At 47.4% G+C, this 72,089-nt stretch overlaps 1 pseudogene; it reads left to right on the forward strand.

The window, feature by feature from the left end:
* Positions 1–16,741: 16,741 nt before the first annotated feature.
* Positions 16,742–21,632, forward strand: LOC141161342 (uncharacterized; annotated as a pseudogene).
* Positions 21,633–72,089: the final 50,457 nt, after the last annotated feature.

Consider the following 72,089-nt stretch of genomic DNA (forward strand, 5'->3'; position numbering starts at 1 on the left):
CTTCTCTCCTCCACACTCGTAAGTTCCTCACCCATATGCCTGCAAGACTTCTCCCAAGTATCCATCATCCACTGGAATTATGTGCCCCAACATGTCTGATTATCCCCTACAATTGGAACTATCAAGAAGAACTTGAAAACCCACCTCTTCAGAACAGTTTACATCCTGCAATGACCCTACTGCCACTTCACCCCTACCAGAGCTGCCGCCTCACCAACAATGGAGCTGTTGAAACTTACTGTCTCCTTCCCCATTATCTTGCAGAATGTAAGCCCGCAAGGGTAGGGTCCTCTCCCCTCTGTACCTGTCTGTCACTATTAGTTTATTCATTGTAATTTCTATTTGTGTTTTGTATATAAAACCCCTTCTCATGTACAGCACCATGGAATCAATGGTGCTATAAAAATAAACAATAATAATAATAGTAGTGAAACATGAAAGGCATTAGGAATTTTTAGTAAGATGTAGATTTTAGTTTCACCATAGGAAAGAATCTATTGAGCACCAATGGACGTAGTGGAGAAATATGAAAGGCTTTAGGTATTTTCAGAGTAGGAGGTAGTTAAGATGGAAGATGACCATGTTTATTTGCTGAATGATTTGGAGTGGGCCAATAAACCTGTGAGTCAGCATATGGCAATGAGTCTTCAAAAGGATGTTTTTTAGTGGGAAGCAATATCTTATCTCTGGGAGCAATGTTAGGAACAGATCTATCAGCGTTCTTCTTAGCGTTTGCTGCAACTTCATAAATTAGCTTCCACCTCATCTTCCAGATGTTATGGATATCCTGATAGATGCTGTTCACAGCAGAAAGTAGGCTTTTGGATGGAATAGGCAGAGGTAGATTGGGTTTTCGGCATAACATTGTAATAAATGGATACTTCTCAAAAGACCCTGAGACAGAATTAATACCTATTAAAACTGCATTGAATATGCAATGAGAATTGTGAATCAAAAACAAGGTAACTTTATTGAAAGATCACCAACTGACAAAGAAAATAAAAAACAAAGACAAGAATAAAAACACAGACTAAAAAGGTAGGCAGAGGGCAGTGAATACCATAAACAATAGATAATGGAATGAGTAAAAAAATATATATACAAAAAATAAAAAATATAAAGAAAAATGTAAGAATGGGTCAGGCTACCTAAAGCCAAATGTTAGCACCAGAAAATGAACTGCAAAAAACTGAGTATAGGTAACATATAACATATACCCCAAAGGAAATAAGTAGTGTCAATGGCCAGAAAGTAAAAAATGAAGTGGATATGCCATAACAACACAAAAGGTAATGACAAACCTATAAAAAACAATGTGTAAAGTAACAGGAAAAACACTGAACCGGGTTCATGGTAAATGCACTGCCACTGCCCCACACTCCAACGTGCATTTCACACGAACTTCCTCAGGGAGTGGGGACAGAATTGTTGTGGGCGAATTTGGCCCCAGTAAGCAAATTTGGCCAATTATCTTAGTAGTTGGAGAATATTTGTAAATACTGCTCCTTGGACGAAAATTCTTTCAGTCTGCCGATTACATTTGGGGAGGTAAGCTGAGGAGAAGTCCAGGGAAACTTTTAGACTCTTGCAGAACACTTGTAAAGAAATTGCATGCCTCGGTTAGAGACTATATGAGCTGCAAGACCATGGAGCTGTAAAATTTATTTAAAAAACACTTCAGCCAATTGCAGAGCAGATGGAAGTACTGGTAAGGCAGGAAACATGATATCTTAGAGAGTTTGTCCATTATGACCCAGATAGTAGTAAAACCCTGTGCCTCAGGAAGATCAGTAACAAAGTTTATAGCAATTTCAGCTAAGGCTCTTGTTGGAAGGGAAGAGGCTGGAGAAAACCAAGGGGTACTTGATGAGATTAATTGCACTGAGCACACAGAGCAAGATGCTATGAACTGCTTAATGTCTTGTCATTATTTCGACTACCAGTAGAAACGAAAATGAAGTTCAGCAGTACGTTTAACTGACGGGTGATCAGAGAGGAAGCAAGAATGGTGCCATAATAAGACTTTCGATTAAGGTGTCTTTGAAATCAGAGAACATCATTTAGATGGAGAATTGAAAGAAGAAAATATGGCTGCATTGGTACGTCTAGGTTCCGTTACATGTAAGGGTATATCATCAGGAGTATCAGACGGATCAAAGGATCTGGAAAGGGTGTCAGTCCTGCATATTTTCTCAGCATTACAATAGGTGAGGATGAAATCAAATCGTAGAAGAAGAGTGATCATGGAGCTTGGCGGGGCTTAAGCCTATGAATTTTTTCTCATTGGTATATGTGGTTAACAGGAACTTATCTCCTTTAAGAAGGTGTCACCATCCTTAAAGCACAATTTTATGGCTAATAAGCTCATGGTTAACCAGTGAAATAATTCTGCTCTACTGGAGAAAAGTTCTTGGAGAAGAAACCACAAGAATGATTTTTTACTCTAGATGAATTTTGTTAGAATACTGCTACTTCACCAATAGCAGAGGCATCCAATTTAAGGAAGAATTGTCTATCTACATCAGGATGATGCAAGATAGGAGTAGTAGAAAAGCAAGATTTAAGTTATGGAAAGGCTTGAACAGTAGACACTGGCTAGTTCTGTGAATGAGCAACCTTCTGAGTTAGAGCTGTAAGAGAGTACCTTGTAATGAACTGGTGGTAATAGAAAAGCCAAGAAACATTTGGAGGGTCTTGAGACCAACTAGGTCTGAGGTGCACTGTGCATGTAAAGACCAGTGACATCTCCAGACATACTGTGGTGTCCATGGACCTTAAAGAAGCAGTCCCATCAAAAGTGTCATCCTCTTAATATAGTATATTGCATTGATCATAATATTTAACACTGTGTACTTATTGTATTTACAATTGCTCATTTTTTCTTCCACCCTGCTAATTCTTTTTTTCCATTAGGTCTATGGCATTACGTGATTAAAAACAGACTAGCTGAAGCAACGGGCTGCCTCAGGAATTTCGGGGTCCCATACGAGAAAAATTTTTGGGCTCCCTTAAGACTCTGCCCAGGCTCCACCCCAGCTCTGCCTCCACCCCTCGAACCTTCCATAGTCCCACCACCCACTCTTGGAAAAACTCTGCTTTCTGCACCACATCCTCGCCAATTACACAGTAACAGTTCCCATCGAACACCATGTCACATACAATACATAGCCAGAAGCTTTTGTTTTGGCCAAAAGTTTTTTTAAGCTGCCACCACAACAAAGTAGACTCTTTTAGCTGAGCCCTACTCTAACCTATTAAAAATTCTTATAATACCCAATACTAATTTTAGGTATATTTTTATTTTTTTAAGGGAATGTGTCACAGGTAATACAGAGATCACTGGTGACGTTATGCACAGGAGCTCTGTATATAGTGCCAGTGTACAGGTAATACAGGGATCAACAGTGACATTATTCACAGGAGCTCTGTGTATAGCATACAGTATATAGTGTCAGTGTACTGATAACACACTGACTCACCGGTGATGTCTCTAGTTGAAGTACTTCATTTTCACTTTTCTTCATTATCCAGTGCAGACTGCCATCACTTCTTCCAGCCAGGACTCGTCTCTGCATAAAATAACACAGGTATCAAGAGCACATTCCCCAATTTTTCCCCAACTTCTACACTGTGACTAATGAAGAAAAAAAGTGACATAGTGCCACCCTGCACAGTAACAATGTTATGCTCTTTGCAGAGGGACCCAGCAAGACTGGCACCAAACCAGCAAAGGCACAGCCACAGATGCACTTGGCACAAGCTGCCCAGCTAGACGAGCCCTTGAGGGCTGGGAATGCTCTTCACCCAGCTCCCAGTAAATGGAAAGGGGCTTTGGCAGAGCTCTTCCCATGCCCACTGTCGCCAAACAGCTGGCGTCTGGTGACGCAGCTGGTGCCTAGTAAAGAACCAGGTGAGTACTTCTGCAAGAACCCCAGGAAGTGTAACGAAAAGAGAAAATGAGAAAACCCCTGAAAATATAGCAACACTAATGCTAGCGCCACTCATCACCACAGCACATAGGAACTACAATAAACAGCAAAGCACTGAGCAAGGTTAAATAGCCCACCTAATGATCAGGTTTTGAATACTTTCCAATCATCCACAGACAGCCACTCGCTTCTAGCTACAGCAGGATGAACATAATTCCACCACTGCTTAGTACCAGACACAGCAGCATCCTGCGTTGCCTGGCAACTGGGGAAATCAGTGAGAGACACGGCGTCCCACGTCCTCACACATCCTACACACCAGAACGCGATGTTCCATAAGATTGGGACAGTCTTTGGGCACGCATAGTAGCTCCGCCTGCAGGGTCAGGACAATGGTGGCACCTTCAACCGGAGTAGCATAGCACCGAACCTGCTCCATTACCAGGTGCGAGCACAGAATCACGATTCCTAACAAACAGGACCCCCCCACTGAAAATAGTATCTTCAGAAATAAAATACATCACAGCAGTAATAATATCCATAATTAGCCCCTACAGTGATAATAACCCACATCCTGCCCCATGTCTTCATCCTGCCCCCATTTGTCGCCATCCTGCCCCCATTGTCTCCATTCTGCCCCCAATTTCTACATTCTGCCGCCATAGTGTGGCTGTACAAAAAAAGTAAACAATAAAAGTTTCTCCTTACCTTGCCGTGGTCCAGTTGTGCCAGGCTCTCCCATCATCTGAGGCACGGTTTCGCTGGCACATGACAGTGATGTCATAAGCTGACGACGTGCATGCTGACATCAGCTGCCGGCCTGTGATTGATTGGCGGCTGTTAACTATTGCCATGCGGGAAGCTTCCAGCACGGTAATAGATTTCAACTGAATGTGCATCCGATGACGCACGTTTAGTAACTGAACCAAAAGAATCCTGCCACTAGGGCCCGGTGAGCAGAAGAGGGGGGGCCCGGTCGAGGCCCCTCTGCTCCCCGAACCCCATACGCCAGTAAGGGTAGTAATGCCATGTTGGCAGCCCTGGCTGAAACATTCTAAGCTCTATGTAAAAACAGGAAGTCTCTTTTCCTTGAATGAGTCATAAGTGACTGCAATAGTCCCTGGCAGGAGGAGGGAACAACAGGTTCAGGAATTGAATAGGAGGATGACTTATGAAGGGAAATTAGACTTCCTGTTCCTAGAGTAGAGAAGCAAGAAGAATTAACTGGGTAGAAAGGCAAAATGAGCAATTGTAAGTGCACAGTGCTATATAATATGACGATTGTAATATATTAAGAGGATAAAAACATTGATGGATGCCAAAGTGGTGCATTTCAGATTGTTTGGCTGGGAGAAACTTAATATGTATTAAAGTTAGCCCATAAAGGTGTGAACTGTAGCATCGGCGTCTCTGCCCCGTACTAGGCAGAGACGCCGTCCCTCTCACCTCCCCGCTCCTGGCGCGGCGTCCTCCAGCGCTTCTCTCCTCACTGCTTCCGGCACGCGCTCCTTCCCCGGCAGTGTGCTTAGGGCGCGCACGCGCTTCCCCTCTCTTAATGGGACCGCGCGCGCCATCCTAAGGAGTCCCCGGCCAATTGCCGGAGGACCTCCCATATATAAGGCACCTCCTCCAAAATGGAGATGCCCGAGCTATGTTGTTGCAAAGCCTTCACTCTGCTTCAGCCCTCAGGTCCCGTTACCAGTTACCTGCCAGTCACCTGCCAGATTCCTGCTTGTTACCTGCCAGTCACCTGCCAGATTCCTGCCTGTGACCTCCCAGTCACCTGCCAGATTCCTGCTTGATACCTGCCTGATATCCGCTTACCTGCTTGCAAGCCTGCGGTCCGACGGTCTGCCCTCCGACACCTGTCAGTCTGTCTATGGACCAGCCTGCCCGCTCACCTGGGAGCACTCACCTGCTACCTGCCTGCTAGCCTACCTGGAGGCTCTGCCATCACTTGCTGTGACCACCTGCCTGTCCAGAGACTCTTGCCCGCTCACCTGGGAGCGCTCACCTGCTACCCGCCTGCTAGCCTACCTGGAGGCTCTGCCGTCACTTGCCGTGACCACCTGCCTGTCCAGAGACTCTTGCCCGCTCACCTGGAAGCGTCCACCCGCTGTCTGCTAGTCTACCTGGAGGTTCTGCCGTCACTTGCCGTGACCACCTGCCTGTCCAGACACTCTAGCCCGCTCACCTGGGAGCGCTCACCAGCCACCAGCCTGCTGTCCTTCTACCCAGAGACTGTCCCTGTCACTTGCCGTGACTACCTGCCCTTCTACCCAGAGACTGTCCCTGTCACTTGCCGTGACTACCTGCCCTTCTACCCAGAGACTGTCCCTGTCACTTGCCGTGACTACCTGCCCATCTTCCCTGGGAGCCACCCGCTTCCTTCCAAGGACTGCCCCCTTGTATAGTTGCTCAGAGGTTCCACCTCCCAGACCCGTTACAGTTTGCTCGGGCCATGGAACCTGGTGGCCCCCAGATCTCCGATCTGCGCCAGGAGGTCTTACGTCAGAAAACTCAGCAGGAGGTGGTACTGTCCTATCTACGGTCCGTTAACTCTCGTCTAGGCGCATTGTGTGACTCGTCTATGTCTACCTCTGGTCCAGCCGTGAACATTCCTGCGGTACCGCAATCCAGTCCCTTCATGGTACCCGACTATGGACCTCGGCTTCTGGCACCTCCACGCTTTGCCGGCGAACCTACTTTAGCTCGGGGTTTCATAAACCAGTGCACCCTGCACTTTGAGCTATTGGCATACCAGTTCATCTCCGACCGGGCCAAGGTGGCCTTCATCATGTCCCATCTCACTGGGGAGGCACTGGCATGGCTAAATCCCCTGTGGGAGAGAGGGGATCCCCTGGTGTCCAACCTGCCGTCTTTCCTCGCTGATTTCCGGAAAGTCTTCGATGAACCTGGACGGAAAACCTCTTCTGCCTCCTCTCTGCTACATCTCCGCCAAGGGAGTCTCACCGTGGGCCAATATGCCATACGGTTCCGCACCCTCGCTTCTGAGCTTGCCTGGGAAAATGAGGCTCTTGTGTCTGTCTTCTGGGAGGGTCTTTCCGGTCGGATTAAGGACGAGTTAGCTGGTCGGGACATTCCTACCACTCTGGATGACCTGGTGTCACTAGCTACCCGGATTGGCATCCGGTTCCAAGAACGTGCCAAAGAGACTGCCTGGGAGAAAGACTTTTCTTGCTCTGCTCCTACTTCCCTGAGACCTGCCTCTCAACCAGTCACTCCGCGGGCGCTCTCGCCTGAACCTATGCAGATTGACCAGACCAAGATGGTCAGATCTCGCCAAGAATCTCGCTGAGCCGAGGGAAGCTGTTTCTATTGCGGCAGTATGGAGTACTTCATCCGTTCCTGCCCGGAAAATCCGGGAAACGCCAGTGTCTAGGACCGCTCGGAGAGGTCGTCCTAGACAAAAGTAAGCCCTCTCCGTCTCTGACTTTACCGGTCTCTATTGCTTGGGGAGAAAACCGTCACTTTGAACTCGCCCACCTGGATTCTGGAGCTGCTGGAAACCTCATCTCCCAGTCTCTGGTAGAGAGATACCGTATTCCCACCAAGTCCCTGGCTGAACCATTGTCAGTCGCCTCCGTGGATGGAAGACTTCTCTCGGAGACCATCCTGCTCATCACTGAACCCATAACCCTGCAGGTGGGAATGCTGCACTCTGAGGAAATCTCATTCCATGTGCTGTCCGGACTATCTCACTCCCTGTTGCTAGGTCTACCTTGGCTCCAGACACACGAACCCGTATTGAACTGGCGTTCCGGTGAAGTACTCTGATGGGGTCCAGACTGCCATAGGACCTGCCTGGTTCCGGTCCGCCCAGCTCGCCCTCCGCCAACTCCAGCTAATTTACCAGGTCTCCTGGCTCCTTACTGGCCCTATGCGGACGTCTTCCGTAAGAAGGAAGCAGAGACGTTGCCACCCCATAGGCCATATGACTGCCCGATCGACCTGGTACCTGGCACCACTCCTCCCCGTGGGCGTATCTACCCGTTGTCTGCAGCCGAGACCCGGGCCATGTCTGAGTACATTGAAGAGAATCTGGCTAGGGGATTTATCCGAAAATCTACCTCCCCGGCTGGAGCCGGATTCTTCTTTGTCAAAAAGAATGACGGCTCGCTACGTCCCTGTATTGACTACAGTGGACTCAATCTCATCACAGTAAAAAACAAATACCCCCTGCCGCTGATCTCCGAATTGTTTGACCGTCTCAAGGGCGCCAGGATCTTCTCCAAGCTGGATCTACGAGGAGCATATAACCTGGTCCGTATCCGTCAAGGAGACGAGTGGAAGACGGCATTCAATACCCGGGACGGTCACTATGAGTACCTTGTGATGCCCTTCGGTCTCTGTAATGCTCCCGCTGTTTTTCAAGAACTAGTCAACGACATCTTCCGTGACCTCCTGTACTCCTGCGTAGTGGTATACCTGGACGATATCTTGGTCTTCTCTCCGGATCTCCCCACACACCGAAGGGATGTTCGTCAGGTCCTGCTTAGGCTTCGGCAGAACCACCTCTATGCCAAATACGAGAAGTGCCTCTTCGACCAGACCTCCCTACCATTCTTGGGCTATGTCATCTCGCAGACAGGTCTGCAAATGGATCCCGAGAAGCTCTCTTCCGTTCTAAAATGGCCTCGTCCTGAAGGTTTGAAGGCGATACAGCGATTCCTGGGCTTCGCTAATTACTATCGTCTTTTCATCCCACACTTCTCGTCTCGGACTGCTCCCATATCTGCACTTACCCGTAAGGGGGCTAATCCCAGGACATGGTCGCCTGAAGCCGAGGAGGCCTTCCTTTCCTTAAAGAAAGCCTTCGCCTCTGCTCCCGTCCTGCACCGTCCGGACTGTAATAAACAATTCTATCTGGAGGTTGATGCCTCCTCCTCCGGAGCCGGAGCGGTACTCACCCAAAGATCTTCTACCGGGAGAATGGTAACCTGCGGCTTCTTCTCCAAAATCTTCTCCTCGTCTGAGCGCAACTACTCCATAGGAGACCGTGAATTGTTAGCCATCAAATTGGCACTGGGGGAGTGGCGCTATCTGCTTGAAGGGGCTCTCTACCCGGTAAATATCTACACAGATCACAAAAACCTGACATATCTCCAAAATGCCCAGAGACTCAATCCTCGCCAGGTCGGTGGTCGTTGTTTTTTGCCCGCTTCGACTTCATTCTTCATTTCCATCCGGCGGACAAGAACGTCAAAGCTGATGCCTTGTCCCGGTCCTTCCTGTCCTCCGATCAAGAGGAGGAGCCTATGCACATCATCGACTCCTCCAAGGTGATGAATGTGGCCCCCTTGGATCTGACTCGTCTCCCACCCGGTAAGACGTTTGTAGCTGTACCAGATCGGGAGAGGGTTCTTCGCTGGAGACATTCTTCTAAACTAGCTGGCCAAAAGAAGACCTTCCAACTCATTACCCGGCATTACTGGTGGCCTACCCTGCGTAAGGACGTGGTAGACTTCATCGCGGCCTGCCCATCCTGTGCCCGTAACAAAGTTCCCAGACATCTACCAGCCGGCCATCTCCTGCCCCTTCCCGTACCTGCTGCTCCTTGGCAGCACATTGCTATTGACTTTATCACCGATCTTCCTATTTCTGCCGGTTGTACAGTCATTTGGGTTGTCGCTGACCGCTAATCTAAGATGGCCCACTTCATTCCCCTGCCTGGTCTCCCATCTGCACCCGAGCTGGCTAAAGACTTTATCCGCCACATCTTCCGTCTCCATGGCCTGCCCCTCCACATCGTGTCGGATCGTGGGGTTCAGTTCACTTCACACTTCTGGAGAGCCACATGTAAGCTGCTAGACATCACCCTGGACTTCTCTGCTTACCACCCACAGTCCAATGGTCAAGTGGAGCGGATCAATCAAATCCTGACCAGTTACCTCCGGCACTTCGTTAATGCACACCATTCAGACTGGGTGGATCTCCTACCATGGGCCGAGTTCTCTTACAATAACCATGAGAGCGAATCCTCTTCCAAATCCCCGTTCTTTATAGTCGGTGGCCAACATCCCCGGATTCCACTTCCTGTCTCCATTTCTGTGGACAACCCTGCTGCGGAGTCTCTTGTCAGCGAATTTTCTACTATTTGGGAGAGTACCAGGTCTGCTCTTCTTCTGTCCTCTGAGCGGATGAAGAGATATGCTGATAAGAGACGTCTGGATCCGCCTCAATTCCGTCCAGGAGACAAGGTTTGGCTTTCGTCCAAACATGTGCGGCTCAAAGTACCCTCCTTCAAGTTGGGCCCTCGATTCATCGGTCCCTTCGAAGTCCTCAGGCAAATTAACCCTGTGGCCTACAAATTAAAACTCCCGGCCACCCTACGGATTCCCAACTCCTTCCACATATCTCTCCTCAAACCCGTTGTCTTTAACTCTTTTTCCAATAATCCAGGTGCCCCTCCAGCTCGGGTTTCCACTGATGACGTCTTTGAGGTAGAGAGTATTCTGGCCCCCAAGAGGGTAAGAGGAAAGACCTTTTTTCTGGTAGATTGGAAGGGGTTTGGTCCTGAGGAGAGAACTTGGGAACCGAGGGAGAAAATCAACGCCCCGCTTCTCCTTGAAAAATTTCTTTCTGGCCAAAAAAAGAGGGGTCCTAAAGGGGGGGGTACTGTAGCATCGGTGTCTCTGCCCCGTACTAGGCAGAGACGCCGTCCCTCTCACCTCCCCGCTCCTGGCGCGGCGTCCTCCAGCGCTTCTCTCCCCGCTGCTTCCGGCACGTACTCCTTCCCCGGCAGTGTGCTTAGGGTGCGCGCACGCGCTCCTCCTCTCTTAATGGGACCGCGCGCACCGTCCTAAGGAGTCCTCGGCCAATTGCCGGAGGACCTCCCATATATAAGGCACCTCCTCCAAAATGGAGGTGCCCGAGCAATGTTGTTGCAAAGCCTTCACTCTGCTTCAGCCCTCAGGTCCGGTTACCAGTTACCTGCCAGTCACCTACCAGATTCCTGCTTGTTACCTGCCAGTCACCTGCCAGATTCCTGCCTGTTACCTGCCAGTCACCTGCCAGATTCATGCTTGATACCTGCCTGATATCCGCTTACCTGCTTGCAAGCCTGCGGTCCGACGGTCTGCCCTCCGACACCTGTCAGTCTGTCTATGGACCAGCCTGCCCGCTCACCTGGGAGCGCTCACCAGCCACCAGCCTGCTGTCCTTCTACCCAGAGACTGTCCCTGTCACTTGCCGTGACTACCTGCCCTTCTACCCAGAGACTGTCCCTGTCACTTGCTGTGACTACCTGCCCTTCTACCCAGAGACTGTCCCAGTCACTTGCCGTGACTACCTGCCCGTCTTCCCTGGGAGCCACCCGCTTCCTTACAAGGACTGCCCCCTTGTATAGTTGCTCAGAGGTTCCACCTCCAAGACCCGTTACATGAACCTAGTTTACGATGACTGGATAAAGCTTTATTTTAATTAGACTGAGGAAACCATGGATATTAAGGCATGCTGAGGATTTTTAAATTTGTTACATGTCCTATTTGTAGCATAATTTGACACTGATCTCACCCTTTCTAATGTAATGCATCATATGAGTGTTCTGCCATCAAGTTGCAGCAGAATCTACTGAAGAATATTTGCACTACTTACTGAACATAACCTTATTTTCTCTAAAGCAAGCATATTATCCACATGTTATCATTACTGCACTGAGCTTTCTATTCACTAAAGTATGATCAGCTATAAAATAAACAAAGCCCTTACTAATTGATATTCATTACAAATAATACCCAGTCTCCTTCTGTCACTCATCATTTGTAGACAAATTGTAATAAATATAAGGACGGCAATATAATCCATACAACTGGTTAATTCATTGCTTGAACTTAGTCCGTGGGAAAAAAAATTAAACCTTTAAATAATTACTTTTTATTGGTTGGGAAGCTATCTTTCTGTAAAATACATAACCTGTTTTACCTACACATACATGTGATTTAGACCTCTAAATCTCAAGATAACTTTCAATATACTACTAATTCCCCACATCATAATCACCAATTCCATTAAGTTCTCCTTTGAGTACAAATACTAAGTTGGTTTCTCTATTTAGTGCTGCTCATTTGATTTCTTTTTGTTTATCATGCATGTAATTAGCATAGTGATGTTCAGACTTCATTTGCATTCCACTGCACACTTGCAAATGGGATTCCTAAAACTTTAGTTAAGACAGAACGTTATATCCCAGTATGATTTCAATGATGAGTATTGATTTATTAATCATGTATTTTACATTACATTACATGTATTTGAAATATTAATAAATGCTATTTTTATGAAGGCAAATGTGAAACCTGTTGCACACTATTTGCGCCTAATTAATGTAATTATTTAAGGTGTTGCAAAATTAGAAAAATGGATGTCTTTTTTCCAGAAACTGTGTGATTATTGTTTGTGGACTGACATTGAAGCTCAGGCCCATTTACTTGTATTATCAGATACTGGCCATTGAAAGGAGTGGTATCATTTCTCAAGTAAAAACAGAGCAGGAATATATATTGCAAATGCTTTGTTAGCACTAGTTATGAAACAAGATTAATGTAAAGTGAGTAATTTAGTAACCTTTCTATATACCCTTGCGGACCTGCACTTTTGCTATATGAAAAACTCAATTACCGAGCAAGTGAAAAAAGGAAAAGTTTGTGGAACGAGATTAATACTCAGGAAATAAAGCACAATAATATATAAAATCGTTAATATATTATATGTAGTAAATATAAGGCTTGCTTCACACAACTGGACCGTGCTCAGAACACAATACCAGCCCCAACTGCTGGGTCTCCTGACCGAAGCTAACTGCTTCATAGGCAGATATTGGAATCCTGGCATGGTCCTTGTTTCAGCAACATGTGAAACCAACTTTTGAAGTTTAATCTCCTGCAGTGTTGTTAGCATATTGCAGAAAATAATACAAATATTAACCTGGTTAGAGTTGAACATGTTTGAAAATGGACAATAAAGAACATTTGGACTCAACAGTTACTTTCCCTTCAATTAGTTAAATGAGGTAATTTACTTTGGAAAATTATGGACAACTATATTTATTTCTTCTATGAGATTTATTCCACTTTAGGTTACACAAGACACTGACAGTAGCTGACTTGGATAGTGGGCACAGTGCAGCAACACAAAGAGTCACATGTGCTCCATTTTGGTATATACACTGTGTGCAGAATTATTAGACAAGTTGTATTTTAGAGGATTATTTTTATTATTGATCAACAACTATGTTCTCAATCAACCCAAAAAACTCATAAATATCCAAGCTTAATATTTTTGGAAGTTGGAGTGTGGTTTTTTTAGATTTGGCTATCTTAGGAGGATATCTGTTTGTGCAGGTAACTATTACTGTGCAAAATAATTAGGCAACTTAATAAAAAACAAATATAATCCCATCTCACTTGTTTATTTTCACCAGGTAAACCAATATCAGTGCACAAAATTTAGAAATAACATTTCTGACATGCAAAAATAAAAACCCCAAAAATTAGTGATCAATATAGCCACATTTCTTTATGATGACACTCAACAGCCTTCCATCCATATATTCTGTCAGTAGCTTGATCTATTTTTGATCAATATTGGTGCAGCAGCCACCACAGCCTCCCAGACAGTGTTCCGAGAGGTGTACTGTTTTCCCTCCCTGTAGATCTCACATTTTATGATGGACCACAGGTTCTCTATGGGGTTCAGATCAGGTGAACAAGGGGGCCATGTCATTATTTTTTCTTCTTTTAGATATTTACTGGCCAGCCACACTGTGGAGTAGTTGGATGCATGTGATGGAGCATTGTCCTGCATGAAAATCATGTTTTTCTTGAACGATACTGACTTCTTCCTGCACCACTGCTTGAAGAAGTTGTCTTCCAGAAACTGGCAGTAGGTCTGGGAGTTGAGCTTCACTCCATCCTCAACCCGAAAAGGTCCCACAAGTTCATCTTTGATGATACCAGCCCATACCAGTACCCCACTTCCACCTTGCTGGCATCTGAGTCGGAGTGGAGCTCTCTGCCCTTTACTGATCCAGCCTCTGGCCCATCCATCTGGCCCATGTAGAGTCACTCTCATTTCATCAGTCCATAAAACCTTTGAAAAATCAGTCTTAAGATATTTCTTGGTCCATTCTTGACGTTTTATCTTATGTTTCTTGTTCAAATGTGGTCATTTTTCAGCCTTCCTTACCTTGGCCATGTCCCTGAGTATCGCACACCTTGTGCTTTTTGATACTCCAGTAACGTTGGAGCTCGGAAATATGGCAAAACTGGTGGCGAATGGCATCTTGGCAGCTTCATGCTGGATTTTCCTCAATTCATGGGCAGTTATTTTGCGCCTTTTTTGGCCAACACGCTTCTTGCGACCTTGTTGGCTATTTGCCATGAAACGCTTGATTGTTCGGTGATCACGCTTCAAAAGTTTGGAAATTTCAAGACTGCTGCATCCCTCTGCAAGACATCTCACAATTTTGGACTTTTCAGAGCCCATTAAATCTCTCTTCTGACCCATTTAGGAAGTTGCCTAATAATTAAGCACACCTTATATAGGGTGTAGATGTCATTAGTCAACACTCCTCCTCATTACAGAGATGCACATCACCAGATTTACTTAATTGGTAGTTGGCTCTCAAGCCTATGCAGCTTGGAGTAGGACAACATGTATAAAAAGCATCATGTGATCAAAATACTCATTTGCCTAATAATTCTGCACACAGTGTACAGTATATGCTCCCAATGGGTATATATATTAGGGTGACAGAAAAAACATGTTTGCGTAAATTTTTAGGTCTCATCCCTGGGAATAATTCCCTTTGGTGTGATTGTAACATCCACAAAATTTTGTAACATTGCAACATTGTTTACTGGTGGCTCAATCATCACAAAACTAACAATTATTTGTAATAAATGTTTTGCAGCAAAGTAAATGTACAATTTTACAGTAGTTTCACTTTTTTTTTTAATGAAACATGCTTTATTTGGTTTAGGATAGTCATGGCGATAATTCTCCACACACTGGAGACTGAACTGTTTTTGGTCTTCTTGTGTGCTCAGTGATGAATTGAATGTACTCATGAGTGCAATGGAGTGTTTGGCGGCATCATTTACGATTTTCAATCCGGCGACTTTTTAGGATGCATCAATGTAACTTGCATTAGTGTGCCACAGACAAGGATCTTGATGAAGAGAATATTGGTTTATATCTAATGCAAGGAACAGTTTTTTTGTGCTGGAGGACATGAAGTGATGAAGCTCTTGGGTGACACAAGTCTCCGGCAAGCTGCACGCGAGTTGAGCAGACATCATTGCCTTCCTTTTGCAGAGCAGTACCATCTCAACATTTTCTGCGGTTGGAACCTCACTGTCAAAAAAAAAACAGACTCACCAATATCTCACTGAGGTACCACAGGTGTCTGTTTAAAGTTTTTATTGCTGTCACAGCAATAGGCGCATTGATTAGTTTGTATGCTATGAGTTCTTGCAGTAATGTCAAGTAGTGATGAGCGAACACGCTCGCCACTACTCGGTACTCGCCCGAGCATCATGGTGCTAGACAAGCTCGGCAAGTATTTCCGGGTTGCTCAGGTGGGCGCTCGGGTCCCCGCCCTGCATGTTTGGCACTCTTTAGAGAGCCAATGAACATGCAGGGATTGCCTGCTACGCACTGTAATGCCATAGCCATGTTGGTTGTGGCATTACAGTGATTGGCTGCCCGCATAGCATCATCAGGTCTATTTAAGACCCGGTGATGCTAGGCTCGTCACAGTCTACCCTGGAAACAGGCAGAGTAGGGAGAGCTGCTGCTGTGTGAGGGAGAGATTTGCTTGTTTATTAGTTAGTGTAGGTATTCCACAACATATCTATATATCCATATGAACTAACAGTCCTTCTGAGGACTAATTCAGCTGCATATATTCAGTGGTGATAGCAGGAGTAAAGCCCCCATCACACTAAGCGAGATTGCTAGCGAGATCGCTGCTGAGTCACAAGTTTTGTGATGCAACAGCGATTCCGCTAGCGATCTCGTTATGTCTGACAGGCAGCAACGATCAGGCCCCTTCTGTGAGATCGCTGATCATTACAAAGCTTCCTGGACCATTCCTTGGTCGTTGCGCTTACGCTGGGCAGTGTGCATCGCTGTATGTGACACCTAACCAACGAACTCGTTAGCGATTCAGAACAGAGACACGTAGGCGTGCATAAATTGGACTTTTCCGCGCCCCTCATCCCCGATTGGTGGTCGCTACAGCGCTCTCATTTCCAGCCGTGCATAAAGAAGACAACAGAATAGCGATTCCATCCTTTGTTTCTGACCTCGTGCTTGATTGCAGATCCTAGCAGAACTCTCCGGGCTGTTGATATATGTTCATTGGATAAGGATTTTGCGGATCTTTGTAGCGTTGTCCGGCTGTGACTCCACTTTGAAGAAATCAGGCATCTTTAGCGAGGTAGGTATTGTTTGGGGTCTCAAATGAGTTTCCATTTTTAATTCATTTATAGGACATCTACCAATTACCTGTTAGCATTGCTCTTCAGGGAGGGAGGTCTTGGCTTCTATCTGTATGTATATGCTTTTGCATGGGCAGATATTTTAGGGGTCTCGTGCACACACACCCACACAGCACGTTTTCTGACATGCTGTCCTGGCCAACCGCTTCAGAGTTTTTCTGTCACGCTCACTAACGGAATGGAACACGGTTTTCCATGATATTTTGCATGTACAGTTTAAATACTTGCGTTAATTGTTTTTTTGAAAGTGTTCTCATCTTTTCATTTTGTGTTTGCAGTTTGCACATCATGAACGACGGGCAGCGTGCTATTGTGGTTGCTGCATTGCTGTTTGAGGAAGCTCGGCATATAGATGAGACAAGCGAGCTACAGAGGCGTTCCAAACGAAAGCGTCGCATGTGGACCAGAGAGTGGCTGCAGAAGAGGTCTGAATTGTCCCACATGCAGCTTGTAAGAGAGCTTCAGTAGAAGAATCCTCATGATTTCCGCAACTATCTGAGGATGTCAGAGGAATCATTTAAAGTGTTACTGGAAAGAGTTGCGCCACGTATTCAATGGAAGGATACAGCGATGCGTGCTGCCATTCCGGCAGATGAAAGATTGGCAGTCACGCTGCGATTCCTGGCCACTGGACGCTCACTGCAAGACTTGCATTTTTCTTCAGCCACTTCAAGGCCCATGCTCAGCGATCTAATTCCGGAGACATGTGATGCCATTTTCCACAGTCTACGTAGCTACATACAGTTTCCCAACACGGAGGAGGAATGGAAAAAGATTGCCTCTGATTTTGAGCAGCTGTGGCAGTTCCCTAACTGTGGTAGGGCTTTGGACGGGAAACATGTCCGGATCACTCAGCCACCAAATAGTCGATCCTATTTTTATAATTATAAGGGATATTTCAGCATCATCCTGATGGCCCTTGTTAACGCCAACTACGAATTTATAAATGTAGATGTTGGCATGAACGGCAGGGTTTCTGATGGTGGTGTTTTAGAGCACACACTTTTTGGAGAGCAATTGGACAACTGTGACCTACACTTGCCTCCCAACTCTGAGACTACAGGTAACCTTAATTTTGTTTTTGTCGGCGATGAAGCCTTCCCACTTCATCCCAATCTTATTAAACCGTTCCCCCAAAAAAGTCTGACCCAGGAAGAAGAATTTTCAATTATCATTTGTCAAGGGCACGTCATGTTGTAGAAAATGCCTTTGGTATCATGGCCAACCGCTTCAGAATTTTTCATACGCTAATTAACATGAATCTTACATCAATAGACTCTGTTGTTTTGGCCTGTTGCACGCTTCACAACTTTCTTCGTCGACGTGATGCAATTATGTACTGTCCGCCTGGCTTTGTGGACTCTGTGGACCTAGTCAATGGGAAAGTGCAGCTCGGTGAATGGCGTTCAAACGATCCTGCAATTGCAGGCCTTCAACCAGTGGGACATGGCAGAAACACCCATGATGCGAAGACCTGCCGCGACAACTACTGCCAGTATTTCAACGGTCCTGGTGCTGTTACTTGGCAGCATCAGAACTTATAGTGGGCAACTGCTGACATTTATACACTACTTTCACTTTTGTAATGATTTGTCTAATAAACTGTGTTTTATTTTGCAAAAGCTTCGTTCCTCATTGTTTCAGTAGTAAGGGCCCGTATACACATAGGTGTACTCCAGGGGCGTACATAGGAATCATGGGGCCCCATAGCAGAAGTTCTAATTGGGCCCCCCCTCCAAAAAAAAAAAAATGTTAATAATTGTCGGGGACACAGAAGAGCAGATCTCACAACTTTCCAGCCTTTGAATATCAATTTTCTACCTTGCTGAACTCCTGAATTCCTCTTTCATAGCCCCATAAAATGTGATGCCAACAAAAGTGTCCCCCTTAACACAGTATAATACACATCCATAGTCATAGACACACAAGTATGCATACCTATCTAAAAATATAAATATATATCCACACCTAAAACCACTAAGACACCAGTGTTCCCGTGAGACCAGAGACGCTGTACTAATAATGCGTCATCTGTAGAACGCAGCAGCATCTCCAGTTTGACAGAGACACGTAAAATTCGTGTCGCAGCTCGTGCGTGCAGCAGCGTCCTCTAATAAACCGCGCGGGCATTGTGGGCGACGTTAATTCGTCGTGGGCGTGGTTTCGGGCGTTGATGCGTCGTGGGCGTGTTTTACGATGTATTTGCGGCCTAGCTTGTTAGGAAAGGCGGCAATATGGCGGCCAGGAGGCATGCATCTCCATGGGGGGACGCAGAGGTGCGCTACCTCATAGCACAGCTGGATGCTAAAGATTATCATTGCCATGAGCACTCACAACATCCAGTGCTCCATAAGCAGGCGGTGCTGCGGAGTATAGGACGGGGCCTGGACCAAAGATTTGGGGTGCAGCGCTCCGCTACCCAGATCCGGAAGAAGCTGGCGGATTTGAGGTACAGATCTAGTGAACGTATTACCAGCTTCCGGTCACAGACCCTGTCCCATCGTGGTGAGTGGTTTTAAAATAGGTTAGCACAGTATATGGCAGCACATGAGTTACAACTGCAATTACAGTGCAGTACCTCAGGTATGTAATGTTATTTGTTCTCCAGCACCTGCAGACCCAGAGCCCCAGCAGGAGTCATCTACAAGCTGGCCAGCATCACTCCAAGATATGGGTGTAGCTTCATCTTACGGTAATGCTTTCACATAAAATACGCTCCATACAACTTGTTTAGTATAGGGCTGTCATGTACTATGAAGTGTTGTGTCTTTCCCTAGCTGGTGATGCCAGAGGATCCGGATGGTCCATAAGCTCTTCATCACCAGAGCAAACCAAAAACCGTAAGTATTAAATAACAAACATGTACTTGATAGGCTGAGTGCCCACGATGCGTTTTTAATGCGTTTCTGCAGCGTTTTTGCAGCTGCGGAAACGCATTAAAAACGCATGGGTAGAAGGGCAGCAATGTTCCCCAATGATAATCCGCATGTGCTGTGCACATGCTGCAGAAATTTCCGCTGCGGATTATCATTGCGGAAAAAAAACATCAATACCAATTATTTTGCGGAAGTTTTGTGTTTTTGCCGCCATTGACTTGCATTTGAACGCGCCAATTCCGCAAGATTGCATCTGTACTTGCACAATTGGCACGTTCTAATGTGCGGATGGTACCCGGGTGTGGTGCATCGTGGGCACATAGCCTTAATTAGATGAATGTACAGAATTATTTGTCTTACGTTTAACAATTACCTCCGTAGAAATCCCTACTTTAGACGATCTCCTGGCGTCACAGCGGAGACTAAGCGAAGCAGTCCAACAGCGCAGAGTGATGCTTGGAAGATTTGTAGGGGCCCAACAGCGTCGCGGCAGCCAATAATTTTTTTTGTTGTTGTTGTTAATATTTTTGGGTTGGTTGTTGTTATATTTATTTTATTTTTATAAAAAAAAATTAAAGTTTATATCCACTGTTGTGTACACTTTGTTACAAACAAATAAGATGTTTCATCACTCACACCCATTATATGTATGCATCTTTATAGATCAGGGGTCTCAAACACGTGGCCCGCGTGTACATACATATATATATGTATGCATCTGTATAGATCAGGGGTCTCAAACACGCGGCCCGCGTGTAGATACATATATATATGTATGCATCTGTATAGATCAGGGGTCTCAAACACGCGGCCCGCGGGCCGCATGCGGCCCCTCCGGCTGCTTCATGCGGCCTGCAGGCACAGACCCCGTAACTATCGCGGCTCTTTCCAGCAGCCGCCAACATCAGCGATGTAGTGCAGAGTATTGCTGTGCGGAGACTGGCTCTCTGCACAGCAACACCAGTGCCAGCCGCCGGCCTATCAGAGGCCAGCAGCTGACCTCTGCGTCTCTGCGCAGCGGCGTATGATGTCACTGCCATGCGCAGATGTCAGCTGCTGGCCTCTCATAGGCCGGCGGCTGACACTGGTATTGCTGTGCAGAGAGCCTGTCTCTGCGCGGCAGTACACTGCACTACAGAGCTGATGTCTGCGGCTGCTGGAGAGAGCCGCGATCATTACAGGGTCTGTGCCTGCGGGCCACAGGTGCAGAGGACGCCGAGGGAACGGAGGACAGGTGAGATTTTTTTTTTTCCCTCTGTGATGCGAAATACAGCACGGGGGGACCTGTGCTCAGTATGGGAGGGGGGCACTGTGATCAGTATGGGGGGACGGAGACCCTGAGTGCTGTACGGGGGGGTATGGGGACCCTGAGGGCTGTATGGGGGGACGGGGACCCTGTGCGCAATATGGGGGGGGCCTGGATGGGGGACATGTCTGCAACATAAGGACCAGGATGGGGGACCATGTCTGCAATATGGGGAACCTGGAGGGGAGACCATGTCTGCAGTATGGGGGACCTGCATGGGAGACCATGTCTGCAATATGGGGGACCTGGATGGGAGACCATGTCTGCAAGATGAGGACCAGTTCAAAAGGTGTATAGAAAATAAAATGGTATCACTAAAAATGTCACTTTGTTGTGCAAATAATGTGGACCCCCAAATTAAATGTTTTTCCGTGTGCGGCCCATATGCCCAGCTGAGTTTGAGACCCCTGGTATAGATGCACCCAGTCCATTACCCCGCCTAGTAGACCTGCTAATAACTTTATGCTGAAGTCAGTAAAGCAGGCTGCAAGTCTTAATTCAAAAAACATTTTTATTATGAACAAATATTTGAATAAATAAACAATAAAATTAACTATAAATTAAACAATAACTTAACAATTTAAACATTTTACTTAAACCCTACAAGGAAAACATCACTAAAGCTCTTGATACTGGTTTTCCGCATTTAAAAATCCTTGGCTTGGCAGAGTAGAGAGTTCTTCAAGGAACGAATTTGAAAACCTGGGATATTGGGGGGTGGGGGGTCAAGCGGCAGGTTTTGTTGCGGTACAAATTGTCGCACTGGTGTGCTACGCTGTGGTTCCGGCATTTGTGGCCATGCCTGCCTTGCACAAGGATCACGGTCAATCCTACTATGTACTGTTGATGTTTGATTGAGTTGACCGGCTGCCGCTTTATTTAAAGTCTCGAAAATGACCCTTTCGGCATGGATCCTCTGTGTGGCATCCAGCTTGTGAAGTCGATCAGTGGCAAAGTTGGCAAAGCTGTCCATGCCCGAGTCGGTCTGCTGGCTTAAAATTTTCTTGGCCAAAGAGAGTAGCTCTGTCGATGGTGACAAGGCTGCCTTTCTCTTATTACGTGAGTTGATTACTCGCTGAGGTGCAGTAACTGAGTTGAGGGTGCAGGGTCTTGACTCGACCCCTCAGTAGCCTCCGCCAGGCTAGGTTCATCACCCAGGATGTCGTCACTTGTGGTTGACATATCTTGCTGATGTTGCTGCGGGAACAGAAAATTAATGTTAATGTTAAATCCAAAAATTATTTTACAATATCCAGCACCACACCACAGAAATGTGTTGGCATTGGATATATCATATAGCAGTACAGGATATGAAATGTCATTCAACGGTATGAGAACTGAGTGGGTTGAAAATAGTAAAGGAGTATACTTATCTGAACAGGAAGGGATAACTTGTAAACTGCAGAATTAAGCAGGTAAAACCTTAGTTAATATTTTCTATTAAACTATGGCATGTGCATACCAAGTTTAAATGCTATTTACAGGGAAGCAAGCAAAGAAGGTACTTACATCTCCAAAAGGGGTGTCAGTCGGGATCACAGGGTCTTCATCCAGGGTCTGCCGCATGGAAGATACTGTTGTGCGCGGCAGCTCCTGGTCACGGGTGAAGCCAAGTAATTCATAGTACCATAACAATGGCACATACACTTGATCTGTGCCGGCACCAGACTTCATTGACTTCTCGACCTTGTTCAGCTATTTTTTATACACTGTGCGAAGACCCTGGATCTTTTTCCAAACAACTGTCTCATCCACCTTCTCGCTGGGATTATGGTGCTTAAAGAGATCTATTAGTTTCCTATATGCCTCCCTTTTTTTATTGCGGTTGCTGTAGTCAGCAGACTTAATCTGCCAAAGGCAAGGCAGGGACAGATACATCTCGATAAGTTCTCGAACGAATTCTTCAGTATTGTGAGACATCTGAAATAAAAAATAGCATACAGTGAGCATACATGGAACATTTGAAAAAAAGATAAAAATACCGTTGTAACCACACTACTGTGTGCACACGAGACCACCTAAAATGGCTGCCCATGCTAAAGCATATGTACACAAATAGAAGCCAAGCCCGCCCTCCCTTCCTCCCTCCCTCCAGAGCAATAATAGCAGATAATAATAGTAGGTGTCCTATAAATTAAGGAGGCAACGGGAATGCATTTGAGACCCCAAACGATACTTACCGTGAACAGAGTATAGATCACAAGAACCGTTGAAGAATCGAAGAAGAGTCGCAGCCCAGAGAACTCTACTACGATCTATAAATCAGCACGTGGTCAGGAACAATGAACGGAAGCGCTACTATGTCTCCTCATAATTAGTGTTGAGCATTCCGATACTGAAATATCGGGTATCGGCCGATATTCGCGGTATCGGAATTCCGATACTTAATTCCGATACTTTTAGAATATCGAATACCGGAATCGGAAGTTCCCATAATGTCTGCGCTCTGCAGTGTCTCTGAAGGATGACAAGCTTGATGGCAGCGCTCAGCTGCAATCTATCCTGTCATCAGAATGCCATCCCAGCTTGAGAGAATTCTCCTTATTGTTTAAAAGCCGGTGGGAGGTAAAAAGCCACTGGCTTTTAAACAATCACACAGCCCCATACTGCTTCCCCGCAGCCTCCCGCCCCGATCCTCCGCTCCCCTCGCCACCTCCCATCCCGATCGTAAGTTAGGACCGGGCGGGGAGTGCAGCACCAAGGAGCAGGGAGCGAAGGACCCGGGCGGGGAAGCCAGCAGTGAAAATACTTCACCGCCGGCTTTCCCGTTCTGTGCTGCGCTTTCCCGCCGGTTATTTCAAATGAACAGCTGAGGTATCAGGTGATGCCGATCAGCTGTTCATTTGAAGTAGCCGCGGTGCCCTCGGAGGGTTCATGTGAGTTCATGCTTGACTGCATTGCATGAACTCACATGAACTTTCCCACGGCCGCACAGGTCAGCCTCACCTCCCAGACCCGTCATGATTAGTGTGTGTGGGTGTCTGTGCGATGTGTGCGGGTGTGCGCGGTGTCTGTGCGATGTCTGCGGGTGTGTGCGGTGTCTGTGCGATGTCTGCGAGAGTGTGCGGGTGTGCTCTGTGTCTGTGCGATGTCTGCCGATGTCAGCGTGCAGGCAAACATAGGCCGATGTGACACTACTACTCCCATCGGCCTATGTCTGTAACCCGTCCACTCGTGCCAGCAGGATCAGCTTGATGGGAGCAGTAGTTCCCATCAGCCTGATCCTGCTATTTAAACTGCCCCATGGTCCCCAATAAATTTTAAATACAAGTCATTGGTGGCCAGTGGTTGCCTACAATAAATTAGTTTATACATTACCTGTCCCCGCCGATCGCCACCTAAAATAAAGTAAAAATTAAAAAACTACACCTATACTGACCTAGACACCTAATTCCCCGAAGCCATCGATCTCCTGTAATAAAATATAAACTAATAAACCACAACCTTATCCTTACCTCTCCGTAGTAGTCCACGAGTGTCCCACGATGATCTCCAGTTCAGAGCAGCCACATAGAATGTGACCGCTCTGAACCGCTGCCGCCGCTAGACTGATGGGGCCGTAAAGCAGCCCCGTCATTGCATAAGCGGGTTCGCCAGAGTTCAGGCAGCACTGCTCCGGTTAGCTGCTTTACGGCCCCGCTGTACCGTGAGAAATTCCCACGGTACAGCAGTGCCGTAAAGGAGGTCTCCAGAGCAGCGCTGACTGAATGCACTCCAGTGCCCTCAGTCAGTGGCTCCCGCTGCCGGGAGCGGACGTGTTCCCGGCAGTGTGAGCTTACAGCAGCCATGCACAGCTGTCACCATCTCCAGATGTGACAGCTGTGCATGGGAGATCAGCGCAGGAACGTGGACAGGTAACTATTTTTTTTTAGTAAACTAAGAATTAAATAAAATGGTGTGTTTTATTTCAAATACATAATTTTTTTCTGGGTGTAGTGTGTGTTTTCTTTTTAACACTTTGTAGGTTAGTAATGGGGGTGTCTTATAGACGCCCATCATTACTAACCTGGGCTTCATGGCAGCTGGTGCTGACATGAACCCCACCACTATTACCCCCTGCCACCGATACAGGGCAGTGGGAAGAGCGAGGCTAAGTGCCAGAATTGGTGCATCCTATGGATGCGCCATTTCTGGGGCAGCTGACGGCTGGTGTTTCTAGCCTGGGAGGGTGCCAATATTCATGGCACCCTTCCTGGGCTATTAATATCAGCCCCCAGCTGTCTGCCTAGCCTTTGCTAGCTATTAAATTAGGGGGGACCCCACGTCATTTTTTGGGGGGGTCCCCCATTTTAATAGCTAGTAAAGGCTAGGTATTCCGCTGGGGGCTGATATTAGTAGCCTGGGAAGCTCCGTGGGTATTACCCCCTTCCCAGGCTTCAAATATCTGCCCCAGCTGTCTGCTTAACCTCCGCTAGAGCCTAAAATTACGGGGAACCCTACACCAATTTTTTTTTAAATAAATCCTTTATTTTAACACTAAATGACAAGTACAGTAATCAACACTGTCACTGTACTTCATATATATGTGACTGACATGTTTCTATCTTTCTAATCTATGTGTGATGCTCTATTCTTTCTGTTGTAAATTGTCGGGTACCGCTGCTGAATTGCCGGCCGGCTTTTTTAAAGAGACGGTGCATGAAAACACTATTATTTTTTTTAATAAATCCTTTACACTAAATGACAGGTACAGTAAGCAACACTGTCACTGTACTTCATATATATGTGACTGACATGTTTCTATCTATCTAATCTATGTGTGAAGCTCTATTCTTTCTGTTGTAAATTGTCGGGTACCGGTGTATGCCGCTGATGAATTGCCGGCTTTTCGCGTAATACATTCTACATTATTCTTAGTTGTTTTACTTCATGTAGAATTAACCTACAAGGACAGAAAGGGTTTATTTTCATTTCGATATTTGTGTCCCATTGACTTGCATTGGTTTCCGGTATCGGAATCGGCGATATCCGATACTTTTTGGGTATCGGTCCGATCCAATCCGATATGATATTTCCTGATATCGGAAGGTATCGCTCAGCACTACTCATAATGCAAGGCCGCCATCCAATCAGAACGCAGTAGCGACCACCAATCGTAACTGAATGGGCGCGGAAAAGGCAACGACTGTGTCGTTGCAGCGTTGTTGGTGGGATCGTACTGTTTGACGTCTCACCAGCAATTACGTAGCAACGCAACAGCGATCTCTACCAGGTCGTATCGTTGTTGGGATCGTTGTAGCGTCTCTCAGTGTGACGGTACCTTTAGGCAGGCAGAGAAAATTGTGAACACTATACAGCACAATAGTGTCCATTACACGTTCTGTGTGTTCCTGCTGTTACAGATATCCGTAGACATAGCCCCAGATATCAGGGTCCAGGGCTATTTTTTTTATCTTAATCCTGATTATTTGCTTTAAAAGCAATCCACAGTACATCATTTTCTGCTCCATTTGCTTGTTAGCACTGCAGAATACAGCCTTATCTTTTCCTTATTACAGCAATAAAAATCCAGACATATGTAGTGAATGTGGAAAATATTGGCCTCCATTTACAGTTTGTTGCAGTGTGTCACTGAAACTATTCACACGTGGTCGCTGTTAAGAATAGTACACTACAAGCTAATTGGTATTAGGGTTTTTTCCCAAATTTTAGCAGCTGTTGTACTCACTGCATACCCTATAACTGTATAGCAGAACCACTGCTTTCTAATGGCAACATATCGTTACTGAGGCCCACCTTTATGTGTCTTTAAATTGGTATTGGTGTTTTTCCCAAATTTTGGCAGCCTTTGTAGTCACAGCATGGGCATTACCACTATAGGAGACCCGCTCCTTTATAATGGGAACATTTTTTTTTACTGAGGCCCTCCTCTATGTCTCTTCAATGGGGTATTGGGGTGCGTCCAAATTTTTGGCAGCCCATGCAGTCACTGCATACGCAAGACCAACTTGTTAATAATGGGAACAACAAAGCATAGCCGGCTGATTGCTCTCTAACCATAATGAGGGCCGACTGCTAGCCCTTTAAGAATACTAAGGGCTGCCTGATGGCCCTATAAAAATAGGCTTTGTGACTTTCAGAGTCCCTCCTTCATAAATGAAACAGGATATGTCTGATCATGTCTCACACATCACATTGCCAGATAAGGAAGTAAAATGTTAAAATGACACTTACCAGTGAATGCATTTTTCACCGTTGAAAGCAATGCAAAAGTGCAAAAACGCATCAAAAACACTACGTGTGAACATAGCCCAAGGTGTGGAGGAGAATTTTTGTTTTTGGTTTTTTAGTTTACCTTAGATACAAGTCATTATCCTGGAAAGGATGTTCCTTAACATTTTTCCCAGGAAAATCCATTTTAGTTTCGTTTTTGTATGTTTTATCGTGATTCCGTGAAAGTGGCATAATACTCTGACAACATTGTTGACAGCAGTGACCTGGGAGTCAGAGATGTTTCCAGGGGTCTTCCCCATGCTGTTCCCATGTCATTTGAGCACTGTTCCCATCGATTTGGACAATTTTTAGGCCCTCTGCAGACCGCCGGGGGGGTCGTCGGAAAATGCTCGATTTTTCCATAGACTTACATTGGGCTCGTTGCTTGGACCGAGCACTCGAGCATTCCAATTTGCTCGACTCGAACAACAAGTACCCAGGCATTTTAGTGCTCGCTCATCACTAATGTCAAGTAATTTTACGGCAATGTGGTTGGGAACTGACAGAGGCACAAAGACTTCAAGTATAAACGGAGCGGCGTTGGAAGAAAACACATACTCAAGAAGACTTCACTGCATTCAAACAAGCAACGCTCGCATTCAAATCAGCACTCACCTCTGCTAAAAAGGCCTACTTCACAACCCTCATATCCTCCCTATCCTACAACCTCAAACAGCTATTCAACACTTTTAACTCTCTCCTCAGCCCTCCACCGCCCCCTCCGACCTCCCTCATCTCTGCCGAGGAGTTTGCCACACACTTCAAAAACAAGATTGACCAAACACGGCAAGTCTTTACTGTCCGACCACCACAACCCCTTTGTTTTCCACACCATTTCCTTAACCCCATAACCTCCCTTCCCAACATCACGGAAAGAGACCTTACTCGTCTCCTCTCCAAATCACACCTCACCACATGTGCACTCGACCCCATCCCATCCCACCTCCTCCTCAACCTCACCCCCACACTCGTCCCATTCCTAACCCATCTTTTCAACCTATCACTATCCTCTGGTACCTTCCCTGCTGCCTTCAAACATGCCACAATCACGCCCATCCTCAAAAAGCCATCCCTAGACCCATCCGCCCTGTCCAGCTATCGCCCCATATCGCTGCTCCCATTTGCCTCCAAACTGCTTGAGCAACACGTTCACGCCGAACTTTCCTCCCACTTTTCATCTAACTCTCTCTTCGACAACCGACAATCCGGCTTTCGCATCCACCATTCCACCGAAACTGCCCTTACCAAAATCACCAATGACCTGCTCACAGCCAAAGCTAACAGACAATTCTCTGTACTCCTTCTTCTTGACCTGTCCTCTGCTTTCGATACAGTTGACCACTGCCTCCTACTACAGATCCTCTCTTCCTTTGGCGTCAAAGACCTTGCCCTATCCTGGATCTCCTCATACCTTTCTAACCGCACATTTAGCGTCTCCCACTCCCACGCTACCTCCTCACCCCGCCCCCTCTCTGTTGGAGTCCCTCAAGGCTCTGTCCTAAGACCCCTACTCTTCTCAATCTATACCCTTGGCCTGGGACAGCTCATAAAATCCCATGGCTTCCAGTACCATCTCTACGCTGATGACACCCAGATCTACCTCTCTGGCCCAGACGTCACCTCTCTGCTGTCCAGAATCCCAGCATGTCTATCAGCCATATCCTCCTTCTTCTCCTCCCGCTACCTCAAGCTCAATGTGGACAAAACTGAACTCATTATCTTTCCACCATCTCGCAATCCTTCCCACCTGATCATTCTATCACAATAAATGACATCACTCTTTCCGCTGTACCGACAATCCGCTGCCTCGGAATAACCCTCGACTCTGCCCTGTCCTTCAAACCCCACATCCAAGCTCTCGCCACATCCTGTCGCCTCCAGCTCAAAAATATTTCCAGAATCCGTACTTTTCTCAACCCTAACTCTACTAAACTGCTTGTGCATGCCCTCATCATCTCCCGCCTCGACTATTGCAACATCCTCCTCTGTGGCCTCCCTGCTAACACTCTCGCACCCCTCCAGTCTATCCTCAACTCTGCTGCACGACTTGTTCATCTCTCGCCTCGCTACTCCTCTGCTAAGCCCCTTTGCAAATCGCTTCACTGGCTCCCATTCCCCCAGCGTATCCAGTTCAAACTACTAACACTGACCTACAAAGCCATCCATAACCTCTCTCCTCCGTACATCTCCGAACTAATTTCCTGATATATTCCCTCACCTAACCTCCGGTCCTCCCAAGACCTCCTTCTCTCCTCCACAGTTATCCGTTCCTCACCCAATCGCCTCCAAGATTTCTCCCGAATATCCCCCATCCTCTGGAATTCTGTGCCTCAACACGTCCGATTTTGGACCACATCCGGATCCTTCAGACGGAACCTGAAAACCCATCTCTTCAAGAAAGCCTACAGCCTGCAATGACCCTGCTGCCTCCTCAAAAACACCGAAGCTACTGCAACCCCCAACCTACTGTCTCCTCCCCACTCTTGTAGAATGTAAGCCTGCAAGGGCAGAGTCCTCTTCCCTCCGTACCAGTCTATTCATTGTTAGTTTGTTTACTGTAAGTGATATTTTTACTTGGTATGTAACCCCTTCTTATGTAAATAAATAATAATAATAATAATAATAATAATAAACGGACATTAAAAGTGCAAAATTGATGGAGATTTTTTAACTCAATCAAAGTTAAATGAAATTGTTGATGATACATTAAGATCTTCAGAGCGTATATCACTTTGGCCATCCATCGGGCCCGATAGTAGGCGACTGGAGTGTTAATGTGTACGTATAGGTTTGCCGGTGAACCAAGGAACAGGAGTTTCAGGGTTAACAATTCATTGTAATCATCTCTTGGATGTCATTGTGCAATCTGGTTGATGCAAAATTCAACTAGACGCTCATTAAGTGGACCTAGCTCCGTTGAAGCTATGTCATCTTCCATTCCAGCCAAAAACTTTGTTTAATCCAGTTTATTCCAGGCAGCCAAAAATCTGTCGAACAACTTTATGTTTGGACCAGTTGATTCCAGCCGCAATTTATCAAACACGCTTGCAATAATTAGCTTGTGAATGTGGTGCCTACACGGCAAACTCAGTAGTTCTTTCTGCAGTTCTGTTGCAAGAGGACACACGCACCAGCCTTTGTACCAGTGTTACTACTGGTTGTGTTGAATGATATAAACTTCACTTCATCCAAGAGCTGCCACTTGTGAAGAACTTTGAATACAGACTTAGCTTGTGCTGCTCCTGTGCTGTTAGGTATCTCTGGGACCAACAACTTCTCAGTTCCTCCTCTAGACACTAGTACTGCCAGTCGCTCAGCAGTTTCATTGCTGTCTGGCTTGCAAACCTTTTCCTGTCCCAGTGTACAGTCAGTGGACCACTGCTATTGAAGGAAGCTTTGTTACCATTTGCTTCAATATCTCAATGCCAGTGATGAGCCTGTCTGATAGATTCCCTATTCAACGTGAGATTGTCTGGATCATAGCAAACAGACTGAGAAGCAGTAAGCAGGTAGGTGGTTGCTTTTCTATCACTGGTATTCCTCTAACTCTGCAATTTGAAGATCCCATTTTTTATGACAACAGTGACTAAACCTGCGGGAGGCCTAAATAGCAAACATAAAATCCCCTTTCATTAAAGTTTACTGCTAGGGATGAGCGAATCCCTGTGTATTCAGCTGTGCCCCTTCTCTTTCCCCATAAACAACCTACGCTAATGACTGAGGGAGGGGCTGCAGACACAAAGTTTGTTGATTGGCTTCCCTGCACTCAGCCTTTCAACAAACTTTATTGTCCGGAACAGAATCCAGGACAGTGAATGGAGCGCGAGTGCATGCTACTGCGTATGCTTGCCCTCCGCTCCAATCACTGCCAGTGCGGGCTGGACAGTGGCCAAAGCTGAATACACAGGGATTCGCTCATCGTTAGCCTATGAATGACAAAAATAAAAATAAAAAAAGGAGAAAAGGTGTGCAATTAAAGATATTTAATCAAGTGATGATGTATAATTTCACAGCTTATTTCTGAAACAAGAAAGGTGGGAACAAAAGGGGTCAATGCATAGCTCACCCAAATATACAATCAAATGTATACAGCCATAAGTCAAAAAATTATATATTCAATGTAGTAGTTATAGTATCAGTCCACATCGATTGTATATTACTATAATCACAAATAACCATATTTCTCTACAAACCACGAAAATTGTGAATCATCATAACACAAAGAAGACCAATAGTAAGTAACCACAAAATTGAAGTGTGACGCTCACAGCCCTACCCTGGGAAATGGGGTACTCAGAGCTGGATCAGATGTTGGGGGAGCAGTCGTGGCCTGGACCCGCTCCGTGCCCAGGCCTGTCACATTAAAAAGAGTGGTATGGGCTATCAGGGTTGAGTGGTTGCTATCGACTACGCCACCTGTGGTACCTTGTGAAGACCACCAGGGCTGCAGCAGTCCTCTAAGGCGGGATGTTGTGGCAGCCGTCGTTGATACTACTCCCCATAGGCGGAGCAGGGCTTCAGGGCAGAGACAAGTATGGAGGGAGTTGTAGTGTAGGAGGTCTGGCGCTACGTGGTGCGGTGCAGTGCAGAAATAAAGAGTCCGGAGACCATAGGGGTCGACTTCCAGGGTTTTTACTCACATTGGAGAGTACAGCTGCAAGGCTTCTCCCTGCTCCTCACGGAGTTCTGCGGTCACCAGGGACGGGGGTCCGACAACCTCCGAGTAATTCAAGTGCTTAATCAGGACCCCGCACCAGAGTGTTCCTAGACTTCAGGCCGAGTCCTTTACTGTCCGTGTGTGTGTAGATAGGCCGGGTCTCCCTCTGGACTACGCTCAGAAAAAGGGTACTGGTGGCAGCTCCGCTCCGTCCGTTACCCGGTGGGATCCTCAGGGCCTGCCGGGCTTCCCTGACTGGGACGTAGAGTAACAAAGTCAGGTGTTGGGGGCCGGCACCCCTCTTGCAGCCGTAATCCCTCTGACTAGGCCAGAATAGCGAGGACAGATGGCGTATACCGCTCCGTCTGCATCCCCCTGGGATCCTTTTGCGGTGGAGCTACACTCCTAAGCTCCAGGCCTTCTTGGTTATGGTCCTTGACAGGGTTTGAGACATTTGTTTACTCCAACCTGCCCCTCGACTCAAGGCTAGGGTACGAGGGCCGTGTCTCCACCCGCTGCAGGTTCGCCCAGAAGCCACGTTCAGGGATGGAGATCACAATCAAAGAACTATGAGCCCAAGATGACTGTTTATTAAATATGAAATATTAAGTGTAAACTAGATGTATGTCCTCCACCCTCACCCACTACATGGTTCCCCCTATCTCTTGGTTCCCCAGTCTCCCAATTTCCAGTAAGGGCAGCACCTAGTGCTTACTAGTAGAGATGATGAGCATTGTTCGACTTGAACTGTTCGCCAATCTCAAATTCGAGCTGTTGTGAGCGGTGTTCGAGCCGTTCGGCGAACACGAACGATTTGAAAAAAATCCGGCTGTTCGAGGTTATGTTCGATAACTGTTCGTGCACCAAAATCATAACTGGATTTTTTCACAGTAATGCTTATAATCAATGTTAATACGCAGTTTGAGAGTACAGTGGGGCGGAGGGAGGGGCAGGGGATGGATCTCTGCAGAAATAATGAAAATCTCCATTTTTTTTTCTCTTTCCGGCATTTACAGTGGGGATGTGCAATCTGTCAGCCTATCAGCAGCGCACACACGGAGCGAACTGCTTTTTTTCACACAAGCAAGGGCATGTGTCATTGGCTGTGTATGTCACATGTCCTTGCCCTAAAAGACCCAGCCATTTTCCCTGTCGCCACCATTTTCTCACTGCTGCAGCTGCGTGTTAGACGGCACCGCTGTTGTTGTGTGCGCTATACTTTCAGTGTTAAATTCAAGCCAATTTTCTCTGAAATATACAGATAGCTTGGGAGTAGGGAATAGTTGTGATTGCAGTCCTTTTGAGGCCTAGGTTACAGCATTTCCTACGACTTTTAGCAGGCAGGTCTGTGCTCTGAAATAGATAGGTTGGGAGTAGGGACTAATTGTAATTGCAGTCCTTTTGAGGACTATTTTACAGCATTTCCTAGGACTTTTTGCCAGGCAGGTCTGTGCCAGTGCTGTGCAAGTGTTTTCACAGCATTTGGCTAAATCTAGCTAAGCAAATCCTTTTTGGCCTCTTGCAGTGTGTGTTAGTCAGTGGAGTAGCATATCTGTGTTGCAAGCTACACCACCTGTGTATAGAATACAATTTTTTTTACTGCACCTAGCCAAGTAAAACCTTTTGGGCATAGCATCATTCTATTAGGCCATCTATACTAAGATCCACCAGCTTGCAAATTAGCAATAATTTTGGGCTTGTAGCAGTGTGTGGGACTTATTCTTAGTCCATCTATACTAAGCTCCTCCAGCTTGCAAATTACAAATAGTTTTTATCTGCATCTAGCTCGGAAAATAATTTTGGGCATACAAGTGGTGTGTGGTACTCATTGTATTAGGCCATTGTTATAGTAGAAGATGAGGCCCCTCAAGTTTAAGGGCCCCATCTATGCTATATAAGTCTGACAGTTATTTTAGGTGAAGACAACACCAGTTGAAATGTTCCTTCTTGTATCAATAGCGTGTTCTTGCTAAGAAGATAACGTATCCTCCCTGGCCAGATGATCCTTCTTGTAGCAATAATGTGTTATTGCAAGAAGATAACGTGGCCTTGCTAGCCAGATACGTCTAATTAAATATTTTAAAGCATAAAGAGACTAGCTTTTTCGCTTGTTCAGCTAAATTGTATAATCGAACCATATATGGTAAATCCGTTTCCTGCCTTCAGGGTGTATATCAACCCTGTGTTTTGTAATAAAGTTTAGAGCATGTTTAGACACAAACATCCTGTCCTGTGTCTCATTCTCTCCAATATCGTAATCCAAAGGATAGAAGACCCAGAATGCAGTGACGACAGCTGGCGCCTCGAACAGGGACCTTGAATTAAACTACCCAGGGGTGCTCGACCGGTCTGAGACATGGGACGAGTGAAGCTCTCTGTTGGTGATATATACAGCGCTGAGGTAAGAATAACTGTTATATTCTACCTAATTATATCACTGCATAGAAGAGACTCCCTCACCCCCGAGCGGTCGGCTCCCCAGGTAATTCACAGATTGTTGTCTAGCTCAGGTCCCTTTGAACCAGTAGAATTCCTCAGATAAATTGACAGTCCTGCCTTCTATCCTTTGGAAAACTTAAGAATGAAAGTATGGATCCGATGATTGTGTTGTGGGTGTGTCTCGGAATTGATGTTTTTGGTCTGTTTTTCTGGCTGACGTATAAGTCCTGGAAGGCTAGTAGTGGAATGGTTCAGAAACCTTTGTGGCCCATTGTCTAAGTGATCATTGTCTAAGTGACTGAGGAGTCTCTTCTAGGTGAGGAGAACCAAAAGAATGGGGAACCAAAATGCCAAGGAAGGCATTACAGCCAAAGACTTAGTGGTACGCAGAGAAGGGAAACAGGCACTGATTGGAATTGACAAAATATTGTGTAAAGAGGGAATGAATGAGGATGGAGAGATGAATTGAGAGAAATCCTTCTCTAACTGATATCATGGATGGCTGAAAGATAAGGGTCTGTTGAAGACAGTGGATGTATGGATGAATGCATGCACTTATTTTGAAGGAAAGAATTGAAGAGCTAGGAGACGGATGTTACAGACTGACAAAAACCGGAATGACAGATTTTCCTCCCTGTCCACTCCCGACGTCACCCCCACCCCAGTATCAGAATTCCCAGGAACCCAATTGTTGGGTTTGCCCCAGATGTGGACAGCAGAATCCCTTGACAGTAGACATCTGTGTGGCATGTGGAGGACCGAGACCCCATCCAGCTAGACTATTCCCAATGAGGACGGTAGTTGTGCCAGGAGCACCGGGAGCAGTAGCAGCAGCAGAAGCAGCAGCAGGGGGGGTGCAGTGGTTCCAGGTCAGGAAGCTCGTACAATGTTAATGTATAGACCATGGAGTCCCTCAGAGCAGTTGGCATTGATCTCCCAGCTGCCAGATCCGCCCCAGTCCCCTATGGGTTTTGCCAGAATGATAGGAACCATACAGGATACGTACAATGCAACTAGGTTGGATCTACAGGGGGTAATTAAGGGAAAATTGGAAGATGAAGCCTGCTATGATTGGTATGATAGGTTGATAGATGAGACAAAAAAACAGTATGCCAATAGGACTGGACCCGTAGATGCAGAATCTAATGATGCAGCAGCTGGAGTCCTATTCCCAGCAGCGTTGGAAAAGGCATGTAAAGACAGACAGGCAGAGAGGCAGGTTACACTAGAAGACTGGGTTCAAGGTAAGGAAGAAGACCCCAGAGATTACTTTTGGGCACTAAGGAGAACTTGGTCAGAAATGGGATTTATTCCCGAAAATAAGACTAGTGAGAGGGTATTAGCAAGTGCTTTCATGAATGGACTGAAGAAAGAAATTGCAGAGAAGGTAAAAGCAAGTAGACCAGACTGGAGATCAGTGAAAGCAGAGGATTTGGCTAGAATAGCCCAGGGGGCACAGCATGACATAACACAGGCAAAGAGAGCTGCCAGAGTACACAAAGTAGAGACTACCCCTAGAAACAACAGAGACAGAGGACGGACTGCAGGAGGACAGAGACTGTGTTACGGATGTAAAAAGCCAGGATATTTTAGAAAGGACTGTAGGACCAACCCATATCCAAATGCTCAGAGTGCGGGTCCTCCAGCTGACCAAACAACGCCCCCATAGGATGAGGGTAGCTTGCACATGAACCCCCTCATCTCCTTACCCCCAACTCCCAGTTGTATAGTGCAGGTGAACCTACCAGGGGGACATGAAATTGATTTCCAAGTAGATACGGGGGCCGACAATTCAGTAATTACGCAAGGTGATTGGCCATACACTGACACTGATTTTTCACATCATGTCATTGCCATCCCCTTCAATTCCCAGTCTATCCTGCTCCCTGTCACTAAGAGAATTCCCCTGCAAATTCAAGGAGCTACTGTACATAGCCAGCTCATGGTATCGCCCCGAGGCCAATGTAATCTTTTGGGAAATGATGTGTTGTCCCAATTACAAGCACATATTGAGCATCATCCCGATGGCACTGTCACCATGACCCCAGGTTTAAAACCAAGTACCCTTTGCAAAATTATGTCACTAGATATTGCCAGCATAGAAGAGACAAATGAGTTTCCCCCGATATTGGAGCATGCTGTGCCACATGATTTTTGGGCCTCAGACAAAACAGATGTTGGTAGGTTAAGAGTTCAACCAGTAATGGTAAAATTAAAACCAGGAGCAATCTTACCTCAACAGAGGCAGTATCCCCTTAGCTCGGCTCAGGAGAATGCCATAGCCCAGCAAGTCTAAAAATTGCTACACAGGGGAGTCCTAGTCAAAACCCAGTCCCCTTGCAACACTCCCCTGTTCCCAGTAAAGAAAAAGAGTGTGCCAGGACAACCAGCCGCATATAGAATGGTCCATGACCTCCGGTTGGTTAACAAAGCCACAGAACTTCTAACACCAGTTGTGCCCAACCCGCATACTCTCCTGTCACAGATACCTTCTAACTCTCTTTGCTTTTCAGTGATCGATTTGGCAAATGCATTTTTCAGTGTACCATTACATCCTGACTGCCAGTACTTGTTTGCTTTCACATTCCCCTGTAGTCAATATACATGGACAGTGTTGCCACAGGGTGCCCAGAATTCACCCACAATGTACACTGCAAGTCTGCAGGAAATACTGGAGGGATGGTCTGAACCACATATCGTTGTTCTGCAATATGTCGATGACCTGCTCATTTGTGCCCCTTCTAGGAAACAATGTCATAGTGCAACTATATCGCTTATGTTGTTTCTCTATCACGCTGGCTGCAAGGCATCGAAAGATAAGCTTCAGTTTTGTAAATCTTCAGTCACCTTTTTGGGACATTGCATTACACCAGGAGCTCGTCATTTGACAAATGCACGCAAACAAGCAGTACAGGAATTCACCGTCCCCATTAATGTTGCAGCCCTCAGAACTTTTCTTGGACTTGTTTCCTATTGCAGACAGTGGATTCATGCTCTCTCTATTTTGATGCAGCCCCTCTATGACTGTCTTACCCCAACACCTTTTGTACTAACACCAGAGGCAATAGACTGTTTTTATTCACTCAAAAACCATATTTTGGCCGCACCAGCTTTGGGTACCCCTAATTATGAGCTCCCATTTACTATGTACCTTCATGAACAAGCTGGACATGCAGCAGGAGTTTTAACTCAAACACACGGTGATAATCAGAGACCTGTTGCCTATTTTAGTGGCAGATTGGATGCGGTAGCCAGAGGTGCACCATCCTGCGTACGTGCTCTGCATGCTGTTGGACTATTACTCCACAAATCTGCAGACATTGATCTTGACCACCCGCTCACCGTGCTAACACCTCATGATGTCTACACTATATTGAACCAAGTGCAACCCGCTCACCACTCAGCAGCACGTCATCTCAGGTTACAATGTGCACTGTTAATGCCTCCCAATGTTTCTTTACAGAGGTGTACTACCCTGAATCCAGCAACTTTGTTACCTCTCTCGGATCTAAAGGAGCGGTCTGGTACTGTGCTATTTAAGGAAGATCCAAAAGAGGATGTTCCTCATGACTGTGTACAAATGATGGCACAAGAAACGGCAGGTTTACCTACTGTATTTGAACATGAATTACAAAATGCAGATTTTGAATTTTTTGTAGATGGATCCCGTCATCAGGACGATTCAGGTACCTTCCATACTGGATATGCAGTTGTCTCCCTCAATGCAGTAATCAAGGCAGAACCAATGCTCCCACACCAATTGGCTCAAGAGGCCGAACTTAGGGCCCTAACCGAGGCCTGTAAACTAGTAGAAGGTAGTATTGTTAACATTTACACATATTCTAGGTACGCATTCGGTATAGCGCATGATTTTGGTCCCATATGAATGTCAAGAGGTTTCCTGATGGCAGCAGGACACCCCATTAAGAATGCTGATGCGGTCCAGCAGTTAATTGATGCACTACAACTACCCAAAAAGGTAGCCGTCATAAAGGTAAGATCACATACCAGACGCACCGACCAGGTGAGTAGAGGAAACGCGATGGCAGATGCAGCGGCAAAAACAGCAGCCTGTAAGCCGCAACAAGGGTCAACAATACGTCAGTTAAGTGCCCCTAAAATCCCCTTTGTGTCGGAGGACATCTTATCCCAAATGCAGGATCAGGCTCAAAAGGAGGAGGTTGATAAGTGGTTAAAGGAAGGTGCATGCCTGAATGAAGCAAATGGGGTATGGGGGAAAGGGACACGACGATGCCTTCCAAGGGCACTGTACGCAGCAGCTGCCCAGATGCTACATGGGCCGACATACCAATCTAAAACGGGTGTGATGAGTGTGATGCAGAAACATTGGGTGGCACCAGGATTCTCCACCTGTATAGAAAACCTGATACAAGGGTGCATGATATGTACTACACATAATCAGGGTAGAGTAGTTAAAACACCACCCAAAAACAACCCCCGGCTCCTCTCTCCATTCCAGAGACTGCAAATTGATTATATTCAGCTGCCAATGTCAGGATCATGGGAATATGTGTTGGTCTGTATTGATTTGTTCTCAGGATGGCCAGAGGCTTTCCCGATTGCCAAAGCCACGGCTGCGGCAACCGCAAAGAAACTGCTTGCTGAGGTGGTCTGCAGGTATGGGGTACCAGAGGTAGTTGAGAGTGACAGAGGTACACACTTCACAGGTGAAATAATGAATGAAGTCATGTCAGCTCTAGGAATTCAACAAGCATTCCACACCCCATATCACCCGCAAAGCAGTGGTAAAGTGGAAAGACTGAATGGGACATTGAAATTAAAAATTCAGAAAGCCATGGCTGAGACAGGAAAACCATGGCCGGACTGTTTACCGCTTACTCTGTTTTCAGTAAGATACACGCCTAATAAAAAGACTGGACTCTCTCCATATGAGATATTGTTTGGCAAAGTACCCAGCCTAGGGTGTTTCTATCCGCAAGCATTAGAAATGAACAACCATGTGCTAAGTTCCTACGTGAGGGCTTTACACAAAAAGATTAAGCAAGTACATGATAATGTCTTCAGTTCTCTTCCAGATCCAGATCAAGACTCTAGCAGCCATACTCTGCAACCTGGAGACTGGGTGGTTATAAAAAGACACGTGAGGAAAAGCCTAGATCCACGGTTTGACGGACCCTTTCAAGTTCTGCTGACCACAAGTACAGCCGTTAAGCTAGAGGGAAAAGAGACCTGGATCCACGCATCCCATTGCAAAAAGTTACTAGGAGAACCAGCGGACAAAGAATGATGACATTGTTTATACTTACCTGCATCCTTGCGACCACAGGTGCATGGACTACGTTAGGCACCATGGATGGAGATGACAATAGATTCATTATACACCATCTTGCTCTAATCGATGGACTAAAGGAGCAAAACCAGACCATTGCTAACTGTTGGATATGTACACATGCCCCTGTGACGTCCACTAGCATACCCTTTCTCGCTGTCCCAGTCTCATGGGAAGAGATAAACTTTTGGATGAACTGTTCAGATACTTTGGCCAATAATTTCACACAGAGATTTTCCTTTCTAAATCCCGCAAATTGGTTTAAAGGTATCGGTGGGTGGTTGGCTGGTATAGTACAAGCTATTTTACAGGTTTTGCTAATGTGTCTTGCGGTTTATTTGGTTTTTAAGCTTTTTCTAATGTGTATTCAGTGTTGTACTAAAAGAAAATATAGATTCATATTGATAAATGAAGGAACAAAAGGATGGAATGTTATAGCAGAAGATGAGGCCCCTCAAGTTTAAGGGCCTCATCTATGCTATATAAGTCTGACAGTTATTTTAGGTGAAAACAACACCAGTTGAAATGTTCCTTCTTGTATCAATAGCGTGTCCTTGCTAAGAAGATAACGTATCCTCCCTGGCCAGATGTTCCTTCTGTAAGCAATAATGTGTTCTTGCAAGAAGATAACGTGGCCTTGCTAGCCAGATACGTCTAATTAAATATTTTAAAGCATACAGAAACTAGCTTTTTCGCTTGTTCAGCTAAATTGTATAATCGAACCATATATGGTAAATCCGTTTCCTGCCTTCAGGGTGTATATCAACCATGTGTTTTGTAATAAAGTTTAGAGCATGTTTAGACACAAACATCCTGTCCTGTGTCTCATTCTCTCCGATATCGTAATCCAAAGGATAGAAGACCCAGAATGCAGTGACGACACCATCTATACCAAGCTCCACCAGTTTTGAAATTAATAATAATTTTTAGCTGCATCTTGCCTGTAAAATAATTTTGGGCATAGTAGCAGTGTGTGGTACTCATTGTATTACGCCATCTATACTAAGCTCTACCAGCTTTCAAATTACTAATAATTTTTAGCTGCAACTTGCCTGGAAAATAAGTTTGGGCATAGTAGCAGTGTTTGGTATTCATTGTATTAGGCCATCTATACCAAGCTCCACCAGCTTTGAAATTAATAATAATTTTTAGCTGCATCTTGCCTGTAAAATAATTTTGGGCATATTAGCAGTGTGTGGTACTCATTCTATTAGGTCATCTATACTAAGCTCCACCAGCTTTCAAATTACTAATAATTTTTAGCTGCATCTTGCCTGGAAAATAATTTTGGTCATAGTAGCAGTGTGTGGTACTCATTGTATTAGGCCATCTATACCAAGCTCCACCAGCTTTGAAATTAATAATAATTTTTAGCTGCATCTTGCCTGTAAAATAATTTTGGGCATATTAGCAGTGTGTGGTACTCATTCTATTAGGCCATTTATACTAAGCTCCACCAGCTTTCAAATTACTAATAATTTTTAGCTGCATCTTTCCTGGAAAATAATTTTGGGCATAGTAGCAGTGTGTGGTACTCATTGTACTAGGCCATCTATACCAAGCTCCACCAGTTTTGAAATTAATAGTAATTTTTAGCTGCATCTTGCCTGGAAAATAATTTTGGGCATAGTAGCAGTGTGTGGTACTCATTGTATTAGGCCATCTATTACAAGCTCGACCAGTTTTGAAATTAATAATAATTTTTAGCTGCATCTTGCCTGGAAAATAATTTTGGGCATATTAGCAGTGTGTGGTACTCATTCTATTAGGCCATTCATACTAAGCTCCACCAGCTTTCAAATTACTAATAATTTTTAGGTGCATCTTGCCTGGAAAGTAATTTTGGGCATAGTAGCAGTGTGTGGTACTCATTGTATTAGGCCATCTATACCAAGCTCCACCAGTTTTGAAATTAATAATAATTTTTAGCTGCATCTTGCCTGTAACATAATTTTGGGCATATTAGCAGTGTGTGGTACTCATTCTATTAGGTCATCTATACTAAGCTCCACCAGCTTTCAAATTACTAATAATTTTTAGCTGCATCTTGCCTGGAAAATAATTTTGGTCATAGTAGCAGTGTGTGGTACTCATTGTATTAGGCCATCTATACCAAGCTCCACCAGCTTTGAAATTAATAATAATTTTTAGCTGTATCTTGCCTGTAAAATAATTTTGGGCATATTAGCAGTGTGTGGTACTCATTATATTAGGCCATTTATACTAAGCTCCACCAGCTTTCAAATTACTAATAATTTTTAGCTGCATCTTTCCTGGAAAATAATTTTGGGCATAGTAGCAGTGTGTGGTACTCATTGTACTAGGCCATCTATACCAAGCTCCACCAGTTTTGAAATAAATAGTAATTTTTAGCTGCATCTTGCCTGGAAAATAATTTTGGGCATAGTAGCAGTGTGTGGTACTCATTGTATTAGGCCATCTATTAAAAGCTCGACCAGTTTTGAAATTAATAATAATTTTTAGCTGCATCTTGCCTGGAAAATAATTTTGGGCATATTAGCAGTGTGTGGTACTCATTCTATTAGGCCATTCATACTAAGCTCCACCAGCTTTCAAATTACTAATAATTTTTAGCTGCATCTTGCCTGGAAAGTAATTTTGGGCATAGTAGTAGTGTGTGGTACTCATTGTATTAGGCCATCTATACCAAGCTCCACCAGCTTTGAAATTAATGATAATTTTTAGCTGCATCTAGCCCGGAAAATAATTTTTCTTCCCAATAGTGGTAGCAATAGAAATATGGGGCGCGTGCCTGGCAAACAAAAATATACGCTTCATAACAAAAAACACCAGCCTAGCGTACTGCATTAATAAGATGGCATCATCGTCTCTCCCAGTGCTAGGCCTACTACGCCGGCTAGCATTCCTGTGCCTAAAACACAATGTATGGGTCCGCGCTAACCACGATGCTGAGGGGTCTAAAGCTGCTGCTAACGCTTTATCACAATTCAATTGGCAGATTTTCACAGAGCTCCTCCCCAACGCCCACCCATCGAGCAACAGTTGCCCATCCTCCCTATGGGATCTATTGGCGAATAGTTGATGCCATTAATCAGAGCGTCAGTTGCCCCATCGACGTGGCAAGCATACAGTAAGGCATGGGAAGAGTGGACATGACTAGTAGCAGGCAGACGGGTTGACCAATTTGAACAAGCCAGATTACAAGTCACCATAGAATTTCTCCACCAGCTAATGATAAGGGGCATATCAGTGGCGTCAGCGCAGTGGTGTCTGACCGCAGTAGCATTTCACTTCCAACTACTGAATTGGGGAAATGTGACAAAGAGATTCATCATCAAACAATCCATAAAAGGGTGGAAAAGGGGATAGCCAAGTCAGGAGTGTAGACGTCCCATCCCGTGTCACTAAAACTGATTTCTCACATCATATCCCTAACACCATTAACATGACACTCACAATTTGAAGCAACACTACTGTCTACTGCAATTGCGATTGCCTTCTTCGGGGCGCTATGCATCAGCGAATTAGTCCCTCAATCCAAAATTACCACCAGTGGAGACTTATTACACCAGGACATAGTCATAGCAAATAATGCAATACGTCTATGCATACGCCAATCGAAAATGGTTCCAGCGGGCAGGGGCACTTGGGTACTTCTACAACCCACAAACGGTACACTGAGTCGGGTAACAATAGCAAAAACATAAATAACCATCAGATCACAAAGTAATTTCTTCCTATCACACATTGATGGAATGCCATTATCAAGATACCAGTTCCAAGCAATATTTAATAAATGCATAACATCGGCAGGGAACCACCCCAAAGATTACGGGACACACTTATTCCGCATAGGCGCGACCACGGAAGCAGCAAGAGCAGGACTGTCAGAAACGGAAGTTCAGAGGATAGGGAGATGGCGAACCACGTGTTTGGCAAGATAGATAAGACCGGACTTGTTATCCTAACGTGGTTTGTTTCTTTTACAGGTGACGCTAAGCCAACAGTGTGGGTGATAGGCCACTCGTATATATATTGGGCAGAAAAAAGGGCGAAAGTCCGCCCAGGCGGGAGGAAATTAGAGTTTCATAACACATATTGCAACTGGAGAGGTATTAGAGCCCTGCTATGGCCACAGGTACTAATGGAGGTAATCAAGGTAGGGAGAGAGGCAAGAGGTCCGGTCATCTTAGTTATACAGGCCGGGGGAAACGACCTAGGTCATCAAAAGAGTGCATAATTAATGGCAATAATGAAACTAGACACTGAGCGCTTCAGAGAATTTTTCACAAAACTAACTATAGTATGGTCAGAGATTGTGCCGATAGCGGTATGGCAAGGTGCGCGAGACATCACGGCCATCGAACGGACAAGGCGGGTAATAAATATTCGGATGTCAAAATTTAGAAGAGACAGGGGCGGTGTAGTGATACAACACCGACAACTGGAAGGAGACAAAGCAGGCCTCATACGGCCCCACGGTGTTCACTTAATGGATATTGGACTGGACATATTCCTGTCAGAACTCCAGGACGGAGTGGAACAAGCGTTAAGAGTGATGGATGGAGGTCAGAGTCCTGCATACGAGTACGCAGGATCCTCCGTGGCCTGGAAATAGAAAGGACATGTTGGAGAGTTACACTTGTTGGCCAACTTGCCGGTGTGGAGACCCAGGGCATGCTACAACAAGCTGAATTATTTTAGAAATAAAATGTCTTTCTAATGGAATGAGTATAAAGAGTTAATAAAGCTGTGACCGATCCTCACCCATCCAGTTGTAAGAGTTACATTATTGTATTGTCAAGGAAAGGGGGGCGGTAGGGGGGCTGAGCGTCTGTGTTTGGTTGGAGGTCCCCACAGTCTGCCTAGGCTAGATGCATTTAAAAATTCTTATTAGATACACAGGCGGTGCAGCTTGCTTCGCAGCTGGGCTACTACGCCCAATGTATTGCCTAGGCTAGATGTAGTTAAAAATTCTACGCTGACTAGCAGACACTGAAGCTTTGGAGCAGACCTCTGAGTAAACACCTCTTCAGACTCAACCATCTGTGTTACCCCAAGCCATAGTGTATGTAGTTTCTTACAGTTAAAAGGGGGGGGGACCCAACCCACCTGGAATTGACGATGCCAACGTCACGTTAAACACAGCAAGGGGACTCCAAAAAGAGTCTCCATTTTTTCCAAAAATTGTGGCACAGACACCACTTAAGTGGCATCAATTGTCCCAGAGTTGCTTAAAACAGTTGGTGAGGTGATTTTACCAAATCCTCAAGCTTTTAGTCTCCCCAGGATGACACAGGGGTAGAAAAGTCCTTGCGGATCCATGATTTGTTCATCTTTATGAATGTGAGTCTGTCTACATTCTCAGTGTACAGCCGCATGCGCTTATCTGTCAGCACACCTCCAGCAGCGCTGAACACACTTTCAGAGAGAACGCTGGCTGCAGGGCATGACAAGATCTCCAAGGCGTGAGTGACGAGCTCCGGACATTTTTCCAGATTGGAATCCCAAAAGGAGCAAGGGTCCAGTGACACAGTCATGGCTTCGATGTTCACTTGGAGATAATCCTGTACCATCCTCTCTAGGCGTTGACTATGTGTCAGACTTCTTGTCTCCTGTGGCCTTGCAAAGGATGGTCTAAAAAAGTGGTGAAACGATTCCACAAAATTGCTGTTACCAGCAGATACTGTGTTACTGTTAGGGTTTGAGTGATGAAGACTCGACAGTCCCACGGTTTGCAAGTTAGAACTGTGAGATTCACTACGTGCACCACTGGTGTTTTGTGGAAAAGCACATGTAAGATTCTGCAACAGCCTCTGCTGATACTCCTGCATGCGTGAATCCCTTTCTATGGCAGGAATTATTTCGGCAAATTTACTTTTGTACCGGGGATCTAAGAGTGTGGCAACCCAGTAGTCGGGATTACTTCGAATTCTGACAATCCAAGGGTCATGTTGCAGGTAGTGCAGCAAGAAGGCACTGATGTGTCTTGCGCATCCAGGAGGACCAAGTCCTTGTTGTGTTGGTAGCCAGGTAAGAATCATGCTTCCTTCCTCTGCCCTCTCCCCCCAACCTCTCACAACAGAAATGTGATCAAGGTCTCCCTCATCTGATGAGTCTTACATGCCCATCGCCAGTTCGTCCTCCACTTCTTCCTCGGCTCCTGCACCTTCCTCAACAGTTTGGCTGCTACCATGCGCCCTGCTTAATCCCTCTCCCCCACCCTCCCATGCCTGCCGCCTTGGTGCTGCCGACCGTCTGGACCTTGGAGATGTTATCCCTTCCGCATACGACTCCTCCTCTACTTCCTCCACCTCCTCTTGTCCCACGGAGGTACTGCATCTCACCCAGAGGTGTGGTATCTCACCCTCAGGTAAGGAAGGAGTATGGCTCGGGACCCTAACACCTGCATCCAACACATACCCGCAGTGGGGTTAGGGCGAGATTGCTCCTAAGGGAGAGCACAGTCCCAGGTCCCTAGCTGGCGGGAGGGTCCTATGTAGTGGGTGTGGGTGGAGAAAGCAGTTTAGGGGAGCACATGACAGGGAGAGTATTAATAGGAAGCCATCTTAGAAAGAGCAAGCCAGTCAGAGTAGGAGAAGTGACAGGAGCAGAGGCTCTGCATGAGCTCTGCTCTGGAGTCGGGCCTAGCCTGGGATGCCCAGGACTGAAGGAGAGAAGAGAGGAGTGGGAGCAGGAAGGCTCCAGGAACCGAAGTGACCCTAGGGGTACGGGCCGTGCAGAAGGCCACCCGTACGCCTGCTGCTACCAGGAGGTAGAGGGGTCAGGCCAGATAAGGGGAACCGGTCCCTCAACTAGCGGAGAAACAGCAAGGCTCAACTAGAAACCGGAGGCTGCAGCATTTCATGTACTGCAGGCCAAAGTCCACACCAGTCTCACTAAGAAGGTAGCCACATAGGACCCAGGGGACGGAACACACGTCGCCCGCCAAGGCCCGAGGATACCGGATAGAAGTGTCACTGGGTGTGAGGTGCAGGGAGAAGGCCAGAGAAAGGACACACAGAAGGGGGTCCTGCTAAGTACTCCGGGGCTATCTGGGGGTGGACTGAGCCCCTCACTGAGTACGCACAGCACGACGGGGGAGATTGCTCTGGTACCTGTAATCTGGACTGCAACAACTGTGAGTAAAGATCTTCGGACTGCATCACACGGACTCTGTGTTCATTACTGACTCCCTGCACTACAACCACCATCATCCACCCACACTGCCCTGAAGCTACACTCTTCCTGTGGGGAGTAATAATACCATTGCTGCAAAACCACCAGCTTCAGAGGACTGTTCCACAGCGGCGGCCCCTTTGGCCGCACTCCATAGGTGGCGCAGTCAGACATTATAAAACCCATATATACAAATTACCCTTGGATTGACCACCCAGGGTCATGGACCGGGTCACCGCCACAATGACTACAACCCCCAGCGTCTACCGGCCTGGCTCCGGGTACCCCACGGCCCAGGGGGCGCATCAACTTCATAGGTCCCTGATCTGAGACCACTGTTGCAGCTTGATTTGCCCCACCTCTGGATCTCAGTCGCCCAGGCTATACGTCAGAACGTATTGCACCAGGGCTTGTCGGTGCTGCCACAGTCACTGCAACATGTGCAGAGTTGAATTCCACCGTGCGGCACATCGCATTTCAGCTGGTGAACTGGCAGGCCGAACGACTTCTGTAGAGATGTAAGTCGTTGAGCTGCGGGATGCGAACGGCAGAAGTGAGCACACAGCGACCGTGCCCTCTGCAGAAGGCCATCTAGTCCGGGATAGTGGGCTAAAAATTGCTGGACAACCAGGTTCAACACGTGAGCCATACAAGGCACGTGTGTGACATTGCCCCGGCGAAGGGCCGCACCCAGGTTTGCAGCATTGTTGCACACGGCCTTCCTTGGTTGCAGGTCCAGTGGAGACAACCATTCATGAAACTGGGTCTCCAGAGCTGACCACAACTCTTCAGCTGTGTGAGTCACATTTCCCAGACATTTCAAAGTAAACACCGCCTGATGCCGTTGAGCCCTGCTGCCAGCATAGTAAGGAGGTGTGCAAGATTCCTTCTGCGCAGTTAGAAAGTGGGTGGCATTACCAGACAGGCTTTGGGTGCAGGTGGTGGACCGAGAGGAGGTTGAGGAGGCAGAAGCAGTAGAGGAACTTCTAGATAAAGAGGATTGACGTACAACTCGTAGGGACGGCAAGACTTGGACAGCAGTCCCTTGTCCTGCAGTCACCATAGTTGCCCAGTGCCCAGTCAGCGACATGTAACGCCCCTGTCCATGCCTACTCGTCCAAGTGTCTGTGGTGAAATGCACACTGTCACACACAGAGTTTCTCAAAGAAGCAGTGATGTTGTGTGCGACATGCTGGTGGAGCGCAGGCACACCTTTCTTTGAAAAGTAGTGCCGACTGGGCATCTGGTACTGGGGCACTGCGACGGACATAAGGTCTCAAAAATCCTCTGTGTCCACCAGGGGGAAAGGCAGCATTTCTGTAGCCAACAGCTTGCAGATGGTGAAATTCAACCTCAGCATTGTCATGGCTAGAAGGAAATAGTCTTTTACTTGTCCACATCTGAGGGATCTAGGGCTGGCTGTTGTGCTTAGACGTGGTTGAGTAGGGTGTCCCCGGCAAACTGCCGGTCTGTGAGGAAGATGCAGGAAGAAAGTTTGGTTGTCTTAATCCAAAGGTGGTGCTCTCAATGTCGGAGAGCGCTCAACACCAGCTGGTGTTTCCACTTCCAAATGAAATGATGACCAGCCAATCACACTGGCTGTTGCGGGTAAAGAGGTGGCAGGTCTGCATCCAAAAACATGTGTGACTGCTGTCCCCCCAGTCACAGAGGATGAAGAGGCCGCAGATGCACAAGATGGGGCAGACGGTGGTTGGCCCGGCCTTCTAGGCCGCATTGTAGCACAGTGAGCTTCCCACTGCAACTTATGCTTCATATCCATGTGACGGTTCATGCATGAAGTACTCAAACTATGGATTTTTTGGCCTCTACTTAGCTTTTAGTGACAAATATTACAGATAACATGAGTTGGGTCATCCTTATCGATCTGAAAAATGCCCATGCTATGCAAGGCTTAGAGCCCATGCGAACTGAAGAGCCACTACGACTTGTGGTCAGAGGCAGAGTTGTGGTTGAGGATGCAGTTGTTGACGTGCTTCCAGTACTCCGTCTCTGTCCAGGAAGCGCAACCTAACCTCGTCGTCAATAGCATCTGTGACGCCCAACTGCGCTTGTTATCACAGATCCTAGAAGAGTGCATTGATGGAATCCTCCACAAGAGGCCCCCATAAACATTCACAAATCTCCACCTTCCACCTAAGACCAGCAGAGGGAGCCCGTTAGGGATATAAATAGGGAAGGTGGAGCTAGGCAGTTCAGTTCCTCTGAAGAGTTCCTGCAGTAGAGAAGCCTAAGAGAGGTCAGTCTGCAGTGGAGCTCAATCTAGTCTAGAGAACTCAGTTAATAGTTCAGCAGTGGAGCACGAGGCTCCTGCTAGCTAGATTCAGGGAGCCCAGTTAGAGCTTAAGGTGTGCCGGAGCCATAAGATCGGTGAAGCGCGGCAAGCTGCAATTAGTGTGTATAGCCTAGTGAGGGCCCGAGTAGGCCGAAGGCGAGTGGAGAGTTAGTACATAGGGGGCAGAGGAGCTTAACCAGCTCACCCCGAAGCATTTACCGGACACCGGATCCGAGCTTACCGGGATCTCTATGACCCAGTAAGGCATAACCGGAATCCCTGGAGAACTACAAGTCACCGGATTGCTAAGGTGCTGATACGTAACAGAGCCAGGAGACACTTAGGCCCCGCATACTGGGAGAGTGAACTCCCAGACAAGGCCCTACCACAAGGTCAGCCAGCGCAGGACAGAGACAAAGTTAGGCCTAGCTCCAGGCAGGTCAGAAACTTACTACGCAGAGGCAAGAAACAGGAGGCCCTACACCCGCTCATTGGGGAGGATCCTGATATGCACCCTTCACCCTACAGTGCTCCGGGATGTGCCTGAATTTCCACCAGTAAAAGGTACTGAAGTGACTACCGTGTCCGTTCCCGTTCTTGCTCTGACCCAGCTGGGTCTCGCCTGTCCTGCATTCCCCCTGCATATGCCTTTCTGAGGCCTAGCTCCACCTGTGGGGAGCTATACCATCGAGCTGCCTTATCACGGGCCTCAGTGGACTGCTGCAGCGCTGGTGCTTCTCACCAGATACCACAGGTGGCGTCACGAAATCTCATAAAATTAACAATTATCCACCCTTTTAAAGAGTGACCCCAGGGTACGGGCCCGGGAGCCGACCATCGCGACATCCCCAAGGCCAAGCAAAGGCCCGGGTACCGAGTCTTCCCCATCCCCTGGGCTAGTCACATCCTCCTCCACCTCCTCTGCTGACCTCATCGACTGGCTGACTGTGGGTTGACAGTAAGTGGGATCTCCAACCTCGTCATCATCGCCCTGTGTGTTCTCACACCCGTCGTCCTCAGAGCCAACCTCTTCCTGCCCTGACCGAAAAGTCAAGTTGTCGCTCTAATCAGGTATTTGAGTCTCATCATCGTCTTCATCATTGTCTCCACCAACAGGAGTTACAGTTTGGGAATGAGGGTCTACATTATGCTCATAACCTTCTTCATCTGGACCTGGATCCGACTCATAAAGATTCTGGGCATCAGTGCAGATCATTTCCTCATCTGGATTAACAGAAGCTCTGGAGCAGACCTCCGTTTCACAGGCTATAGTATGAGTAAACAGCTGTGCAGACTCAACCATCTGTGTTACCCCATACTCAGACGGGCAGCTGGAGACTTGGGAGCTGTGAGGAAGCAAGTGCGATTGGGGTGACACCTCTGAGGACTGAAGTATTTGTGATGTTGAAGTTGAGTTGGAGGAGAGCCCACTTGAAGAAGCACTTGATATCCGTTGAAGCACCTGCTGTTTTTGTGCCTCATCGGGAATTTGTAGCGATGGGCGTGTCCGTAACAAAGGGATCGTATCACATTGTCCACGAAAGAAGTAGACATCTTAGTTTGGCTGGAAGATGGTCTTTCTTCTGCAGATGTTACCCCACCACACCGTGGGGGGGGGTCGACCCACCAGCGCACAGGCACAAGTATTGGGAGAGGGGGGCTGGCCGTCAGGGTCCACCGCGGCTCGGGCACAAACCCGGCGACACGGAGGTCGCACGGGCAGGAACGGACTGGCCGTTTTGGCTTCGCACTCCAGCGTAGTCCCTCTGCCCGCTTGCGCCCGTAACCTCAAAGGAATGCGCAAGCGGCTTTTCTTCCCAGGGCTGTTCTACGCCCAACAGGAACGTGGGGGAGCTCAGGTCGGCCTTCCACTGTACTCCCTTACCTCCCTCGCCCTCTTTCCTTCTTCCGTTCTCCATCTAAACCCTCGACTCTGTGGTGTCCGCTCTCCCTCCAGCTCTCTCCTTCTCACAGGTGGACTGCTGCGTGTATTCACACTGTGGCAAATCTTTTGGGCCCAGGCATAAGAATTTGTCGAGGTAATGGATTATATGTGCCCCCTTAGAAACGTCCATTACAACCCATTTGAGGAAGCAACTAAACGCCTCAAATAGTGAGCAGGATCTGGACCACCCCATGGGCAAACAGCGATCTATATAGTATGCTCCTTCCCAGAAGCAGCCCAATAGGTGGACACTATTCGGAGGCACAGGTAGTAAGTAACTGGAACGTTGCATTAATGTCTGTTTTGGCCACAAGGGTGACCCTTCCCAACTTCTTGATCCGCCTGATTGCCTTGTCAAAGGATGTACAGTATATACTACTGTACTTGGTTCCGCGTTGATGTTGTCGTTTACTGACCTGCCCCTTGGATATGACAAATGGTGGATTAGTCCGAATGTATTGGGTTCCGTTTTTGGCACAACTCACAACGGGGATACCACTACGTCTTGTAAGGAAAGTGTTCTGAATGGAACCGCCATTCTACCTAAAGATATTTCTTGTCTTAATTTTCTTGTCACGACGTCTGGGTGTTGGTAGGCTGATTTTAGATTTTTACTCCAGCCTTTCTTGATTTTAGAAGGGCATGACATGCCTATATCTGTGTCTCCCCCTCCTTTTACTCCTCCACCTCTTTTCTTTTCGCATGACTATATGTACTTGTCACTTTTCCATGTGTTAGTTGTGTCTTCTGAGCAGTTTTTCAGCTTTTGGACACCTTTGAAGTGTTTTATATGTGTTTTCTATGTGTTTCTATGTGTTTTTGTTTTCCTGCCATTGGTTTTAACGGTGTTCGAAGGTGTTCAACGAACAGTTTGATGAACAGTTCAGCAAACATACGGGTGTTCGACGAACCGAACCGAACTCAAACACTACGGGGGTGGCTCAACACTACTTACTAGCCCCCTCTGGTGGGAGAAGTGTGGTGTTGGATGTGAAGGTGGGGTCCTGACCATTGCACCGTTCTTACCTCGAAGGAGGGATACCACACCCCATTGAAGAGGTGCAGCATCCCTGTGGCGGTCGAACCCTCATGGGCGCCACATTCCCCCCTGGTGAAACACAGCACGTCCGCGGGCTGCAAAGAGAGTAAAACCTGGCACAGTCTTTTTATATTTTAGATAACAGTAAACAATCTTCCCAATATGGGAGGAACTTCTCCTTTAACGTTAGAAACTGCACAAAGTATAAAAGTACAAAAGTATAAAAGTATAAAACCATCCAGAGACATTATGCATAGACAGACGGGTTAAAGTGCAAGGACGAAGAGTCAGTTCAGAAGCATGAGGGACCTGTCCCAAACCCCCAACGTAGGCCCTGGGGTGGCTGCAGGGCATGAAGATCCAGAGTTGAACCTCCAGGAGAGCCACTCCAGACAGGTTTTTCTTCTGAGGTCTGAGGTAGAAATAGCCGCGGTTTTACATAAAACCAATAAGGAGCACCTAAAGAGATGCAAACTATTTACAGTTAAAGAGTCTGTCTACTGCAAGTCCGCAGGGACAAATGTCTCTAGATAACCCGGGAGGAAAAACATGGTAAACATTAATAGAAACATAATAACTTTAAACAAGTTACAGCCACCGGGGCTGCTTAATCCTGGGGTCCCCACCGGGGAAAAGGCTCATTCCTCCCGACGGAGGCTGACCAGTTCTCCATGGCCGAGCGCGAGGGGGCATCACTCCTGGAAACCTTGTGGACATCCAGGGCATACTACCCCCACACCCTGTGGTGGCGGGTGTACGTAACTATGTCTCTTGGGAAGAGGTTCCGGCCAGGGTGTCCCTTTTTCAGCCACGGCTCGACATCCCGCCGGCTGACGAAGACGTCATGCTCATGCTGGGAACTCCGGATAAATCCCCATCCCGCCTCATGGTGGAAGCTGACAATTTGCCCCTCTACATGGTGGCTTGGATGGGTTGCTTCCTCCTGGCGGGCCCAGGATTTTTCAACCTTGGCGCACACCTCGAGGCTCTCGCAGTTGCTCCCGGCCGAGCTGGAGGATCTGCTGACGGCACAGCTCGCTCCTCCTACGCACTTCAGCCCGGGTCTCCTGGGGGAAGTGCATCAGGTTCCCCCCTGGTTGTCCCAGGCCCACTCTTCAGCCGCCGGCCAGGTGACTGTAGGTGCAGGCAGCGATGACAGCAGGGGCTGCTGCGGGTCCTCTAGAAGCGCGGGCCAGTCCGGGTTGAGGTCGGTGGATACCCCAGCAGACTCAGGTTCTTCCAAGTCGGGAGTTGGGAGGCAGTGCAGGTCCCCGCCGATAGCAGAGGCTTCAAGCTCTGGGGCAAAGACCTGCTGCCAGGTGACTGCGCCGGGCAGCAGGTACTCAGTCATGAGGTCCAGGAGGGGCTCGGTGGGCTCAGCAGCCGGGACAGGGGTTTCACACTCACCCATGCCTGGGCTGCATGCGACCTCTGTGGCGGCCTCCTCCTGAGCAGGTGCTCCTTGGCAGCGGGTCCGGATGAGCAGCATCATTTCTTCCCGCCACGCAGCGGATGCCGCTTGCTGGGCCTCAGCCACTCTCGGAGCGAGGTCCAGAGTTTCCTGGCGGAGAAACTCCACATCTCCCACTGTTAGGGTTATGCCGCTTCGCTCGCTGACAGTAGAGGAACCTGGGCCGGGTTCGGAAGGCTCTGATTGACTCGCCCAAGCAGCGTCCAAGTCCGCTCCTGAGGATTGCCAGTCTCCAACTGCTATGGCCGCACCTTGTTCTTTTTCCATCCCCTCTTCTTTTTGGGGCGGCTCCAGGGCGGTAGGCTGACAGGCACGCCTTCATTCAGCCCATCCGTTTTGACGGGCATTACCCCGCGGATAGTCACTGATGGAAGGGGCGGTCTGCTCTTTTGGCGCCATTGGAGAGCCAGGCCTACGATAGGAGGTGCTAGGAGACTGTCTTTTTGATGCACTATGCAGTCCGTTCTTCTTGGGCGGGAGCCATTTTAAGTGGAAACGACAGTCTAAGGTGTAAGGCACACAGTACCCGGTAACAATGGGCAATTTCTTCCGTTGCTGCGGGCACGCGATCCTGCCGACTACGCCAAGTATGTGACGCTCACAGCCCTACCCTGGGAAATGGGGTACTCGGAACCGGGTCAGGTGTTGGGGGAGCAGTCTTGGCCTGGACCCGCTCCGTGCCCATGGCCGTCACATTAAAAAGGGTGGTACGGGCTGTGGTACCTTGTGAAGACCACCAGCGCTGCAGCAGTCCTCTGAGGCGGGATGTTGTGGCAGCCGTCACTGATACTACTCCCCACAGGCGAAGCCGGGCCTCAGGGCAGAGACAAGGATGGAGGGAGTTGTAGTGTAGGAGGTCTGGTGCTACGTGGTGCGGTGCAGTGCAGAAATAAAGAGTCCGGAGGCCATAGGGGTCGACTTCCAGGGTTTTTACTCACGTTGGAGAGTACAGCTGCAAGATTTCTCCCTGCTTCTCATGGAGTTCTGCGGTCACCAGGGACGGGGGTCCGACAACCTCCGAGTAATTCAAGTGCTTAATCAGGACCCCGCACCAGAGTGTTCCTAGACTTCAGGCCGAGTCCTTTCCTGTCCGTGTGTGTGTAGATAGGCCGGGTCTCCCTCTGGACTACGCTCAGAAAAAGGGTATGGGTGGCAGCTCCGCTCCGTCCGTTACCCGGTGGGATCCTCAGGGCCTGCCGGGCTTCCCTGACTAGGACGTAGAGTAACAAAGTCAGGTGTCAGGGGCCGGTACCCCTCTTGCAGCCGTAATCCCTCTGACTAGGCCAGAATAGCGAGGACAGGTGGCGTATACCGCTCCGACTTCATCTCCCTGGGATCATTTTGCGGTGGAGCTACACTCCTAAGCTCCAGGCCTTCTTGGTTATGGTCCTTGACCGAGTTTGAGACATTTGTTTACTCCAACCTGCCCCTCGACTCAAGGCCAGGGTACGAGGGCCGTGTCTCCATCCGCTGCAGGTTCACCCAGAAGCCACGTTCAGGGATGGAGATCACAATCAAAGAACCATGAGCCCAAGATGGCAGTTTATTTAATATGAAATATTAAGTGTAAACTAGATGTACGTCCTCTACCCTCACCCACTACATGGTTCCCCCTATCTCTTGGTTCCCCAGTCTCCCAATTTCCAGTAGGGGCAGCACCTAGTGCTTACTAGCCCCCTCTGGTGGGAGAAGTGTGGTGTTGGATGTGGAGGTGGGGTCCTTACCATTGCACCGTTCTTACCTTGAAGGAGGGATACCACACCCCATTGAAGAGGTGCAGCATCCCTGTGGCGGTCGAACTCTCAGGGGCACCACAGAAGCATTATATTACAGATAAAGAGTATGGTTAGAAAATACCATGCCCAACTTAGGCATAGTGTAGCGCTATGCACGGACCCCACAGTGGAGGAATCCCCCGTTTACAAACCCCAATGTACGCTTCCTCTTTTAGTTATAGCTTCATCAGGGGTCAATATGATGAGCCCAAAACCGCAGCCTCTTTATATACCATGTGGCGTTGTAAAGTACCTTATGCCGAACACTCTGCAGCCCTACGTTGCTTCCTGTCCCTCACCTCCAAACCGGAAGTACAATGGCGTCACCGTGGCAGGAAGTGCGCCCACGTCCGGTAGTAGGGACGCATCACCATTAGTGTTGAGCGAGCATGCTCGACACTGCTCGGTACTCGCCCGAGCATCTCACTACTCGGGATGTTCGGCGAGCACCGAGCATTTCCGGGTTACTCAGGCGGGAGCTCGGGTCTCCGCCCTGCACGTTTGGCGCTCTTTACAGATCCAATGAACATGCAGGCATTGCCAGCCAGTCACTGTAATGCCGCAGCCATGTTGTTTGTGGGCATTACAGTGATTGGCTGGCCGCACAGCATCACCTCGAGTATTTAAAACCGGGCGCCGCCATCTTGGACACAGTCGCTCTGGATCAGACAGTGTAGGGTCAGTGCTTCAGAGCTAGGGAGAGATTTATACTGCGAAATAGTTAGTGTAGGGTCTCTAAATCCTGCCAAATCAAACAAACAGTCATTCTCGGGACTAATATCAATCCCAGATATCAGGCAGGCAGGCAGGCTGAATAGGAGAAACAGTGGTTATGACTCACCCGCTGGGCCGTGGGGCACTCGGAGCCGGGCAGTAGGGAGACGCTGGGGGGTAGTGGTGGTGACCCGGTTCCGTGGCTCAGGGTGGTCAGACCAGTGGTAGTCCGCTATGTGCTGTAGGTAATGTCCGACTATGCCACCCGTGGATTGCGGCTATAATGAACCGCCGCTGCAAGGTAGTCCCCTGAGGCTGATGGTGTGTGCAGCTGAGTTAGTATAACTCCCCACGGGAAGAGTGTAGCCTCAGGGCAATGTAGTAGATGGTGGGGGTGATGGTGCAGGGAGTCCCAGTACCGTTAGTGCTGGCGAAGCAAAAAGCACAAAGACAACATGTTGCAGTGCAGAATCTTTTACTCACAGTTCGTATAATCTCAGTCACTTCTGTCAGCAATGACCGCCCAAGCTGTGCTGCGTCCACCAGGTGAGGGGCTCGGTCAACCCCCAGGCAGTTCAGGAATATGGCACAGGACCCCCTTCTGTCCTTTCTCTGGCCTGCCCCACCAGTGTCCAACTTTTGTCCAGCTACCGCGGATCTGCGCGGGTAAACGTGGGCCCCGTTCCCCGCTGTCCTATATGGTGCCTTCCTAGCAGGTTTGGTGAGGTGTCGCACCAATAAATGATCACAACCTCCGGTCTTTGGCTGAGGGTAGTTTCTCCTCCACCAACTTGGGATCCGGTACCCTTAATCTGCCTGACCCTTCACCTGGTATCCTCATGGGCTCTTAGGGTCCCTTCTGCCTTCTTGTTTCTGAGCCCTTCTACACTTTGGGTACTTCTCTTTTCTTTGCTGTTCCTTTCTGTTTCTGTTCCTTTGTGTTCCTTTCTGTTCCTTTCTTCTGGCTCCGGCCTTCACTCTAGGCCTGCCTCGTGGAGCTGGGCCTAGACTGAGCCACAGCTCCCTGTCAGCCCTCTCTGGCTGAACTCCTTCTCTCACTCCACTGACTGAACTGAACTGAACCCAGAGCTAAGATGGTGCCCACCTTATATACCCTTCCCTAATGTGTGATCTCAGGTGAACAGCAACCAATGAGCTCCTTTCTATGCTCAGAAACCCTCCCCTTCTGCTCCTACATCACTGGGTTTTCCTCCCCCCTCCCCACTCCAGCCAGGGACATGGTCTGTCGTGCCTGCATTACTGTACTAATGGGAGCACCGTTGAGCTGTCCCCCGGAAATGGGGTGTGTGTGATGCATGCAGCTAACTGAGCCCTGGTCCATACTCCATTCTTACCCGGGAGTGGAATATCACACCTCTGGCAGAGGTGCAATACCTCTGTAGCGGCCGAACCCTCGGGGCGCTACATTCCCCCCTGGTAAACCACAGCACGTCCTCGGGCTGGAAAAGAGCAAAGACATTTGATTACAAGACATGCAAAACCTTTTCAAAACTTTTTAGAGTAGAAAACGGACGACACAGTTCAATTCCCTTTATGGGAAACACTTTTCTTTGTCATAGTTAATACTACCGGAACTCTTTTGTCAAATAAAACATCATATAAAACATTTGTATTATCACCTAGCAGCATATAAAACTTTTTCATATAAAACATTTGCAAGAAAAACATTTTCAAAATACATTCTTGAACTCTGGCCAGGTGTTCAATCTTCTTTTAAGTGCAAAAACTTCAGTAAACTTTTAAACGTGAGGGACTCTCCGTCCCGAGGTAGACATTACAGTCTTGTTATAAAACCAGTAGGGGGCGCTTTAGGAAGCTCAACTATTTACAGGGAATTGGCCATTCCCAGTCCTCGGCCAGTTGGAAAGGGGGAATGGCTGCTCTCAGTCCTCAGCCAGGTAAGGGAAGAGGGATGGCTGTTCTCAGTCCCCAGCCAGATTAGGGAAATGGGGCAACTTTCAAACAGGTAACAGTCTCATAACAGTTCTTGTACCCTGACGGGTAACTATTTACATTTGTGCGCTGCCACTTTTCAGTAGCGGTGTCCTCCTTGCGCACCTTCCTCAGGATAGTCTTCAGACCCGTCCGGGTCCTCTTGGCTTTCCTCGTAGCAGTAGCGCCGCAGTTCCTCCTCGGTAAGCCGGTGGACATGGAGGGCGTACGGTCCTTTGGCGCCCTCGTGCCGGGTATAGGTGACCACATCACCAGGGTATAGGTCACGTCCACGGTGTCCCTCTGGCAGATGGCTTTCGACGTCCCTGCGGGTCACAAAGACGTCGCCGGCGGTTCCCGGGTCCCTTATAAAGCCCAAGCCATTCTCCATCTGGAACTTTATCACGGTCCTGGTGACTCGAGGACCGCGGGCGGCTCAGGGGTCTTGACGGGCCCTGCGTTTCTGCTCGGCACTCTGGGCCTGAAGCTACTCCTCCCTAGCGCGCCTCTCTCGCCGTTCCCGCTCAAAGGTCACCAGCTGCTGACGACAGGACTCCAGACGACGGCTGCGTCTGCCCGGGTCTCCTGAGTGAACCCCATTAGGTTTTCGCCAGTGGGGTCCCACTCAAATTGGGCGTCCTCTATTGGGGGCAGGGTGACTTCTACGGGCTCCGGAGCAGGTATCAGGGGCTCGTGAGGGGGCTGGGCTCTCCATGGGTGGCCGCTGGTAAGCTCGGCCGGCCACACCAGGGGCAGTCCATCCGGGCCGGTGTGCTGGGCGAATAGATCCGCGCCCAGGAGTAGTATGGCAGGGGGCCCCGGTTGGGGAGCAGCGCCCGGGGACACTCGGCCTTGCGACCAGGCCGGTGGTCGCCTGCTGGTCGTGCCCGAGAGTGGCGCACTGAAGGTAGGGGGTGCTGGTGAGGCAGCGGCGCCATGGTGCACTAGGCCTTGCGTCCCGGCCTGTGACGTCTCTCTCTTTACTGCACCCGGGGTTAAAGGGCACGGCACGGGACGGGGCATGGGCGCGGCTCCTGCCGCTTGAGGCCTAGCCGGTGGTAGTGACGGCGCGGCAACAGGTACGGTGAGTGGGGCTTCGGGCTCTGCGACGGGAGGCTGGGGCAGGCTTGCAGCTGCTGGGCCTGGGGTGGTAACGTCCCCTTTACCTGCCTCGGTCCTCGTGGCTCCCTCCGCGTCGTCGTCTCCGGCCTTCACTCCTCCTTCACCGTCCTCAGAGGCAGGCGTACTCCGGGGTGCGGGTGATGCCTGCCACTGGCGGGTTCCAGCCTGCCGGGCCAGTTCTTCTCTCCACCCGGCAAGCGTATCCCGCTGCGCCCGGACCATCCTCCGATCCAGGTCTTCTAGTGCAGCTTGTGCACGCTCCGGATCTCTGGGGAGCTGCGCCAGGATCTCCGCCAGGCTGCATGGCGGTTCAGCCTGCAGCAGGCTCTGGGTCAAGGTATTGGTGCTGCTGAATGCTTCCTCCATTCCCGGGTGCGGTCTGTCTAGACTGATCCAGACCACGCCCTGCCCCACAGTTTTCTTCTCTTCCCACCCCATTGGGGGTGGTCCTGGGGCAACTTGGTGACAATCACTTTCAGGGGCAGCCCCCCCCACCTTGATGAACATCTCCACGGCCGCGCTCATGGCTGTTGGGGGTGGGCTCCTTCTTTGGCGCCATTCTGGGACCCGGCCCACGATGGGAGGTGGCCTCCTGTGGTCTTTTGGCGCGCATATTATGGCGCTTATTCTTCTGGGGCGGGCGTCATCTTTAACACAGTAAAACAGTCTCTTTTCAGGCACGCAATACCCGCTAGTGGCGGGTTGGTCACGATCCTGTCGAATACGCCAAGGCTGACTTGCCCCCTGGGCCGTGGGGCACTCGGAGCCGGGCAGTAGGGAGACGCTGGGGGGGTAGTGGTGGCGACCCGGTTACGTGGCTCAGGGTGGTCAGACCAGTGGTAGTCCGCTATGTGCTGTAGGTAATGTCCGACTATGCCACCCGTGGATTGCGGCTATAATGAACCGCCACTGCCAGGTAGTCCCCTGAGGCTGATGGTGTGTGCAGCTGAGTTAGTATAACTCCCCACGGGAAGAGTGTAGCCTCAGGGCAATGTAGTGGATGGTGGGGGTGATGGTGCAGGGAGTCCCAGTACCGTTAGTGCTGGCGAAGCAAAAAGCACAAAGACAACGTGTTGCAGTCCAGGGTCTTTTACTCACAGTTCATATATTCCCAGTCACTTCTGTTAGCAATGACCGCCCAAGTCGTGCTGCGTCCACCAGGTGAGGGGCTCGGTCAACCCCCAGGCAGTTCAGGAATATGGCACAGGACCCCCTTCTGTCCTTTCTCTGGCCTGCCCCACCAGTGACCAACTTTTGTCCAGCTACCGCGGATCTGCGCGGGTAAACGTGGGCCCCGTTCCCCGCTGTCCTATATGGTGCCTTCCTAGCAGGTTTGGTGAGGTGTCGCACCAATAAATGATCACAACCTCCGGTCTTGGGCTGAGGGTAGTTTCTCCTCCACCAACTTGGGATCCGGTACCCTTAATCTGCCTGACATTTCACCCGGTATTCTCATGGGCTCTTAGGGTCCCTTCTGCCTTCTTGTTTCTGAGCCCTTCTACACTTTGGGTACTTCTCTTTTCTTTGCTGTTCCTTTCTGTTTCTGTTCCTTTCTGTTCCTTTCTTCTGGCTCCGGCCTTCACTCTAGGCCTGCCTCGTGGAGCTGGGCCCAGACTGAGCCACAGCTCCCTGTCAGCCCTCTCTGGCTGAACTCCTTCTCTCACTCCACTGACTGAACTGAACTGAACCCGGAGCTAAGATGGTGCCCACCTTATATACCCTTCCCTAGTGTGTGAGCTCAGGTGACCAGCAACCAATGAGCTCCTATCTATGCTCAGAAACCGTTCCCTTCTGCTCCTACATCACTGGGTTTTCCTCCCCCCTCCCCACTCCAGCCAGGGACATGGTATGTCGTGCCTGCATTACTGTACTAATGGGAGCACCGTTGAGCTGTCGCCCGGAAATGGGGTGTGTGTGATGCATGCAGCTAACTGAGCCCTGGTCCATACTCCATCCTTACCCGAGAGTGGAATATCACACCTCTGGCAGAGGTGCAATACCCCTGTAGCGGCCGAACCCTCGGGGCGCTACAGTTATACCAACAAACACTGCATTACAGTCCTGTGTGCTCCTGCTGGTCAAATTGCTAGAATTATCCCCAGGTCACAGGGGCCAGGAAAAATCCTTTTTTTTCATCTAAATCCTGTTTTGTTTTGTTTTTCCTCAGTCAGACTGTTCAAATACCCATCTTATTAACCTTTTGGTATTTCCCCCCCCCAGAAAAAATGGAGTGTCTCGCTGACTGTTCAGACACCAATATATCTGTTTAAAAGAGTCTGGTGTAGGCCAGAGAACTAGAACTGTGTTTTTCCTCTTCCACGGTTCAAATCTGGGTGTTATTAACCTGCTTGCCTTTATTCCATAAAAAAAAACTGTTTGAGTGTGTTGCTGACTGTTCAGACACAAATATATCTATTTTAAAAAGTCTGGTATACACCAGGAAATTATAACTATTGTTTTGCAGTTCCACAGTTCAAATCTCTGTATTATCCACTTTTTTGCATAAAAAAAAAACATTTTGAGTGTCTCGCTGACTGTTCTTGTGTAGGCCCGATAACTAGAACTGTGTTTTTCCTCTTCCACGGTTCAAATCTCCTTTGTATTACCCTTTTGCCATTGATAATGCGATTGTAAGCTATTTTACTTCATTTACAATGGGCAAGGCGCGTAGCAAGGGACGTGGAACTGGACGTTCTGGTGATGGTGCGTGCAGAGGATGGGGCCGTGGCCAAGGTGAAAATGTGCCACAACCAACAGCCACATCTTCTCGCTCCCAGTTCTTGACCGAATTACTAGGGAAGCACACAACAGCACCACTATTGCGAGCTGATCAGTGTGAACAGGTTATTAATTGGATAGCAGATAATACTTCCAGTCACCTGGGCACCACCCCCTCCGATCTGTCTTCCACACGGTCAAGTCTTAGTAGCCGTGAGTCTCGCCTGCATACTCCTCCTCACCCTGATGCTCCTTCCTCCCACCATGTCATCAGACAGCAAGTGATCCCACACTTGGACAATCTGAAGAGCTGTTCACTCGTCCATTTCCATATTTGTGCCCCTCGCCTGCTCCGCTTGAAGTGGTGGAAGAGGAGATCCCATGATGCGATGGCCAAATATTTGAACAGCCACGCCACAGGAAGGCGACACTGGCAATTTGTCACAAGAGGTGGACGATGACGACACACAATTGCCACGAAGTGAGGAGGAGGATCGTGGTGCGGAAGTTTTTCTTTCTTATAATAATATCACTCACACACTTGCACTGTTCACTTTATGCACATGAGGCACTTTTTAGTCCTTTAATAATATCTTTTCTTTTTCTTATGGTAGAGATCTTAGTGAATTTTTTATCCAGTTATATGAGTATATCTTGTATTTAAATATTATTGACATATGTTCATGTTCATTTCCATAATGCACTGTCCACTTCATGCACATTATATGTAATTAAAATTATAATATCACTTACCCACCTGCACTGTTCACTTTATGCACTTGAAGCACTTTTCAGTCCTTTAAAAATTTAAAAATAAAAAAATCTTTTCTTTTTCTTATGGTAGAGGTCTTAGTGAATTTGTTATTCAGTTATATTGGTATATCTTGTATTCAAATATTATTGACATATGTTCATGTTTTTTCCTATTATGCACTGTCCACTTTATGCACATTACATGCAATTAATATTATAATTTCATTCAGACACCTGCACTGCACACTTTATGCACATAACACGCACTTTCTTAATATGCACTGTATGCACACTATGCACTTCTAGTTTACTAGTGAATAATAATCATTTTGTCTCTTATGGTAGTGCCTTTTTTATGGTGCTTTTTCTATATTAGTTAGCATATTTTATGCTATATAATGGTGGCCTTCATCATTGTATATGGATACATATATATTTATATACCAGGTGGTGGTTTCATTAGGTTTTTTAATTGACGTATGTATTGCAAAGGTGTTCCTTTTGCGTGTTCCCCTTGAAGTTTTCTTTAGCCGGAGATCGGGTTTCTGCGCATGCGCTGAGCGCTTTAGCACTAATCACGTGATTTAGTCCGGATCATGTGACCGCGTCTGGTCACATGACGGGAAATACTTTCGTTCGGCGGTCCCGTGTTATGGCGGCCTGCATGCGTGCGGCGTACTATCATGGGGGTAACACGCTATATAGGTACCCATGACAACGATGATCTAAGGCAAAATTTTTACATAGGGGTGATAGCGCAGCTATATACGATTATCAATTAGGACGCTATTGGCCAGGATCCATTTAAATACTTACCCTTTCCAGCACTCCATCACCCCTGGAAGAAGCATTTCCTGTGGGAAACGCGTGTCGGGTGTGTGGTGGGTGCCTGGACCTTTGATCTACGCTCCTTGGTAATTATAATTGTACTGTGGTTACTTTGGGTTTTCCCTATAGGAATTATTTATCTATATATGCAGCTTTACTTAGATACTGTGAATAAAATACTTATATTTATTTAGATCTGTTTTCAGATGGGACTACTTTATGTATTTATATATTTATGTATTTATATTTACTGATTCTTTACATGTGGTATGCCATCTATGTATTCTATATTGTGTAATTCCTATGTGTAAAGCTCGGCCATACCATATATGGGTTGTCACATATTTACCTGTCAGAGCTACATGAATGATATATTGGTTACTTTACGTACTATTCAGGTCCAGGTGCCTCACCTTTTTATCATCTGTGGTGTGCCTTGTTTTTATTTATATCTGTGCAATTTTATATGTTTTCAATAAAGTTTTATAGTCTTGGCAATTCTCTACTTTGGCCATGTAGTTGTTTATTGCTTAGTTATCTTGGTGTTGCAAATATTTGAACAGCCACGGCCACAGGAAGGCGACGCTGGCAATTTGTCACAAGAGGTGGACGATGACGAAACACAATTGCCACGAAGTGAGGAGGAGGACTGTGGTGCGGAAGTGGAAGAGAAGGAGGTGGTGGATGATCTAGTAACTGATCCAACGTGGCAGGAGGACATGCAGAGCGAGGCCAGCAGCACAGAGGGGGAGGGAGGCAGAGCACCCCAACAGGCAGGAAGAAGCAGTGGGGTGGCCGCAGACAGAAGGCGGGCAACCGTTCCCTGTAACACCAACACGAGGGACGTTGCCAGTACAACTGGTCGGTCTTCCAGAGCCTGGAATTTTTTTAAAGACTCTGCTGATAACCCCAAAAAAGGCCATTTGTACCACCTGCCAGGCCAGCATCAGCAGGGGAGACAAAACTACCAGAGTGACCACCACCAGCATGATCAGGCACATGTCAGCAAAGCACCCGACTTTATGGGGCGAACCCCAGGGTCCACGACCAGTATCAGCGGGTGTCGCCACTGCTTCTTCCGCTGTTGTGCGTGTAAGAGAACCCCTTGTTGTGCGTGCAAGGCTATCCCCTGTCCATACTGCATGTAAATATGCCCCCTCCTCTCAGTCTTCACTTGTTATGGCAGTTTCTCAAGAAACAGCATCAACGTTCACATCCACGTCCCACCGCAGTGTTCAATTGTCCATATCCCAGAGCTTTGAATGAAATCGCAAATTCACAGCCAACACCCCACAGGCCACAGTCCTAAATTCGCACATTTCACGACTGCTTGCGTTGGAAATGCTGCCTTTTAGGCTGGTGGAGACGGAATCCTTCCGCAACCTTATGGCGGTGGCCCTCCCTCGGTACTCGGTCCCCAGCCGACACTATTTTGCCCGGTGAGCCATCCCCGCACTACACAAGAACGTGTCCCAAAACATCTGCCTTGCCCTCAACAATGCAGTTACTGGGAGAGTCCATGTGTCCGTGGTCTCCCAAGTGCTTGTGGCCAGGGGCGGTACATCTCCCTGACAGCACACTGGGTAAACATAGTGGAAGCCGGGACCCAGTCAGACCATGGGAAGGAACACATCCTCCTCACACTGAGGATTGCGGGCCCTATGTCAGTCAGAGTTGCCCCCACAGTGTACAGCTCCTGCTTGTGAGTTGTGGACAGCTGTGAAAGAGCAGGCAGATCTGTGGCTGAGACAGCTGAACTGAGGCATGGTCGTGTGTGACAATGGCCGTAACCTGGTGGTGGCTCTGAGGCGAGGCGAGATCACACACGTACCATGTCTGGCTCATGTGCTTAACCTCGTGGTTCAGCGGTTTCTTAAATCGTACCCCGAGGTGCCAGATCTGCTCGTCAAAGTACGCCGCCTGTCAGCTCATTTTCGGAAGTCGGCTACAGCTTCCACTGCCCTTGCTGTGTTGCAGCAGCGTTTGCAGCTTCCGTCACACCGACTGTTGTGTGATGTCCCCACACGTTGGAACTCTACCCTCCACATGCTGCAAAGGATTTGTGAGCAGAAGAGAGCAGTTGTGGAGTACCAGCTGCAACAAGGCCATCGATATTCAGGTCAGACTCCACACATAAGACCTCAGGAGTGGACCTGGATGTCTGACATATGTATCATCCTGACAAACTTTGAGGAGTCCACCAAGATGGTGAGTGGCGATGACGCCATCATTAGCATCAGCATCCCACTTGTCTGTCTTTTGCAACGCTCTCTGCAGAGAATTAAAGAGGAGGAATTGCAGCCAGAGTATGATGAGATGGATCAAGAAGCCGTAGCGGGCGATTACACACAGCCCAGACTCATCTCATCCCAACGTGCATTGGGGGACAATGAGAGAAAGGAGGAGTAGGAGGAGGAGGAGGATTAACAGGAGCTGGTATCATGCGCTGTAGATGGCAGTACCTGTACAACTGTCATACCGTCGGTTCAGCGTGGGTGGCCTGACAACAGGGGGGAGGAGGAGGAGGAGAGCATGGTCAGTCGTCATCTTGGTGAGGACACGGAAGTCTTGCCCGTTACCAGTCTGGCACGCATGGCTGACTTTATGTTACGCTGCCATAACGCGTTGTCAAAATGTTGGGTGACAGTCATTACTGGTTGGTGACACTTTTAGACCCCCGCTACAAGGAGAACTTTCACTCTCTTATTCCTGAGGTGGAGAGGTCTACAAAAATGGGGCAGTACCAGAAGGCCCTTGCTGCAGAACAGTTCGTTGACCAACCAAGGCATACAGGCGAGAGAGACGCAACTCCAATCCAGCAGAGGCAGGGGAACACTGTCAACGTTCTGGGACAGTTTTCTGAGACCCGCCCAGCTTACAGGCCCTGAGGTGTGGGGTACTCTCATAAGGAGTGGAAAGTTTCAAAAGATGGTGAGGGAGTATCTTGCCGACTGTACCAGATTCCTCTGTGCCTTTTAATTATTGGGTATCCAAGCTGGACACTTGGAATGAATTCGCTTTGTACGCTTTGGAGGTCCTGGCCTGCCTGCCGCTAGCGTGTTATCGGAGCGTGTTTTTAGTGCCGTTGGGGGAATTATAACTGATAAGCGCACTCGCCTGTCAACTGACAATGCTGACAAGCTGACCCTTATCAAAATGAACAAGGGCTGGATTGGGCCAGAATTCTCATCACCACCAAATGACAGCAGAGTAACATAAAGTCAAATCCACTGTGTTATTTCGGGAGGTGTATTCCCATGCACCGCTTCACACCCACACATGGGTACATGCTTCCTCAATTCGGCTTTTTTTGCTCTTCTCCTTATCCTCAGCCTCCACCACCACTATACCAAGAGGGTGACCGTGGTCCGTGTTGCCGGCATTGCAAGTTCCTGCATGGCTCTTGTAAGGGGCATTAAAACCATCTTGTTAAACCACTCTGACCTCCACGTCTCTTCCAAGGGGCATTTAAACCGTCTTGTTAAGCTACTGAAACCTCCACGTCTCTTCCAAGGGGCATTAAAACCGTCTTGTTAAGCTAATGCGACCTCCACAACTTTTCCAAGGGGCATTAAAACCGTCTTGTTAAGCTACTGCGACCTTCATGCCTCTTCCAAGGGGCATTTAAACCGTCTTGTTAAGCTACTGCATCCTCCTCGTCTCTTCCAAGGGGCATAAAAACCGTCTTGTTAAGCAAATGCGACCTCCACCACATTTCCAAGGGGAATTAAAACAGTCTTGTTAAGCTTCTGCGACATCCACCACTTTTCCCAGGGACATTGATATTGTCTTTTTATTCCACTGTGACTAGAGATGAGCGTTGTTCTACTCGAACTGTTCGCCAATCTCAAATTCGAGCTGTTTTGGGCGGTGTTCGAGCCGTTCGGCGAACACGAACAATTTGAGAAAAATTCGGCTGTTCGAGGTTATGTTCGATAACTGTTCGTGCACCAAAATCATAACTGGATATTTTTCTCAGTAATGATGAAAATTAATGTTAATACGCAGTTTGAGTGTACAGCGGGGTGGGGGGAGGGGCAGGGGATGGATCTCTGCAGGAACAATGAAGATCTCCATTTTTTTTTTCTCTTTCCCGCATTTACAGTGGGGAGGTGCAATCTGTCAGCCTATCAGCAGCGCACACACGGAGCGAAGTGCTTTTTTTCACACAAGCAAGGGCATGTGTCATTGGCAGTGTATGTCACATGTCCTTGCCCTATAAGACCAAGCCATTTTCCCCGTCGCCACCATTTTCTCACTGCTGCAGCTGCGTGTTAGACGGCACCGCTGTTGCTGTGTGCGCTATACCTTGTTAATTTCAAGCCAATTTTCGCACAAATCTACAGATAGCTTGGGAGTAGGGAATAGTTGTGATTACAGTCCTTTTAAGGACTAGGTTACAGCATTTCCTATGACTTTTATCAGGCAGGTCTGTGCTCTTAAATAGATAGGTTGTGGGAGTAAAGACTAATTGTAATTGGAGTCCTTTTCAGGACTAGGTTACATCAGTTCCTATCAGTTTTTGCCAGGCAGGTCTGTGCCAGTGCTGTGCAAGTTTTTTTCACAGCATTTGGCTGAATCTAGCAAAGCTAATCCTTTTTGGCCTATTGCAGAGTGTGTTAGTCAGTGGAGTAGCCAATCTGTGTTGCAAGATATACCACCTGTGTATAGAATACCAATTTTTTTACTGCACCTAGTGAAGTAAAATCTTTTGGGCATAGCATCATTCTATTAGTCCATCTATACTGACCTCCATCAGGTTGCAAATTGAATATAATTTTTTTCTGCATCTAGCTCTGAAAAAATATTGGGCTTCTAGCTGTGTGTGGGACTTGTTGTATTAGTCCATCTATACTGACCTCCATCAGGATGCAAACTGAATATATTTTTTTCTGCATCTACCTCTGAAAAAATATTGGGCTTCTAGCTGTGTGTGGGACTTGTTCTATTAATCCATCTATACAGACCTCCATCAGGTTGCAAACTGAATATATTTTTTTCTGCATCTACCTCTGAAAAAATATTGGGCTTCTAGCTGTGTGTGGGACTTGTTGTATTAGTCCATCTATACTGACCTCCATCAGGTTGCAAATTAAAAATAATTTTTATCTGCATCTACAGTACCTCTGAAAAAATATTTGGGCTTCTAGCTGTGTGTGGGACTTGTTCTATTAGTCCATCTATACTGACCTCCATCAGGTTGCAAATTGAACATAATTTTTATCTGCATCTAGCTCTGAAAAAATATTTGGCCTTCTAGCAGTGTGTGGGACTTTCTCTATTAGTCCATCTATACTGACCTCCATAAGGTTGCAAATTAAAAATAATTTTTATCTGCATCTACCTCTGAAAAAATATTTGGGCTTCTAGCTGTGTGTGGGACTTGTTCTATTAATCCATCTATACAGACCTCCATCAGGTTGCAAACTGAATATATTTTTTTCTGCATCTACCTCTGAAAAAATATTGGGCTTCTAGCTGTGTGTGGGACTTGTTGTATTAGTCCATCTATACTGACCTCCATCAGGTTGCAAACTGAATATATTTTTTTCTGCATCTACCTCTGAAAAAATATTGGGCTTCTAGCTGTGTGTGGGACTTGTTCTATTAATCCATCTATACAGACCTCCATCAGGTTGCAAACTGAATATATTTTTTTCTGCATCTACCTCTGAAAAAATATGTGGCCTTCTAGCAGTGTGTGGGACTTTCTCTATTAGTCCATCTATACTGACCTCCATCAGGTTGCAAACTGAATATAATTTTTGTCTGCATCTAGCTCTGAAAAAATATTGGGCTTCTAGCTGTGTGTGGGACTTGTTGTATTAGTCCATCTATACTGACCTCCATCAGGTTGCAAATTAAAAATATTTTTTTCTGCATCTACAGTACCTCTGAAAAAATATTTGGGCTTCTAGCTGTGTGTGGGACTTGTTCTATTAGTCCATCTATACTGACCTCCATCAGGTTGCAAATTGAATATAATTTTTATCTGCATCTAGCTCTGAAAAAATATTTGGCCTTCTAGCAGTGTGTGGGACTTTCTCTATTAGTCCATCTATACTGACCTCCATCAGGTTGCAAATTAAAAATAATTTTTATCTGCATCTACCTCTGAAAAAATATTTGGGCTTCTAGCTGTGTGTGGGACTTGTTCTATTAGTCCATCTATACTGACCTCCTTCAGGTTGCAAATTGAATATAATTTTTATCTGCATCTAGCTCTGAAAAAATATTTGGCCTTCTAGCAGTGTGTGGGACTTTCTCTATTAATCCATCTATACTGACCTCCATCAGGTTGCAAATTGAATATAATTTTTATCTGCATCTAGCTCTGAAAAAATATTTGGCCTTCTAGCAGTGTGTGGGACTTTCTCTATTAGTCCATCTATACTGACCTCCATCAGGTTGCAAATTAAAAATAATTTTTATCTGCATCTACCTCTGAAAAAATATTTGGGCTTCTAGCAGTGTGTGGGACTCATTGTATTAGGCCATCTATACCAAGCTCCACCAGCTTTGAAATTAATAATAAATTTTAGCTGCATCTAGCCCTGAAAATAATTTTTCCCAATAGTGGTAGCATTAGAAATATGGGGCGCGCGCCTGGCTAACAAAAATATACGCTTCATAACACAAAACACCAGCCTAGCGCACTGCATTAATAAGATGGCATCATCGTCTCTCCCAGTGCTAGGCCTACTACGCAGGCTAGTATTCCTGTGCCTAAAACACAATGTATGGGTCCGCGCTAGCCACTATGCTGAGGGGTATAAAGCTGCTGCTAACCCTTTATAAGAATTCAATTGGCAGATTTTCACAGAGCTCTTCCACAACGCCCACCCATCGGGCAACAGTTGCCCACCCTCCCTATGGGATCTAGTGGCGAATAGTTGATGGCATTAATCAGAGCGTCAGTTGCCCCGTCAACGTGGCAAGCATACGGTAAGGCATGGGAAGAGTGGACACGACTAGTAGCAGGCAGACGGGTTGACCAATGTGAACAAGCCAGATCACAAGTCACCATAGAATTTCTCCACCAGCTAATGATGAGGGGCATATCAGGGGCATCAGCGCAGCGGTGTCTGACCGGAGTAGCATTTCACTTCCAACTACTGAATTGGGGAGATGTGACAAAGATTCATCATCAGACAATTCATAAAAGGGTGGAAAAGGGGTCAGCCAAGTCAGGAATGTAGACGTCCCGTCCCGTGTCACTAAAACTGATTTCTCACATCTTATCCCTAACACCATTAACATGACACTCACAATTTGAAGCAACACTAATGTCTACTGCATTTGTGATCGCCTTCTTCGGGGCGCTATGTATAAGCGAATTAGTCCCTCAATCCAAAATTACCACCAGTGGACGCTTATTACACCAGGAAGTAGTCATAGCCAATAATTCAATACGTGTACGCATACACCAATCGAAAACGGTTCCAGCGGGCAGGGGTACTTGGGTACTTCTACAACCCACAAACGGTACACTGAGTCGGGTAACAATAGTAAAAACATATCTAACCATCAGATCACAAAGTAATTTCTTCGTATCACACATTGATGGAACGCCATTATCAAGATACCTGTTCCAAGCTATATTTAATAAATGCATAACATCGGCAGGGAACCACCCCAAAGATTACGGGACACACTCATTCCGCATAGGTGCGGCCACGGAAGCAGCAAGAGCAGGACTGTCAGAAACGGAAGTTCAGAGGATAGGGAGATGGCGATCCACGTGTTTGGCGAGATACATAAGACCGGACTTGTTATCCTAACGTGGTTGTTTCTTTTACAGGTGACGCTAAGCCAACAGTGTGAGTGATAGGCCACTCGTATATATATTGGGCACAAAAAAGGGCGAAAGTCCGCCCAGGCGGGAGGAAATTAGAGTTTCATAACACATATTTCAACTGGAGAGGTATTAGAGGCCTGCTATGGCCACAGGTACTAATGGAGGTAATCAAGGTAGGGAGAGAGGCAAGAGGTCCGGTCATCTTAGTTATACAGGCCGGGGGAAACAACCTAGGTCATCACAAGAGCGCATAACTAATGGCAATAATGAAACTAGACACTGAGCGCTTCAGAGAATTTTTCACAAAATTAGCTATAGTATGGTCAGAGATTGTGCCGATAGCGGTATGGCAAGGTGCGCGAGGCATCACGGCCATCGAATGGACAAGGCGGGTAATAAATATTCGGATGGCAAAATTTAGAAGAGACAGAGGCGGTGTAGTGATACGACACCGACAACTGGAAGGAGATAAAGCAGGCCTCATACGGCCCGACGGTGTTCACTTAATAGATATTGGACTGGACATATTCCTGTCAGGACTCCAGGACGGAGTGGAACAAGCGTTAAGAGTGATGGGTGGGGGTCAGAGTCCTGCATACAAGTACGATGGATCCTCCGTGGCCTGGAAATAGAAAGGACATGTTGGAGAGTTACACTTGTTGGCCAACTTGCCGGAGTGGGGACCCAGGGCATGCTGCAACAAGCTGAATTATTTTAGAAATAAAATGCCTTTCTAATGGAATGAGTATAAAGAGTTAATAAAGCTGTGACCGATCCTCACCCATCCAGTTGTAAGAGTTACATTATTGGGTTATCCATGAAAGGGGGGCGGTAGGGGGGCTAAGCATCTGGGTTTGGTTGGGGGTCCCCACAGTCTGCCTAGGCTAGATTAATTTAAAAATTCTTATTAGATACACAGGCGGTGCAGCTTGCTTCGCAGCTGGGCTACTACGCCCAAAGTATTGCCTAGGCTAGATGCAGTTAAAAATTCTACGCTGACTAGCAGACACTGAAGATTTGGAGCAGACCTCTGAGTAAACAGCTCTTCAGACTCAACCATCTGTGTTACCCCAAGCCATAGTGTATGTAGTTTCTTACAGTTAAAAGGGGGGGGTGCGACCCAAACCACCTGGAATTGACGATGCCAACGTAACGTAAGACACAGCAAGGGGACTCCCAAAATTGTGGCACAGACACCACTTAACCCTAGAACGCATACCTGTGGCCTTGCAGGCCCGCCCAGTTAATTGTTTTCTATTTTCTG

The sequence above is a fragment of the Phyllobates terribilis genome, unplaced genomic scaffold (assembly GCF_046119375.1).
Source record: "Phyllobates terribilis strain yellow unplaced genomic scaffold, ASM4611937v1 Scaffold_9__5_contigs__length_417890890, whole genome shotgun sequence".
NCBI classification, from domain to species: Eukaryota; Metazoa; Chordata; class Amphibia; order Anura; family Dendrobatidae; genus Phyllobates; species Phyllobates terribilis.